Genomic DNA, 72,089 nt, shown 5'->3' on the forward strand with positions numbered 1-72,089 from the left:
AGGGATTCTGTTTCAGATGAGTGATTTGATGGAGCTTCCTCTGTGCAGCTGTGGAAAAAATTGTAGTGAAGTCTGAAAACAAAATTTGATTAATTATTCTTTCTAGAATCCTATCTAGACTCTGAATATGAAGCGAACTCTTACAACTAAGACTACAAAAAATTAAGTGTTAATGCACAGTATGGCTGTGAAATAAATTTGAAAACCAAATCCTATCAGTTTAAGAGACTCAGTTGAAGTTTGAATGTTAGATGGGTTTTCTGTTTAATGGTATTCATAAGACAATCTCTAAATACAACAGAAGAAATGTTACAAAGATGCACACATTTATACTGAAAAGAAAGGAATCAGTGAATGTACCTCCACAGTACTGCGGAGGCCATCGAGATGTGCCATATAAATACAGGACACCATAGCACGTGTTATGGAACAGGAGCGAATAGGAATGCTTTCCCTTGCTAACTCCCAGCTATATGCTGGCATTATTTTACTGTGCTCAGTTTCCTTAGCTTTTCTATATTCTACAGGTGACTGTGACTATCAAATCCATTTCCACTGTAAGTGATGTACTCATGTATGTTGTCCCATGGCTTACAAGTGACAGCTTAAGCAGTTTGAGAGTAAGCAATGCTGGTACTCAGTCCTGAGCCCTGGTCTCTGCTACATGTATTATGCTTGCACTTAATCCACATGTACAATGCATGCATACCTGAAGCTAGGGCTTCGTACTCACAGGTATATGTCCCAGGAGTTGTTTCACTAGTTACTTGTTCCATTTTCTGTCTCTACAAATTTCATATCATGGCCACATAGTAGCCCACGTTCATCAGAAAGGCTGCTCCCAATCAGAATTGCCTGTAGCCTTATACACAGCACACTTATAGATATGATCAGACCCTCTCTCATGATGGCAAAGCAGGAAAATTGGCCATCTATTTCTCAAGCAAGTGCTGTAATTCCAATGGAAATGCAACTGTTCCAGTCATTTAGGGTACAGTAATGCACCCAAATACATAACTTCTTCATGTACATGTGAGGAGGCAGTATCCTGTTAATACTGCAGCTAGATTGAAGTCTGTGAAGGACAGAACACCAAATGATTATGCCTTCATCATTTGATTGGATTCCACTGTACAAGGCACAGAGCATCCTGATCTCTGATGTGGTCAGATCTGTTTTGAGTGTGGGGTTGGACGAGATGGTCCCTTCCAAACCAAGTTTATTCTATGATTCTGTGATTGCTAAGACTTCCACATCATGTCAGAGATTTTCTATATCCATAATACCCATGCATAAATTACCTCTCCTTACAAAATTAATTCAGCATATCAGAAGTATTGTCATGCTTCCTACATTTCATAAGACCATTGATTCAGTCTGTACGCTGTATGTCTGATGAATGCATGAAGTAGTGGACTTTGTGAACATCCAGTCCATGCATGTACATATGACACCTTCAGTTTATCAGTTATTCTTTACGTATATGAACAGCACTTACTATATGTTCTACAAAGAATCTGTGTGTGTTCTGTTTTTTTCATTTTTAGGCAGTACCAATGTATGAACATGAAGAACATCCTAAGCCAATGGCAAAGTCTTTAGGAAAGAAAGAAGACATAATTGGCAAAATTAATGAAATGTATGACAGCTCCAGCTAGCTTATTTCATCACTATTAATAAATGCCCTGTATTATCCTTAGTAATCCATGAAACTTCATTTCAGTAATGGTTAGTCACCAGATGCTGATGACACATTTATTAGGGAATTTTCCTCTTACTAGGTTCTCCTAAGAAAAAAGGTATGAAATGTCCAGAAATAATTACTTTCTAAATATAATTTCATCATTGTTTTCAAATAATTTTTAATATTGGCATTTATGTTTTTTGAAGGGAAAGGTGAACAAACTTAATGGTCTCTGGCAGTAGTGCTTCAACAATGCTACCTTACCATGGTGAGCGCCAAGACCCAAATTGTCCCTATTTCCAAATAACGTGGACTAAAGGAAAAAAAAATTCTTCAGGAAAAAGAAACATGGAACAGAGCATTCACCTCAGATGGCTTGATCCAAATACAGTTGGAGAACTTCTATTTAGGTATTTGGTTTTTAGATCAGGACCAAATCTGTGCAGGTTATAGAGATAAACAGCATATAACAAAGATTGGATCTGCTTCTAGGGTAGAACATCAGGGAGTAAAAGTTTGAGGCTTCTATCGTCCTTTTCCAACCTGCACCAATACCCTTTGCCTGTCTGTCATATAGTGCACAAACACTGCAAAGATGTAAGACCTGCAATACAGTCACTGGGCTTCAGAATGGTTCCATCCCCAGTCTTCATTTCACTCCCAAGAGATGCACTCAGAGGAGAGTGGGACTTAGCCAAAAGTAATTGAGAAACACAAAGAATGAAATGAGATAGTATGATTTTAAAAAGAATGGTCTAGAAGATAAACTGTGTTCTGAGGTCAAAGCCCATAATTTCACAGAAAGAGCTGAAATAAGAACTTTATGTTGCTTAACTCCATGCGAGTACTGACTTCTTACAATGAGCTGAAAGAATGGGGATCCCTTGATGATCGAATAGAAGAAAGTAGTGTGTGGCATTTTGTGTAACCGGCTGTGAAAAAAATGCTGTCCCTTGACTAGGTAATGCAGCAGTTTAAACCTGTCACAGTCAAGTGGTTGCACCCCTGTTACCTGCATGCTTATGGTCTGAGTCATAACTTCGATAATCTCTTTATGTCCATGAAACATCTTAATACAATCAGTCGGCCTCAGCTTCAGCCCAAATAAGCACCTGTAGGCAGTGAGGAGACACAGGCAAAATATGGAAATAGCTAACAGATCTCTGAACGCTGGGCATTCCAGAGCTCTATTCATCTGCAGTGCTACAGTGAAAAAATAAATAGATTTTAAGTAATAGTCAAAATCTCTTGATGTCTGAGTGTAGAAAGGGACCAAATGCTATGGGCAAAAATATGATATTTTTGTACAGTCTCTTTGGTAGAATCATACTATGAACTAAAATCACTGTTACATATCACAACACATATTGAGGCAGCTTTGTTTACAGAAGTAAACAAAACCTGTATTGCTTTTTGGAAATGAAAAATAATAATCTCCTATTGGTTTATTGTATCTGTGATTGGGAGAAGCCAAGGACAGAAACTGAAACCTAAGAAATGCTTTCTTCATGATTCCTCCGATACTGAGAAAGCCATGAAATAAATTTCTTCAGGAAATCTCTCTGAAATATCCTGTTCTTTTTAATGTCATCAGATAAATTCCTAGTTATAAGGAAGGTGTCTCCCTTACTGGAAGGTACGCCCCATCATACATCAGTGCTTACCGTTTGGTTGAACTGATGTTAGGAGTTATATGATCATAGTGTATCCTGGGAAATGTAACCTAACTATGAAGTCTAAGAGAGAAAGGGTATGAAGAAATAAGAGACTTTAAAGATAACTGCCATGTTGCATGGTAACATTTCAAGGGAAAAGAAATTACCGCTTAGCTAAGCCAGAATTTGATTTTTGATTCAACAAGCTAAGAGGGAATATTTTGATTGGGGAATGTCAAAACATATCCATTTGATCAGATATATGAAAATTAAATTTACTGAACAAAATTTTCTTAACTATTTCCATAGTCAATTTTTTTTTACTGCTGTTAGCTTTGATAGATGAGAAAGAATTAAAACTACTAGAATTTCTCATGACATAAACTCAGTCTTTTTTACCAATATACACATTCATGAGAAGGTTTTTTATTTGTTTGTATTTTAATCAGGTTTATCTGTTCATCAGTTTATTTTCTTCATTCAGATAAATTTTATTATCTTATTTTCATATTTTTGCTATTACTAGCAAATAAAAGAAATTTAATCTAAAAATAAGGAAACAAAGGAATTACACAGATCTTACTTTCAACATGAACATGACCTGATCTTCCAGAACATTGAAAGTAAATTTAAAATTATTTTTGGAAAGGTGTATGACAAATTTTGGTACTATAAAGGAAAAAATCTTAAACTTTCAGTCTCCTGCCTGTGAAGGGAAGATGTTTAAATTACACAATACTCTCATTTTCTCAAGTACTCATACACTTAAGCCTCTGAACATCTATACTGAAAGCATGCTGCAGTGATCATTTCTTCCAGCTATAATTTATCCATTGTAATCATTCCTATGTAAACGTGGGAAATTTATTGGAATACATTTTTAGAGTCTGTAGCTGAGGGATTTTGCTTTTAAAACTGTTGAAGAAAAAAACCCAATGAACTGGAAGAGTGACTTATCTCCAGTATACGCCGTCTTCTGCCTTCAGGGACTCCCAGCAACCAAAGCAGAGCATTGTCTGGAGAGCAGTGAGGATCTGGGGCTCTCACCTTTGGACCTTTGGCAATTTGCTCTGAGCTTTCTAAACCGTTTGCCTCAGCTGCTTGCTGCAGACTATATAAATGAAGGTCCAAGTCAGAAGGCTCATTCTCCCTCTGAGGCAGTAGGGAAGAGGTGAAGAGGGGAGGGAAGGAAAAATAGAGAAAAAGAAAGAGCAGCAAGAGGGTTCGGGGCTCATCATGGGCCCTGTGCAGCTCTTGCTGCTCTTGCTGCTGCTCAGCAGTGGTGTTCTCACACGTAAGTACTGCCGTTTATATTAGTGCTTTTTATTGCTTTATTTATGAACCCGTTAAAACAACAATAATGCAAAAAAACAACAAGACAATGGCTTATAGAATTAGAGGGTAACCATGGCAAAGATATCACCTCTTCCTTTTGTAGGACTGGGCAATCATAGGAGGATCCCACTGTAGAAGTCACAAATGTCACCTGGTGTCTTTTGATCACTTTTGATGTATTTCACAACTTGTAAGGACTTCACATAATTTACTTTGGCCAAATTTTTTTTCTGTAATGCTGTCCTTTTAATCCCCCATGGAGATACTGTAGCTGGGAGATACCATACAGACTTATCCCAGCTGTCGTTAACTTATTTTGAGGCAAAGTGGAAGGTGGAGAGCAGTAAAGCAAAATGTATGCGGGAGGCAAAACTGACAAGTTTTGTGTTAAAGGGACATAGTCATAAGTATTAGTAGTAAAAGTAGGCCAGTAAAGGTTTTTTTCCTAAGATGAGAAAAGGCAGCCTAGATCAATATGGTGCTGTGGATTCTGAGCTGTCCTTGCTTTCCAGAAAGAGGCATTTTAGAATAGGACACTGGAGTGTTACCTAAGATTTCAGGAACCTTTAGGAGGAAAGTGGGTCTGGGGCCAATTATGGAGGCCTGGTTTTATATGTAGATCAAATTCAACATAAATACAACTTTGATGAATTAATGTTCAGTAGTTGATGGATGTTATACAATTTTAAAGAATGCAGTTGTTTCTAATGGTTATTAATAATTTTATTACTGTTACTATTGTAATAGTAATACTAGTATTACTGTTGCTGTTACTGTAACCAGTGTTACACTATATTTCTATAGTGGTCACCCTTAGAATTCCCAGAATGAAAACTTGGAAAATGTGCAGAGAATATTGTTAAAAATGCTGGCATTCATGTGTGATCTCCCAAAGAATGACATAACATCAAATGAACACAGCAAATTTACTAGATTTTATTTTATTTTATTTTATTTTATTTTATCTTATGGGATATACCTAAGACAGATTGGAGTAAATTATTCTTCTTAGCTTGAATCAATGTTTTTTTCCTCCAAATAATGAACTCTCAATATGCAGAAAATATTTAATAGCAGAGAATTGTAGTATTGTCAAAGTTGTCCTCTTTAAAATGTACAAAAGAAAAATATAGCCATTCATCCATTATACAGTATATTTGTGTGCTCGAACAGAAAAAAATTTAAAGTAAATTGTGTTATATGGTACATTTCATCCGTCCACCTCTACATTTTGTGTCTATTATATATAAACTTTCTATTTCACATAACATAGGGATTTTAAAAATACTTGTTAACCTAGAAGCTGATCCTTCTCAGTTTAAACCAAAATCATTTAATTTAGTCACTTAAAGAACCTGTTCTGAGGTTTTAGTTCACAATTTCAACACACCTACTGTAATTCCCTTTAGATTGAACTCTTTACTGTCAATGTTAATAGTACTTTTTTTATTTACATCAGTGTGCCAGACTACATCAAAACTAGGTATGAATTTAAAAGGTCATACAATGAAAACATAGTATTTCCATTTATATTTCCATACCACTTGTTTTATAGCTATAAACTGCTTTTCTAGATTTTAATTATTGTTTTTATTCTTTACAGAAGAAGAAACGCCTGAAAATGGAAATCCAGGATGTTCAAGTAACTGATTTCTTGCATTTGCTTTTGTTATCTTATGTTGCCTGAACAGATCTTTGAAAGCTTGACTTTTCCTATTCCATAAACCTCTTTCACTGAAATAAATGAAACAAAAATGATGGCAGTATTCTAAAGTCTTTATTGCCACTTATTTTAGGTATTTAGTTTTCCATGAATTATCCATATAATATCAAAAAGTTTCCTGACTGGAGAAGCTGAATTTCTAAACTTTTTAAAAGCTCCCATTAAGGAACTACTTTCCATCGTTTTGTTGATTTCTTAATTGTCAGGTGTAAATTCCTTAATCTGGAAATCCCTGTTTATCAGATGTGAAGCTTTAGCCGTGAGCTAAACTCACTCTACGGGCTGAAGCTCATTTCTCATTTACCCTTCACAGTGGCTGCTAAATCCACAGAATTGCACTGGGTATCTAACTAAATACCTGAAGAATAAATCATCAACTCTGTAAGCAAGGACAGCAATTTCTTTAAACAAGACTCAGGAAATGCTGACTTTATGCCCTATCTTTATAATGAACTCTGACTGGCCCTGACTGCTTGGTTAGATACATAATGTTCCACCACAGGGTCAAAGTACCAAAGGAGTTGTTTTGTTCACCTTTTTTTTCCCTCTTGTTGGATGCTTTAGCACCATCTCCAGGCAGCTGGGTTTATTTAAAACTGCCTGAACCAACTCAGATTTACGGGCTTCATTGCCAATTTCTTCTGTATTTTTGATACAACAAATTATTGGGTATTTGCATTTCTAATCTTATCATTTCCTTATTCCTTTACCATATACGTCTGTTTAAAAGCAGGAAATGAAGCAATAATTAACCTTTTGTCTTTAGCATAGTAGACACTGGTGTTGCAAAAATTTCTGCAAATGTACAGTTAAGCTGTTTTATAGTCCAGGATAGTCAAAAGTGACAGCAACAGTGTTTAATTTTTTTTTTTTTTTTTTATAGCAGTTAATTTTAAGGTTAATTAGATAATTCCATTTCCAAATGTTTGTAAGATGCTGATTACTGTATGACAGCTAGTATTAATTATATTAATTCTGTTTAGCAATTACATGAAAGTAATCTCAGTTGAAACACTATTAAAGTATGCAAAGTTTATAACAGTGATACTCCAAGGTAGAAATATGAGATTTATAGTACTATTCTGTTATGCTATCTAAGCATGCAATTCTGTGGCGTAAAGGGCAAGACAACATTGCCATTGGCCTCTGTCATGACAAATATTTTATAAAAGAGAAAGATTAAGCTACATTCATGGCAGGTATAGGCAGGCAGAATCATACAGATGATGAGTGTATGGCTTTACACTGAGATGACTACCTTTTTTTCCCCATAAAAGTAGATCGGGAGTCTAATATGTTCAGATAGTCATAAATAACACAGAGGAGCAATATAGGAAATAACTTTTCACTCAGCATCACAATCCCAATGACCTGCCCAGTCTAAACAGAGGGAACAGTAACTTCTGGCTCTAAACTGCTCTAACACAGTCCTTTAAAATGTCTGATCACATGTTTCATTTAAAACGATGCCTGCAGTTATAATGAGAGTGAATTGTAACTGAGGATATTGTTTGTCATACATTATGCATTCCAAACACCAAAAGATCTTATATCCCTTTTTTCCCTGTATTTGTCACTAGGACAAAATATTTTTTTCTATATGTCCCTATTACCATGTTCATTCTTGCTTGTATAGTTTAGAATTACAGATTAATTGACTCTGAAAGCAACAGGGACAGATTAAACACAGGTGAAATTCATCCTTTTAAGGAAGTCCCTACACCTCTGCAAATACTTCCTTTTGCTTTATTCTTAATAATTGAGTGTTTCCACCTTGTTCTGGATGCTTTACGTATAACTGAAGTTTATCTCCATTAAAAAGAGTCTACTCTAGAAAAATTTGCAGATCTAATAAGTGAATTAGAGGAGACCATGTTTCAGAAGAGTCTGAGGTGGAAAGATACTCAGTAGATTCAAGTGAAATGGTATGGAGGAACACTAGTTTTGGTCTTCTGTCTCTGTGTTTATTTGCTATTAGTCTCATGTAACAGATAGATCAGCTCCTTGCATTTGAATTATGATAGAAAAATCTGATCTGAAATGAATAATTTTATTACCAATTTGAAAACTGCCATTGGATTGGTTTAATTTAGAAGCAATAGGGTCATTTTTAAAACAGTTACACATCTTAAGTTTTCTCCTGGTTTTGACATTAACTTTAATGGGGCCTTCGTGGGGTCATATTGTCATATCGCATCACACAGAGCAGTGGACCCCAAAACTTATGCTTCCCCCACAAGTTTTGTCTTATGCTTCAGAAAGTATCCAGCTGACATGAAGGCATTACTTCTTTGTCTGAAAGCTATCATGTAAAAGGAAATAGTGGGAGGGTCCTCATTCTTCCTTTATATGTGGCATTCATTTTCGTTACACAACATTAAGCATGTATTGTAAGCATCTACATATGCATATCCACCCAAGTCATAAAAGCACTTTTGTTTTCCCAATTGCAGAAGATGCAACCAGATTTAAACACCTCAGAAAATATGTTTACTTATATGAAGCAGAAACGTCAAATGGGATCACGGGAACAGCAGATTCTAGAAGTGGTTCAAAGATCACTTGCAAGGTAGGGAAACAGAAGTAAATACAACTGATTGGGACTGTATACTGAATAACATGGGAGCTGGCAGCTGGGGAGCATCCTTCAATGCTTTTCCAAACATGATCATTCTTTTGAAAGGCTCATGTTGAGACTGCTGAAGGCTAATCCCTCCCTGTCCTAGACAGAAGGCATTGAGGTTGGCAAAACTCCTTCATACCTCTGTGCCAGTGCATTTCAATCCTGATCTGGCTGTACTTTTACACGAGAGAGGGGGAAGACCTAGTAGTTCAGTTTTCCTTAGCTCCCAGGTTGATTCCACCAATGTCCATCAAACAATTCTAGAAGTTGAACTAGAAGAGCTCCTTGGCACCATGAATACCACTCGATAGCCTGTTGATGGTAGCAGTCAAGCCAGGATCAGGGCTGTAGGAGGAAAAGGTCTTGTAGGCCATTAAACTGACCAGTATCCCTCCATCTTGCCCAGAACTTTCTCATTGTGGTGTTTTTTTTTTTTTTCTGAAATGAAGTAACTGGGGAAAACATTTTTTTATTTAGCACACACTGTTCTGACAGAGTCTAAACACTGGTCAGTGTAATGACTCAGGATTTCATAGAGTTCTTCTAGTGCTATAAATTTTTAGAAGCTAAGTTGCTAGTTTACAATGTATATGGTATACTCCATGACATTAGCCAAGCAAATATCATATCTTGTCCCTCAAGTTACCTTAAGCTATTTAGAGTACTTTGGAATTTTCCCAACAGCTGCTAGCAGGGTGATTCTGACACTTTACAAAACCCAAACAGTACCATATTTTCAAAACTGTAACTGGATGATCCTAGAAATATGATAATGCAGAAAGGATAATCACATCATATTTGTGTTTTCAGGTTGAACTGGAGGTGCCACAGCTGTGCCACTTCATCCTGAGGACAATGCATTGCTCCCTGAGGGAGACATTTGGTGTTGACACTGAGGGACGGACCATGCTGAAAAAGTCAAAGAACTCTGAGGACTTTGCGAGCGCCATGTCTAAGTAAGCAGGATCAGTTATCATCAACGCTTGTAGCCTTAACATGGAACAGGCTGCAATGTTACAGTCCACCCTGACTATGTTTTTCCAGGCATAGAACCCATTTCATTATACCATGGTAGATTTATAAGCTGGTTCCACAGCAGAAGTCTCACTGATATACTTTAGGGCTAACTTGCCACAGTACTCAATTGCTAGTAGGGAAGGTTTTTTTTTCCATCAAGAATTTTCACCAGGAATGTTTTTGTCATTTATATCATCTACATCAGGAAAATCTTGGGTAGTCCTCTGAAAGATTATTGCAAGTGGAATGTTCCTTCTCGTAAGTAAATTCTCAAATGGCTGTGTGCAGACATTGTAAGATAATTTTCCTTTGCTGACATGGTGCAAAGACCGTGCAATAGAAAGGCATTTGAGACTGAAGTTCAGATTTCCTATCCTGATCTTTAATAACCTGTGCAACTTATCTTTCCCTTACTTATCTGCTTTTGTAACTTATTGCTACTACTCCCTCAACCCAAGTAGTCTCTAGTGCTTGTCAGTGCATGTTTTACTCGTGCATCTTCATGCTTGTATCAATGCCTCAGTATCCACTCCATCTTGTTTCAAAAGCCATGGATCTCAAAACAACATGGAGACAGTGTTAAAATATTTATCAGAAAACAACTAAGATCTTATTTAAAGACTGCAACTAGTGGAGAATATTTCTCATCATTTTTTAGTCTATTGCAGTAGTTAATAATTACCTCATTCTAAAAATTTACTTATCTCCTCTCTGAATTTATGCAATTCTAACTTCCAGCCATTACTCTTGATATTTACTTGTCCTTAGATGACGTAGTCTGGTGATATCAGAATGTCCTTGGTTAGAATTTTGCTGCTTTAATAGTAATACCCTCTCATAGTAAAAACAGTGAATAGAATATAATGATAGACCAAGATAAACACTATGCCTTAGCTATAGCGCAGCAGTTTGTTGATAACATGTTCTTCACTGGGTGGCTTTAACATGATTTCATACTAACATTGGGGCTTTTTTGGGCAGGCATGAGCTAAAATTCAGCATTCAGGATGGAACAAATGTCAAGCTGTATCCAGAGAAGGACGAACCTCTGAATGTACTGAATCTCAAGAGAGGGATCATCTCAGCTCTAGTTGTGCCAACCGAAACAGTAGAAAATGTAAAAACAATTTCAATGGTAGGTGTTTTGAAAGCATTCACTTTATTTCCTTACAAAGGGAACACCATTTTCAAAAGACCTGGAAATTCAGATGAGAAAGGGTGCCTTTCAGCTAGATCACAAAATGTCTGACAGCATGAACAAAGACACTGATTTCTTTCTTTTTTCCAGGATACTGTATATGGAAAGTGTGACAGTGAAGTTGAGTTCAAATCTAGAAAAGGAAATGTTGCAGAAGAAATTTCAGTTAACAGGGACCTGAAAGCCTGTGACAACTTCAGTCCCATCAGAGATTATGTCAGCCCTATTGCCATTGTAAAGGGACTAGTAAGTATCACATCAAAAATCATATAATATCACATTCTTCACACATCACTTAAAATGATAAACAACTACTACAACAACTAAATTTTGTATATATCTTCTAAAATCTTGAATGGATTTTCTGCACCCTTGCATTAGATCAGACTGTAGTTTTGTTGGCAGTCAATAGATACAAACAGATGCAGAAAAAGAGTGTAATTAACTTGTTTCATGTTCTTCTCATTATTTTTTAAGGAGAACTTTGGGGTTAGTACCATTGATTACATGATAACCTATCAGATCATATCCAGAATTTTAGTTTTGTGGCTCAAAATTTTCAGCATTCCAATTTCATTTAACACACGTAGTCCACCAAAACCCTGATGTGTATATGGTGTGCAGGAGGAGAGGGCTCTAAATGTCCTGAAGTAAATGGTTTGACATTCTTTTCAGACAGTTAATCCACAATGTTTAAATGCAGTTGCTTGCATGAGTATTGTCAGATTTCTTCCAGGTATCACGGCATCTGTGCTTTTGAGCATTCCCTAAAAAAAAAAAAAAAAAAAAAAAAATTAGGATTTCATATCATGCTAAAAACACATTTTATACTTTCTGCCACTTCTATGGATTGTTGTAGAAAGCTTTAGAATTTTTATCATAAGAGTGAAATTTAAAAGAGCATCGACTTGTTACAAGAGGCCTAAACTACTTTTAGAATACTTTCTATGAAGGAGTCATTTATTGTGGGCAGCAGGGGATCAATCATGAAGTAACTACTAAGCCAAACATCTCAATAAGGCCTGAGGGAAAATTTGAGTGGAATTTTTGCCTGTCAGGAGACTTAAGACTAAAGATTGATACTGGCACAATTTTTTCTTTGTGTGAGAATGATTCCAGTTATGCAGCTTCGTTTCCAATACGCTGTAACTGTTAATACTACAGTAAAACTGTGGCTGCCTTTAAAACTGTTTGTTTCCTATACTATTCAGTAAAATGACTGCCAAACTATTTTACAGAACATCCCATTATCTACCCTTCTAAGGAGCACTCAATTCTGTCATTACAATATTGACGCAAAGAAAAGGCACATAAGAGATGTGGTTTGCAGTGAAAAACACCTGTTTCTGCCTTCCTCATACAAGTAAGTTGCTCACTATATATAATTACCCTATATTTATAAATATTAATTTTAAATGATGATGTATCACATTCTGCCCTGACTTCATCCCCAAATATGCATTTTGTTCTCAAGAAGGCAGGAGGCATGGCAAGACCCCTCAAAGGTACCTAGACTCAACTAAAGCACCAAATTTTTCTTTGTTTGCTAGAAATCGCTATGGTATGATGACAGAGATCAACCAGACACTGAAGCTTGAAGACACGCCAAAGATAAATAACAGAAATTTTGATGGAGGTATAGCTGCAATTCTCAATAATACAAATACAGCTTAAATACAAAGACAATTTTTTTTTTTTTTTTTTTTAAACAGGGAATTAATTAAAGATGCAGCTGGGGGGACAAAAATAATTCATAATTTTTAATGAAATCTGATCAATTTAGTCAGGAAAAAGCTTGGGGTATAAAAGGGGAAACCTGAAAACTTTAAAACCATTGTAATTTAAAATAATCTTTTTCTTTTCATTTTACTTTTGAAATTATTCTTTATAATTAAAAATACATAATTTGCTTGGAAAGTAAATTTAATCTTATTGGAAATTAGTGTAATGAACCCTTTTTGGCTGACCATAATTTCTTATGCAACTTTTGACTTCAGCTGCCAAATGTAAACAGTCCATGATTACTGTATATTTGGTTCCAAAACACAACTTTTTAACGTGCCGTTTTTATTCCCTGTCATAACATATTTTGCCTAAAATATATTAATTAAAAGTTGAAAAAGCAAACTATGCTAATATAAAAGGTGCTAAGGAGTCATCTTCATGAAAATTTAAAAGAATTTATGCAAATAGGTATCATTCAACTTCTGGGATTCCACTCCATTATTTTTAGAAACTGTTAAGCTGTTAAACTTCAACAGTCATAATATAGAATAATCTACAGAGTTAATATTTATACTGAATGTATGACAAGATAAAAATTAACATAGCTCCTTGATAAAGACAAAGAATGCTTTTTTTTTAATTGCTAGATGAACTGGAAGAGAAGGGACTTGCACTGGAAAGTACAGATGCCAAATTTCCCAGGCAGGGGGATGCTGTTCTGAAAATCCTTCAGGAACTGCAGAAACTTACAGCCTCACAACAGAACCAGCAGAGAGCAAGACTCTTTTACAAATTTGTTTCTGGACTTAGAAGTTTACACAACACCACTCTTGGCTCTCTTGTACCAAAGATGATGGAAACTTCAAGGTATGTTACAACAGTTCATTGTCAAGTACACCATGTGTCAATGTCATAGCAAATCCATTCTGAAGTTGATGATTTACTAAAAGTGGTTTTAAATTAGAGGTTAATTAGATGTAAGAGTGTCTTTCAGAAAGATAAATATCATCAGAATTATCTAGAGAGAAAAATAAGGCAGAGAGACTAAAAATTGTATTTCACATTTTCCTGTAAGAAATTGGAATTTGAACGTTAAATATATGAGAACAGTATAAGAATTCAAATAGATCTGAAAGTTCTAGCCTTCTATAAAGAACTAATATTGTTTTGATCATTCCCTTATCAAATCTTCTGAACTTATTGGAGAGGCTGAACTATAAATTAGAGTATAACACGGCCCAGTACAGGATTTTTTTCCCCACCACCATCCCATATGTGTATGCCAGAGGCAATCCTGCGGATACGTTATTATAGCCAAATATCTTTCATGCAGTTTTGCTCAAGGACAATGACTGTAATTCCAAACTCCCAAGTCTGATTTATAGCAAAGTTTGAAAGTGAGGCTTTTGGAGACATGGAAGGGCACAATTCTTTTGTCTGACCCCACCCCCTATTTCCCACCTTTACTTTTCTGTCCTCGCTGGACTTGTGTCAATTTACACATACATACCTTACATCCTCAGTCTGTACAGGGACTAGAGCCTCAGTCTGGTTCAAAATATTATATTATAATACTTAAAGTTGTGGGAAAGTCTGTTGTGGAGATAAAAAAAGGTATAGATACGTCTCTATAATTATAGTATTGTTAATACTTTCTTGTTGTTCATAGCTAACCATGTTAGCTATAACTTGTAAAACTAAGAAGCTTTTTTTTGTGTGATTTCTTCCACTCATGCATACCTCATGTATATTAACACACCTTAATAAACCTGTCAAATGTTTAGTTCAAATATGCAATATGCTGTGGTAACTGCAAACAGGAAATTAATTAATCAAAATCATCGCTTTTCCTTTCAGTTCCATCACAGTTCAGGCCCTGACTCAGTGTGGGACTCCGGAGTGCTATGGTGCAGTCCTTCAAATACTGAGAACTGGAAATGTGAATCCACTTGTGGTGGACCTGGTCACATATACCCTGGGACTATTGCCTTCTCCAACTCCAGAAAGAATACGGGAAATTCTTAACATGGCCCAGTATCAGCCAAGTAGAGCTTCTTTTTATGGCTTGAGCCATTCTGTTACTAAGTAAGTAATGATAGCATGTAATTGTGCAAAATAACCTCAAGAATACATTACAATGCTTAGAGAAACTCTAAGAACAGTCACTTCTTGAGGATTTTTTGTTATTCTCATGAATTCGCTCTTTGGCAATAAAAGATAGACATTTCCGTTTTTCTCCTTATGTTTCTAATGTGTTTCTCTATTTCTTTAGATTCTACAATGAGAAGGTGATTGTGACAGAGGAAATAACAGACGTTGCAGACTTCATGGTATCACTGCTTGGCACTGATTGTTCTGGGGAAGATGAACTCACCTACCTCACACTTCGGGTATTTATATTTCCTTCTTTCCTCATGCAGGCTATTATTTTAAATTATATTACTCTACTTCTCTTGGTGAAGAAAAAATGTTTATCATCTTTATGTGTTTTCATCACTGGCAGGCTATTGGAAACATGGGTGCAGTAATGGAGAAAGCTAAACCCAGCCTGAAATCTTCTCTTAAGACATGTATCAGAAATGAAGCTGCATCACTTTCAGTTCAGAAAGCAGCCATCCAGGCCTTCAGGAAAATGACTGTTACTGAAGAGGTAAATTGGGTCACAAGAACCAGCATAAACGGTCTTCAGTTCACCTTGACTGTTCACTGAACTTATTAAATGCTCAAAACCTTTCACTAATTTCATAGTTTTGCTATCTCTCTTTTCGCTGCCTCCAGGTTGTTTAGAACTCCTTTAGTTAGTTGTTTCCACACACACTATCTGAGAAGTTCTGCAGTCTTTTGACTTAGTGGGTGTTGCTCCTTTGAGACGCTGTTGCTTTGTACAGGTAGTCTCAGTTTAAGTGGGAAGTTTGGATCTGTTCCTGTTATAGTGTCTTAAATGGTGTTCTACTTACTTAAAGGGGATTTTAACTAACAAATTACTCCAGATTGAAATGGATCTAACTAAGAAAAAATGAGTCCGTATTTTTTACTGGCATTTTGTTGTCACTGTTATTAATAGTACTGGTTACATTTATGTTTGCAGTACAGTGATATTAAAGCATTTCCTACAGAATGGGTGTCATTCATTATACAGAGCGCTTGAGTTTAGTATAGTAAAATATTTTCAATTTCAACAAGATTCTACTCTAAGAGACATACGGGCTTTTGTTTCCAATAAGACTTAATAAGTCTGGGTCCTGGAAACACCTGGAGATCACATCCTCAGATTCAGTTTAATTTAAAGCATTCAAATTTTTTTATTATTATTTCTTTTCAAACTATCTTTTTAAATTTCCTGCAGCAGGCAAATTTCACCTTCTTTTCCTAAATTGAATAATCTTTTTTCTAAAATTTGAGAATTTGTTTGCAGACCAGAATACTTCTGATTCCCAACAATCAAAACTCAGTATTCTAAACAAAAAAGTAACCTACTAGATATAGGATAAGAAAATCAGTCTTAATAAAACCATAATTTCTATGACATTTTCTGTCAAAAGAAACTTTTTCAAAATAGCTTCAATGAAATATTTTTGGTCAGTTATAGAAACAAGGTATAGAAATAGTTATGCAGTCCTGAAAAAATTACATCCCAGAAATTATTTTACTCTATATATTCCCAAGAGAGTTTAGTGATATCATCTACTATCCAGCTCATCAGTGCAAACCTGTATCTCTTTATATAGGACCGTTCAGTACTTCTGAAAGTGTTCCAAGAAGGGGATGCACCTACAGACAAACGTCTAGCAGCCTATCTCATACTGATGAAAAATCCTTCCCCAAGTGATCTCACAAAGATTTTGAGAGTCCTTACAAAGGAGAAGAACGAGCAAGTGAAAAGTTTTATTGCCTCACACATTGCCAACATCCTAGACTCTGAGGAAGTAGGCATTGAAGGGTAAGTAAAATTTAGTTATATACTGTTCTCCTAGGAAGAACAAAGTTCTTTTTTTGTTTGTTTTTTTTGTTTGTTTACTTTGTTTGAACAAGCACATCAGCTGAGTAAATATATGGCTTTGTCAGAGCAGTGCCACTTTACAGTCTTTGCCTTAAATCTTATTTTTACTGTTAATATGTGCAGAGAGCTAGCCATTTATAATCACCCTAGCTGTATGAATCTCCTCAAGTGAGACAACAAATCCCCCAACTAGGACTAAATGCATTTTCATAATTTATAGTAACCATATTTGCATTGCTATCCTCTTTCCTAGTCTGAAAAGCCGAGTTGAAGAAGCTCTGAAAGGAAACCAGGTTCCAACAGCCAAAGATTTCAGAAAATTCTCACAAAATTATCAGATTTCCAAAAGAGTTTCTGTACCTGGACTTGATCCCGTCTCTGCCAAAGTAGAGGGAAATGTGGTATTTGATCCAAACAGCTATGTTCCTAAAGAGACTATGCTCAGAACCACCCTGCATGTGTACGGATTTGGCCCAAGCGATATCTTTGAGGTACAACAATAATCAAAACCTTTTGCTAGTATTCAGCTGTTTGCTTTCTCATTTCTGTTTTCTTATAACAACTTTCTCTGAATAATGTATTGTTTTTACAAGCTTTGGAAGAAATCTAAAGATCACTATGTTTACAAGGGGACTTTCATTTGATCTCAATGGGTTTTAGAGCAAGCCATCCATTATGTGATGTCACTTGCCACTGACTGGATAGACGACCTTGTTGGAGTTATTAAAGGCCTCAGCCAGGGTAAAATGAACCCATCTGTAACAAATTGACTTCATGCTAATGAATCACTACTGGCACCCTGAAGTACTCATAGTAGATTTCAAGCGAGATACAGCCTATGCTTAGGTTATTTGTTGGACCTCACCACAGAGGTAAAATTAATTGTGAGACCTAGTATTTTATATCTTCCCTTAATTATCATAGACTTGTAGGATACACTTTAAATGAATTGTTTGTTCCCCAGAAAGTCTGTTTGTTCTAAAGCTCCAAAGAATTGGGGAAACTGTCTCAGTTGTTGCATTGTCCTGTTCATTTCAGCTTGGCTTGGATGGAAAGGGATTTGAACCAACACTGGAAGCTTTGTTTGGAGAGAAGGGATTTTTCCCAGACACTGCAAGCAAGGCTTTGTACTGGGTTGATGGCAGAGTGCCAGAGAAGGTTTCCAAGGCACTTTTTGACTATTTTGGTTACTCCCAGGATGGCAAGCAGAATCAGGTAGAGCTTGAAAACACTCTCTGCACAGCATGGCATTCCTATCTTAACACAATAATTAGAGCACTTCCCTTTTTATTGTATATGAACCTTCTCTTCTGGTAAGCTAAAACAGAAATCATAATTGCTCCTTAACAATGTTTTCGCTTAATTGTATGTGGGACAGGCCTTTGTCTGGAGATAAATTTGTAAGAAGTGCGTGTGCATAATAACTGATTAACTAACCGGTTTAGATATATGATCTTACAGATTTCTCATAAGTCTGTTTTACTAATTTCTGACTGAATTTTCAGGATTTCATGAAAGGAATAATGCTTAACCTTGAAAAATTGATAAAAGAATTGGGCAACAAGGAAGCTCCTGAAGGAAGAGCATATCTGAGAATCCTGGGTGAAGAACTTGGTTACATGAAACTCAACGATTTCAAATTGCTGGGAAGCATGATTTTAAAGAGTGTTAAAACTCTGCAGACTATTCCAGAAATGGTATGTTTCTGATGTACCAATGTGCCTTATTAATTTGAGCTTTTTCTACAAGATTTTTTTAAGCTTTAGTTTGTGTTTATCAGTTATGTAAAGAATGAAAATAAAATTATTTAAAATAAAATATCCAGGTTTACTCTGAAGGACTCTGAGAAACCCATGAAGATTCCTGAATAACCAAGTAGAGTCCTCCTAGAAGATGGGTGAGAGGAAGGAGAAAGGGAAGGTTCAGATCTTACTGTATGATGGAGATATATACTGGAACAGTGCCCAAGCTCTTAGTGTTGGCCGTTATGTTATACTGTTAAGTTTCTAATTATGAAAACATATATTAATATTAAGCAATAATTTATCATGTTAGTAAGAAAAGAGCATGTAGTACAGTTTAGGAATATTTGGTAAAACCCTTCTTTCACTGAAGTAAAAAAACACTTTGACACTGACTTTGGGGAAGCCAGCATGCTACATGTTCTCTGAACCAATTCACCTTTGTGTGTGTATGTCAAGGTAGATGATAAAATCTAGTATTCATTTAAAGCTGAGATTTTCATTAGAAGTCTTTAGTACATTTTTTGAAGGAATCTACAGGAAAATGTGTAGAAATAAATTTCTGCATTATACAGTTACATTTGTTCCGTGATCAATTTTTAAAGTACAAAATGTACGTATTCCGAAGTGTACATTTGTTAGTGTTCACTTCCTTGTTTGATTCACAGATTGCACAAGCCATCTCAAAAGGTGTTGACAGGGATTTATTTGTCCACTACATGTTCATGGACAATGAGTTTGAGCTCCCAACTGGAGCAGGTTTGCAACTGAAGTTTGCCTTGTCTGGAATAGCAACACCTGGGGCCAAAGTAGCTGTGAAGCTTCATCAAAAAAGCGTAAGTCCCAACAGCTGTTTATATTTTGTCTTCTCCTAATAATCTACAATCTAATTTAGGGATAAAACTAACACCAGAATAATTATAAATACTCTCAAAATTTAATAAAGAACTTATTTGTTAGAAGTCTCCAGTTAATTTACGGTTGACATTTATGTTAAAGTAAGAAGTAATACATATAATGAATTAAGTATGATACATAATTAATTTTATTAATTAAAAGCATTTTAATCACCCTTTCAAAAATAATCCTTTTAATCTCTGTTTATTTCTCTCTCTCTGATCTTAAAATAAGAATAATACAAAAGCTACAGCATGTGAATTTGCTGTTCAAACTGAACAGTTAATAAAAAATTTTGATGAGGCGAATTCAAAGTGAAAATCTTGATTTTCAGTTAAAAGAAATATTGAGTTAAATGATTTTATTTTTTTTTAAATCTGAAGGGAAACATTTTAAAATTATAACAATTAAAGAGCATGTGACACAAAATTAATTATCCCGTTAAAATTTATAAATAAATATTGTTCATTTTTATAGTTTTAATAACCATTTTCCTATAATTTAGTCAATATTTTATATAAATTTCTCAGTAGCTTCAGTTCACCTGAACTTTAAGTTTTCTACCATATACATGATATAAGTAAAACCAAAAAATAAGTCCTCAGATTTAATACTGGTTGCCTTCTAGTTACCTTTTGGAATATTTTACAGAATTTTGCATTCTGTCCCTTCTTTATGTAATGGCCAAACCAAAAGCTTGAAAATAAGCTGTTTTCTGTTTAGAGAAATTAAAAACTTGGATCCATTTCTTTTTTGTCAAACAGTTTGCTCATTGTTTTTGAAAACTGCTTTTTTTTGTTTGTTTGTTTTTTTTTTTTTCCAATGGAAAATTGGCTCTTGTCTTCAAATTTAAAAATACATGCAAGTAGTTCCATGTACAAAATCCTTCTAAAGCATGAGTATTTTTACATTAAAGTAGGTAAGGTTCCTTGGTGTTATCATCTTGCTGTATTTGTTACATTACAGTTACCACCTATATGGTCCCTGTGCTTACGTGACTTGGGAATCCAATTTTCAGTATAGTAAAATCAATTATATAAAACCTACCTCTAGATTATTAAGACTATTATATTTGTTTTATAAAACCAGTAACAAGTGTATGAGACAAACAATTACACCATTTTGGTTTTATTAAATAGATGCAAGCAGAACTCATTGCTAAACCTTCAGTTGCAATTGAATTTGTAACACACCTGGGAATAAACATGCCTGAATTTGCTAGAAGTGGTGTGGAGATGAATTCAAATATATTCCATGAGTCTGGAATTGAAGCACATGTTAGTATGAAAGCTGGACAGCTGAAATTCAGCATTCCTGCTCCGAAGACTCCAACAAAGCTCCTCAGTATCAGGTAATGAAAACTGAATGAGAACTTTCAAAGCTGTGTTCTTCCCACCTCTTCTTGGTTTTTATTGTGAGGCTAGGGCAAGCATGGAGAAATTCTCTGTTCAGAAAAAGCCCAGGCACTGTAAAACTGGGATAACTTCTTTTGTAAGATAAATGGCAACTGGGAGTCATGGTTTACAGGTTCTTTAATTTGTCACTATTTTCGGAGATTTTCAACAAGTCTCTATTTCTTTATGTTTGTTTGTTTTCTTTCACATAAAATTATTATAATAGCAACGCCTACTTTTAGATTGAATTTAAAGGAAATACATTACTTTTAGAGAGGGCTCAATACACATAATTATAAATAATAATACTTATAATAATAAACAAATTGAACATTTAACCACCAAATGTTATTTCATTAAACCCTTACTTTAATAAGTTATTTTTATTCAGAAAATAACCTTGTTAATATTACAACATCTGAACACCTGCCCTGGGAAAAACAGCTCATTTTTCTGTTCCAGCAATACACTGCATTTGGTGTCTCCAGCCAAAACTGAAGAGATTCCACCTCTGATTGAGAACCAAGAAACCTGGACTTCTTGCAAGCCTTTCATTGCTGGTCTAAATTTCTGCACCAAATTATTGTACTCTAATGCCAGTGACACAGAAGCAGCTCCATATTATCCCTTGACAGGAGAATCCAGGTAAGTCATATCAGTTTTAAATGTGTTTATTTTGCGTTAACTAACCTTCTCTCCTAGGGCTTAGTATCTACAGTACCCTCTTACATAAAGCTTACATTCAGAAAAGCAGGAGCAGCTCAGAAGGAGACCTATTGAGAACTGTATGATTTCTTCTGGTTTTGGTCATGAAAAAATAGTTATTTAGAAGATATTTGTTTTTCCTTTAGATTTGAAGTTGAAATAGTGTCCACAGGTGAAGTGAAGGAATACTCTGCAAGTGCAAATTATGACCTGCAGAGAGAGGGAAATGACCTGATAGACACCTTAAAGTTTGCTGTCCAGGCAGAAGGTAAGATTCTGGAAAAAATAGTATGGTTTATCTCAGTTTTAAACTGTGTCATTTAATGGAAAAAAAGATTTGTATGAGTAAAACACACTAGAATTATTTACAGTATAAAACAGAATACCATTTTCACACCCAAACAGGCCAGCACTTTACTCCATTGCATTTCATGTGTGCAAACCCTGTACAAGATTTTCATGATCAGAGGCTGATTTCATATCCTAAAAATGCTTCCCCATGATTTAAATAAAAGTGTGATGTTAGCGAATGGAAGCAGGAAGAGGAGAAGTTAGTGGGTTCTATATAAGCAAGAGAAAAATACCATTTCTGGTGAAATATGGAAGTAAAGCATACAAATCAAGAAGGAACTGCATAAACAGCAAATTTTTCAGAGAATCTGTAGGATGGCAAGTTTAGGTAAAAAAAAAAAAAAAACAAACCAAACAGTGACGGGATTAGTGGATCAGCCCATCATATGTTTAGAAGATGAGGAGAAAAAAAATGACCCAGTTTCTGATTTAGACTCATCAAAGGTTACATTAGATCTTCAGGGTGATGTAATTTCCAGTTGATTCTTTTTGAATCTCCTTTTAAGAAAAGTCCACACAGGTTCCATAGTGACGAATAACCAAAGTACATTTTATTTTCCAGGTGTAAAGCAGCATGAGGCCACACTGACCTTCAGGTACAACAGAGACAAAAAGATTTTGGCCAGTGATGTCCAAATTCCATATGTTGATGTTGACTTTGGTACAAACTTCAGAATTACTGATGAATCCATTCCTGGGAAGAAAGCATATACCTTTGCCTTAGATTTTAACAACAAGAAGATTTCTGAAGTTACTCTTACTGGCCAGATAAGGTAACTCAGAAAATGACTTTGACTTTTACAGATACCTTTGAATAAGATAGCTGAAGGTTTTATTGATGGCAGAAAATTTTGGGAAATATTATCCCATTTTGGAGAAATTGCTTATATGTAGAGACATATAAAAACCCCTGAAGAATTTTATGTGCAATCCCTCATGTATACATCAAATAAATACATCTAATACACCAACTGATCTTTCCCACTATATGTATATACATCATCTGTGTTACAAGTTCCTTGAGCTAGTTCTTCCATGTTTGCCCACACATGACTACAAGAATGACATCCTACTACTGTTATTGCAGGTGTGATAATACAAGGATATAAACAAGGCAAGGTTTGTGCAGAGAGGTATTCTCTTTTACTGGACATGTTTGGCTCTAAAAAACATTATTACATCTCCCCATGAAGAAGTCTAATGGCACCCAATAAGCAACCAAACCAAAAATAACTGCGAGCTTCCTGTAAAAATTCCCACGCTTCATGATGAGAATATTTCCGGGAACATCTACAGGGGAGCTAACAAAAATGTTCAGCCTGCCAGGGTTTCTAAAATTGTCTGCCTCACAAGTCCATAGTGAAATGAGCTGATCACATTCTTTAATAAACCTCAATCTTCCATGGAATTCTGTGATCTTGATGGTGCCCCAGGGAGTCTTTGTCTTTGCTGTTCATGCAGAATTGCCTCTGATATCAGTGGGAGCTTTGGACAGATGTCAGGGACCTCAATCTGCTTTCATTTGTCCTAACATAATACTAGAAGTTTGCTCAAGTCAACAAAGTTACAGAGATATAAAATAAATGTGAATAAAAGAAAATAAAGCCCAGTGGCATAATATATTTTGTTACGTGTTTTGTTTCTATATGGTTTGTGGCCACAGTCTGTATCCTTAGTAGAGAATTCAGCTTGAGTAAGGAGTTCAGAATTCGGTTCAGGTACAACCTTACCAAGACAGGTACATATTTGCATCCATTTCAATATTATTAAATTAATACGGAATTATTATTGTGTGTTTCTGCACAGTAGCATTATAATAATTTACCATAGATATCCCAAAGTAACTAGCAGAATCTGAAAACATTAATTGAGTTAGAACAGAGTTTACAAGTTTGATTCAATATGGGGGTTTTTTAACACCTATTATGCCTTTTCTACAGATTTAAATGCTGAAATTACTCCTGAAACATAAATGAAAATGTAGGGTGAAATTTTTAACGTTCACATTTACTTTTTGCTTTCACAGATATGCTGGAATGGAAGAGACAGTGTTAAGAGGCACCATTTCTATTCCTCGCCTGCAAACCGAACTTAGAACTGAAGCATTGGTTAATTATTCACCAACCAAAGGATATCTTCAGATAAGTTCAGCTGCAACAACTCATGGAAACTCAATTTCAGAAAGAGTTCTTCTCAGATACGGTAAGGGCAAAAACATGATCCACATGTACAACCTTTTTACATTACTTTATAGTATATCCTTAAATAGAATAACAGTATTACTAATTTTACCCTTTTAATTTAATGATTTTCAGATTCAGAGAAAGTTGAGCTAGAGTGGAATTCAGGTGCCAGTGCTGCTGTGAAAAAAATGTCTTCTGGCTTCCCAGTTGACTTTTCAGACTACCCAAAAACTTTAGAGAAGCATGCCAATGAACTGCTGGATCGGAAAGTGGCTCATACAGATATGACACTGCGACATATTGTGTCACAATTTATCGTGGTATGTTTCAACCTACAGTAGATATTACAGCTTGACCACATAGCCCTGGTGAATTATTGCCTTCCCCATGGAAGCCAAAATGGGAACTATTTGTAAAAGCACTCATCAGATTGAATAAGATGGATATTTCCAACTGATCGAACAAGTCACTTTATCAGATGCCTAGGGCTCAGTATGTGAATAGTTACAATGACTTTCAGATAGCTTACTGGGAAGTCCTAAAACTTGTTATTCACGTTGAAAAACTTGTCTCCTCATTGCAGGCAACCAACAACTGGCTGCAAAAGTCATCAAAAGATGTCCCCTATGCCCAGACTCTACAAGACAAACTAAGTGGTCTGCAAGAACTGAACATTCAGAAAATTAACCTGCCTGTTATCACCATTCCTGAAGAACTTTTCCTGAAAAGGTAGGGAGAGAAACTAGGATAGTCACATAGGAAACTGAAAATATATATTTGTTCATATTATTGTGTTATTTTACTTTGTTTTATGAAACAATGTAGAATTGCTGTAAGTATTAGCATAAAATTGGAATAATAACAAAGAATTTTAAGACCAGAGAGATGAAATTATATGGAGGAAATGATGCATGGCTTTAACACAGATTAGACTTTACAGCAGTCACTCCTGCAGGATATAAATATATCCTGAAGTATAGTATAGTAATGAGAACTGAACAAACATTGTAGAATGGTTTGGGTTAAAGATCATAGAGTTCCAACTGCCCCTGCCCTGGGCAGGGACACCTTCCACTAGCCCAGGTTGCTCAAAGCCCCGTCCAACCTGGCCTGGAACACTGCCAGGGAGGGGGCAGCCACAGCTTCTCTGGGCAACCTGTGCCAGTGTCTCACCACCCTCACAGGGAAGAATTCCTTCCTTTTATCTAATCTAAATGTACCATCTACCCTCTTTCAATTTAAAGCATTCAGTAAAATACAGTACAATAAAATACAGCACTCAACAATCTTTATTCTAAGCCACAGAACTAATGAAGTCAGGTTTCCCATAGATTTGTGTCCTGCATCCCTACAGACCCTTTGTCTTTGGCCATAACCCTAATATCTTTACTTTTTCCTGTGTAGTCCTATTGAGCTGTTCTTCCCATTCCCCTACACATACTAGTGGACCTCCACCAATATGGTACCCTGAACTCTTCCCAGGTCTGACTCCATCTGTCACTTGCTCACAGGCTACACATGCCATGGTTGTACACATATGGACTGGATGCTTGCACTAGTTTGGGCCCACCTCCTACACCTAATAGAGAGTTTCACAGGACTCGGATGAATGTAATTACCCTTGAGGCTTTTACCCTTCTGTCAAATTTGATAGAAATCACCCTATACTTTAAAAATTTATAAAAAGTAGGATTTGACAAACAAAAAGAGAGACTGGAAGGCAGATAAATAGTATATTTATTCTGTTTCCAGGAAATTAGACTGTAAGTCAGCCAGAGTGGATCTAGACTTTAAAATGTTCATGCACCTGCCAGGATTTGCTCTCACTACAGTTCCTAGCACATTCTGTTCTTGCCATTTACTGTTCATATCACATCAATGCTCTGCCTGTGCATAAGAATTCAAGGAACAATGTTGCTTGGTAGTATCTTCAGAGTACACCCACAGCTACCACTGTGATAAATAGAAACAAGTCTATATTTTCCCATGAGCTAGGGAAATATTTATGGCTGAAATGACTGTAAAGGACAACGGAAGCTAGTATAGGATTGGATTACAAAACCAGATGGAGAACAGTCTTCATTTTACCTTTCAGTGCTGTTTTTCCATGTATGATCTTTCACTGTATTAATATGAAACTGTATGTTAACAACACACATCTCTATTGTTTCCACTGTGTTCCTAAGCTAAGTATAAGCAAGGAAAAAACTGGTTTTTCTCCTGTGTTCTTATCAGCAGTGCACATTATAGTAATAATAATAATAGTAATTTCTACTGCTCTGTGATGTTGCTTTTCTAACCATTTGATGTAAAGGAACAAATTTCAAAAATGTTTCCTTAATTTTCATCTTAGGATGTAGCTCTAAGTGTAAAAAAGATTTTGTAATATAAAAGACCAGTTAGACAAACAAGAAGAGCATCTTTGCCAGCTTATTGTTCATGCACAAATTAAGGATGGGTTTCCTCCTGTTTTGCCTTTTGATAATTACGCTTATTCCCCACAAGCTTTCCAGCTGACGATCCATTTTTTCTCATCCTAGCTCCTGGTCAAATGGTTAGAATTTGTATTTATATTTATTCATAATAAAATAAATGCTGAATATTGGGATGCAACTTTCTAAATGCTTCTGGTCAGAAAGATAAATTCTTTATAATTTAGGTTCTTACAACTTCTAATACTAATAAGACTTTTCATGCATCTCTATAAGAATATATGACTTTTTTTAAGAATATAATCACCTTTTTCTGGTACGCAGCATGCCACATTGCACAAGCGTGGCAGTTTTGGGAGCATTTTTTTTCCTATATGCCGGCTATTTTCATTCAAATTCCTTCATTCTGAAGATCATTTTCATGCCAATACATCTTTTCATCAATGTTCATAAAGCAGATTTGGATTCTCATAGTAGAAAATCAAATGCAAGATTCATGACAGTTGTGTGTATTTAGCCCCTCGAATGACAATCTCCACCTGTGAGCTGTTACTTAAATTCTGAACAAAGAATCAGGAACTTTTGAATTTTAATGCACAGTCTTACAGAAAGAATGTATTTCTGGGCTACTTCACCTACGAGTCTCCCTGATTATGAGATAAGGGGAAAAACATTGACAGAATTCACTGACACCAGTAGAGCTTTCAGTAAATTCTGATAGATAAGTGCTTAAAAAATACTGATAATAATAGATCATCATTACATTTCTCTCTAAACCTAAAGTCATTGACATTGATGTAAACATGTAAGTAAGCTCAGATTCATGGGAATAGTAGGAGTCATGGAAATTTATGTATATTTTTCATGGATTTACAGTTTCTAATAGAGTCACTTTTTTTTTTTTTTTTTTTTTTCTAGTGAAGGCCGGATCAGATACAGCTTCAATAAGAACAGTTTTCTAATTAATATCCCATTGCCATTTGGTGGAAGATCATCCCATGACATAAGGGTGCCACAGAGTGTTAAAACACCTCCTCTAGTAATGGAGTCAATGGGAATAAGTGTGCCGGCTCAGGAATACAGAATCCCAAAGTTTACTGTTCCAGAATCCTATCCTCTCCACGTGCCTTTACTTGGCACTTTAGAGATCTCTGCTAATGTGTACAGCAACTATTACAACTGGACAGCAGCGTACACTTTGGCTAATAGCACCACAGAGAAAGCATCCAGCGTAAGAACTACTTACACCACGAACGCTGATTCAGTTTTTGAGCTACTTTCCTACAGTGTGAAAGGTAAGAATGTGTGCTAAATGTTGCAATGTTGGCAAAATTATTTTAAATATTTTCCATGTATCAGATACAGCATATTCATTTTCCTGCTGCTTATTTAAAGAAAAGTGTTGTATAATCTTAAATCACTTTCTCTTTGTTTTTAGAGATATTATGTGAGTCTGCCTATTCAGGCACTAAATGTGAAGTCAGTTTAATTCAATAAAGACTTTTTAAGGTCCATATTTTCCTAGATATTCCCTACTAAAGAAAGAGTCCTTCAAACCTGAAGGCATTATTCTACAAACACTTGTGCATCTGACAAGTTGTGTTTTCAAAATCAGGTGTGCAAGTGTATGTGTAGATCTGCCCACAGTTTATTTCTCACTCTATTTTTATAGATATATAAACTTTAAATCATTTATATATGTCCATATACTGCCATAATTACATAGCAGTTATCCCAGACTCAGACTGGATAGGTTTTAAGACTGCTATTTTTAAATTAGTTACTCTAAAATTGAAGTTTGAGTTCTCAAGTTGCAAAAGAACAAACTAACTTTAGCCTTTTTTAAACTCCTCACCATAAATGAAGCATGATAAAGAAAAAGTTAAAAACCAGGAATGTTAGATACAGGTTATTCTTGAGAGTCCATCTTCATAAAGTTTAAATAATGAGATAACTTTATGTCATTTCACATAATTATATTTAGTAATGTAGAAATTTAATTTATTCTTAGTTCAAAATTTTAGCCCCAAATATCAAAACAATAACAATTTTTACAGAAATAGTTAGGATTTACCAAAACATTTTGGCCTTTAAAGCAAAATGTTATAATAACAGTAATTGTAATTCAAGCAGTAACATAAAAACTTAGTGGCATTTAAGTCTTAAAGATAAAAAGGTATAAATTACATTGTTATCTTTTGTCTTCTTTTTCCTATTTCAGGATCTGGAGAAGCATCATATAATAGAAATGGATTCACCTGTGCGTATGAAAATCACCTGAAGCACAGACTCTTAACATCAGTTTTTAAGTTGTCCAGGACAAAGAGTTATGAACCTAGTCCAGTTGCAAACTACACCATGTCACTTACAGCATCTAGTACTCTGGGTCCTCAATTTTCATTTTCTGGTGACATTGTTTCTGAAAAGACAAATAATGTGAATATCAATAATGTCAGGATGGAAGGGCAGCTGGAAGTGGCTTCTGTCTTTGCAAAAAGCATTTACACTCTGTCAAGCTCATACAATGAAAAGAGACGGGTTTTAGAAGGAAAATCAAATCTGAAGTTGGATTCTTCTTACCTTCAGGCTACCAATCAGATATCTGGCAGATACAATGATGATTTATTTTCCATTACTTCCACTTCTGATGTACAAAGCGGACTCTTAAAGAACACAGCTTCACTGAAATATGAAAACAGCCAGCTGAAAATGACATCTGAAACCAACGGGAGGTATCGACATATTGCAGGTGTCAATAAGCTTGAATTACTTCTGTCAAAGAAGATGGCAGCACTTCGATCTGAGTACCAAGCCACTTACAAGCAAGCCCAGTACTATGCCTTGTTTGCAGGTTCTCTCAATTCCCAGGATCTTGTTTTCAACACTGATATCTCTATGACTGATCAAAAGAATCGAGCTGCACATAAGTCATCACTCAATGTAAATCAGTATGGTCTAGCCAGCAGCGCAACCACAAATGTGCAGTTTAGTCCATTGACAATGCAGAGTGAAATGAATGCCAAACTTGATACTGCTGGAGGCTCCATGTCGCTGTCCTCCTCCGGGCGCTACGGTAAAAGCAATGCAAAATTCAATCTAGGTGGAAGAGTGAGCCTGACGGAAATAACACTGGGAAGTGAATATCAGAGTACAGTTCTAGGTATGGACAACAAACATGTTTTAAACTTCAGAATTAATAGAGAAGGACTCAAGTTTTCAAATAATTTGCAAGGATCATTCAAAGAGATTAAGCTGGAGTACAGCAATGACTTGAATATTCCTGGTTTGTCCTTAACATTTGCTACGAAGTTAGACAACAGCTTCAGCTTTGACAAGTTCCACAAGCATGTTTTTGACCTACAGCTGCAGCCTAGCTCACTTACAGCTAAACTGAGCAACAATATTAAATACACTAAAACAGAAGTAGTCAACAAAGCAGAACTGCTTCTCGAGCCTCTGAAGCTGAACTTGGGTGGCAATGTCAGAGGAGCCTATGGAGCAGATGAAATAAGGCATTCCTACACCATTACGTATGCTGATCTAACTGCAGACTTTAAAACAGACACAGTTGCAAATGTTCAAGGCGCAGCAGTGAGTCACAGAATTAATCTGAATGTGGCAGGACTGGCTTCCTCAGTTACTATGAACACAAACTGTGATTCCAAATCTCTCCGTTTCAGCAACGTTGTGCGTTCCACTATGGCCCCATTTGCTCTCACTGCTGACGTACATACCAATGGTAACGGAAAGCTGGTTGCTATGGGTGAACACACAGGAGACCTTTACAGCAAATTCCTGTTTAAAGCAGAGCCTCTTGCTTTCACTTTCTCCCATGATTACAGAGGATCTACCAGACACAGCTTGAAGTCTAGAGGACGATACGCTACCCTGCTTGATAACAAAGTTCATATGCTTTTTACTCCATCAGAGCAGTCAAGTGCTTGGAAATTGAAAAGTCAGCTAAACAATAATGTATATTCACAAGATCTCAGTGCTTACAATGATGCAGAAAAGACCGGTGTGGAACTTAGTGGAAGAGCTTTAGCAGATCTCTCTGTAATGGATACATCAGTCACACTACCGTTCATATCTGAAGAACTTAATTTGATTGATGTATTTGGCCTCAGGGACAGTGTGTCAGAGCCTCAAGAATTCAGCATCTCTGGGTCTGTGAAGTATGATAAAAATAAAGATATGCATGTTATTAACCTACCATTCTTGGAACATTTGCCAGTTTACTTTGAACAAATCAGAAGCACCATTCTATCCACACTGCAGGCCATACAAACTTACCTGAAGAACATTAACATAGAACAACATATGAAAAAATACAAGGCAACTTTGGATAAACTCCCACAGCACATTAATGATTACATGAACAAATTAGATATGAAAGGCAGAATTAACAGCATTAAAGATAATTTGGTTGCTTTCACAAAGGACTACAAAATAACATCTGATGATCTCCAAATTATGCTGGAAAAAGCCATGGACAATCTTCAAGAAATACTGTCTCAGCTGAAGGTCTATCTGATACAAATTGAGCAGTACATCAAAGATCATTATGAGCAATATGACATTAAAACACTCATTGCACAGCTTCTTGACCAAATAGTTGAAACAATGACAGCTCTAGATAACAAATATAAGATAAGATTGACTGCAGTTGACACTATTCAAAAAGTACAATTTTTTTTCCACAAGTATTATCCTAGCAAAATCGGAAGCAGCACTTTGGCTTGGATTAAAAATGTAGATGATGAGTACAGGATTACAGCTAGGATACAGGAAGACCTAGAGGAGCTCAAGATTCAAATTCAGAATATTGATGTGAGACGCATTGCAGAAGATTTGAAAGAGCAGATTAAAATATTTGATGCTAAAAAAGTTTTAGAAAAATTGAAGAATTCATTACCAATTGAAAAAATTAATGAAGTTCTTGAACAAATCAAAGACTTTATTCTAAACTGGATAGAGGAGTATGAAGTTTCTGAGAAGATCAATGCTTTCCAACGTCATATGCACCAACTGATTGTAAAATATGAAATTGATAAGCAGGTATATTTTTTAATGGACAGAATGATAGAACTGCTTAACCAGTACAGAATAAAAGAAACTGTCCAGAAACTGACCATCTACCTGAAAAATATTGATGTGAAGTCATGCTTTGATAAAGTTGTTGCTTTTATTGATGATGCTGTCAAGAAAGTGCAAACCTTTGATTATGAAATGATGATAAAGGAAGTCAACAAGTTCCTTGACATGGTTATTAAAAAGCTCAAGTCTTTTGACTATAACCAGTTTGTTGATGACACAAATAACAAAATTCGAGAAGTGACCCAGAAAATAAATGAGGAACTCAAAAATCTAGAACTTCCACAGAAAGCAGAAGCACTAAAACAGTATATGAGAGATTTTAGAGCTGTGATTTCAAAATACATGGAACAACTAGGGGACACCAAGCTTGCTGCAATAATTAACTGGTTCAAGGAGCTCATAAACTCAACAACATTTGCTAATCTGAAAGCCAAGGTGAATGAACATCTGGAAGACCTGCGAGAGAGGATTTCTGAAATGGATATTTCCCAAGAATTCCAGTGGTATCTTCAGAAGATAAGCCAATTCTACAGTTCTGTTGTCATATACATTTCTGACCAGTGGAGCATAACTTTTAAGAAAATCATTGCTTTGGCTGAAGAGTATGATTTAAAAAATTGGGCTGAAAATTTAGACCAGTTTGTTGAAACAGGATTTAAAGTCCCTAAAATCACAACTGTTATATTCACTATACCTCCCTTTGAGGTTAGTCTCCGAAGTCTTCGGGAAGCAACATTTCGGACACCAGACTTCATTGTTCCACTGACTGATCTGCATATCCCCTCCTATGAGATAAATATTAAGAGACTAAAGGACATAAAAATCCCAATTAAATTTACTACGCCAGAATTTACAGTTCTAAATACCTTTAAAGTCCCTTCCTATACAATTGACTTGAATGAGATTAAACTTCAGATTGTGAGAACAATCGACAAGCTCATGTCTGGTGAATTTCAGTTGCCAGCAGTTGATTTGTATTTTAAAGATCTGAAGATGAGAGATATGCCTTTTTCTGACATTTCTTTCCCAGAAATACAAATGCCTCAGTTTCAAATACCAGAATTAGTGGTTCCAAAACTAAATCTAAATGAGCTCCAGATTCCTAACATGAAGATACCGGAGTTCCAGCTTCCACGTATCCCACATACTGTAACTGTCCCTACATTTGGCAAATTGTCTGGTGCTTTCAGAGTCACCTCTCCATTCTTTACACTGTCTACACAAGCTGAGGTCCATAATACTACAACATCTGCAAACAGTCCAGAATTTGTGACTTCCATTTCAGCTCGAACAACATCCAAATTAGACTTCCTTGTTCTTAGTGTTATTGCAGATTCACGTCTCTTGGCCCCTGAGCTGAAGCAGCTGAACCTTAAAAATTCCCTGAAGGTCAACCACAGGTTCCTTAAAGTTGATCACGCCAGTGAAGTGGTATTTTCAGGGACTTCAGTAGAAGGTGAAGCTGAAACTAGAGCAAACTTATATACAACAAAAAATTCAGTAGAACTACAAAATAATTTAATGGTCAAGCTGCAAAGAAAAATTTGGATGCGGAGTGGAACAGCATATTCCCACAGACTGAATATTCCACAAGCTGATTTCTCCAGCCAGGCTGATCTGGTCAATAATATGACAACGGATGTAGAAGCAGGACACATATCATTTACCTCCACTGGTAAAGGAAACTGGAAATGGGCTTCTCCTAATTTGTCCGATGAAGGCAGTCTGGATTCACATGCCACTTTCAGGGTTGAGGGCCCTATTATTACATTTTCCGCCAACAACAGAATAAATGATAAGTACCTGAAAGTCAACCAAGCTATGAGATATGAATGTGGTTTCCTAAATTATGCAACGCTTCAGATTCAGTCTGAAATTGAGTCACAGCGTGTGGGACGTAGCGTTCTGAATGTAAAAGGCACAGGACAGCTTGGAGGAATGAAAGTAGAATTTACAGGCTCTCACAATGCTCGGCTCAATGGACGGATTACTGGAACTATAAATAATGAGGTTTCCTTCTTGGCACAGCCTTTTGAAATTCGTCTGTTAACAAACAATGATGGAAATGTGAAAATTAGCTTCCCAATGAAACTGACTGGCAAAATTGACTTCCTGAATAACTATGGTTTTGCACTCAGTTCCTCTGTTCAGCAGGTCACCTGGCAAGCCACTGGTAGGTTTAATCAGTACAGATATTCCCATAATATGTCTGCTGGCAACAATGATGACAGAATTGAAGCTCATGTCGAAATGAATGGAGATGCCAACCTGGACTTCTTAAATATTCCTCTAACTGTTCCTCAGCTTCAGGTTCCCTACACTGGAATCAAAACTCCGCAGCTAAAAGATTTTTCACTGTGGGAACAGGTAGGCCTGAAAGATTTATTGAAGACAACAAGACAATCATTTGATTTAAATTTGAATGCTCAGTATGAGAAAAACAAAGACATGCATGTAATCCCACTTCCTTTAGCAACAGTGCATGAAGCACTTAATAAATACATCACTTTCTTCAACAAGCATTTTGAGAAAGGAAGAAACACTGCTTTAGATTTTCTCACAAAGTCATATAATGAAGCCAAAACAAAATTTGACAAGTATAAAATTCAAACATCACTGAACAAATTACCACGGACCTTCAGGATTCCAGGATACACTATTCCAATTGTGAATATCGAGGTTTCTCCTTTTACTGCTGAGATGCCAGCCTTTGGTTACATGCTCCCAAAAGAAATAAGCACAACAGGATTCACAGTCCCATTTGTTGGCTTTTCAGTACCATCTTACACACTAGTCTTACCTTCTCTGGAGCTTCCAGTCCTTCATGTCCCACAGGATCTACGCACTCTAAAGCTTCCTCGATTCAAAATCAACAGCCCGTCAAACCACATCTTAATTCCTGCCATGGGAAACATTACTTATGACTTCTCATTTAAATCCAGTGTGATCACTTTAACTGCAAATGCTGGGCTTTTCAATCAGTCAGATATTGCTGGGCAACTCAGTGTCTTGTCCTCTTCTGTCATTGATGCACTGCAATTTAAGCTGGATGGTTCAACAAGTTTGACAAGAAAAAGGGGGTTGAAGCTGGCCACAGCATTGTCCCTGAGTAATAACAGATTTCTAGGAGGAAGTCATGACAGCACTATTAGTCTCACAAAGAGGAACATGGAAGCTTCAGTAGCAACAAACGCAGAAATCAACACACCGGTTCTAAAAATGAATTTCAGCCAAGAACTTTCTGGAAATACTAAGTCTAAACCCACTCTTTCCTCAGGGCTAAAATTAATCTATGATTTTAATACTCCTAAATATGGCACCAGTGCTAAGGGAGGAATTGCACACAAACTTGCTTTAGAGAGCCTTACATCCTACATATCAGTAGAAACTTCTACAATTGGGGATATTGATGGAGTATTTTACACTGGAAATGCATTTTCTGGCAGTCTAGATCATGAGGCAAACACCTATCTGAATGCTAATGGAGCTCGGTCATCTGTCAAGCTTGAGGCCCACTCCAAAGCAGATGGACTCTGGAACAGTGAAATGAAAGAAATACTTGCAGTTGAAGCATCTACCCATCGTGTTTATGCAGTTTGGGAGCACAACGGGAAGAACTATGTAAGATATACACCTCTTTTCACAACAACTGGGGCTCAGAGATGCAAAGCAACCTTAGAGCTGGCCCCTTGGGCTATATCAGCTGATCTTCAGATTCAAGCCACTCAGCCAAATTCCTTCCTGGACACAGCCTCAGTTAATCAGGTCATCATAGTGAAAATCAATACTGCAACCCAGAAAGTTGGCTGGAAGGGTGAAGGCCAAATTCAGTCATTATCTCTCAGTCATGATATGCAGTTATCAAATGAAAAATCAAAGGCAAAGTTTGATATTTCTGGATCTTTGGAAGGATACATGGACTTCCTCAAAAACATAAAGTGTCCCATTTCTGAGAAGAGCTTATGGGATATCTTGAAGTTGGACGTCACTACCAGCGCTGACAGAAAACAGTACTTAAATGGTTCAGCATCCCTTGTATACACAAAGAGTGATGACGGTTACTTTTTCCCCATACCTGTGAATAAACTGACTGACGGTTTCACTTTCAGTATTCCCGAGTTACACATAAAGGCTCCAAGCCCTGTTCTCAGCACTCCAGAGTTCAGAGTTCCTTTCACCACTCTCCAGGTCCCAGCATACACTATTGACTTGCGCAACATAAAAATTCCACAGACGCTAAACACAATGCCATTTGATGTCAATTTACCCACACTGCCAAAATTAAGATTCCCCAAAGTGGAAGTAGGAGCCAATTATATTACGTTGGAAGAATATAAAATACCATATTTTGAGGTGACAATACCTGAATACCAAATAACTGTGTCTCAATTCACTCTTCCGAAGAGTATTTCTCTTGGCAGTTTCAACATAGATCTGGATGAAGTAGCTAATAAGATTGCAGATTTTGATCTGCCCACAATTACAATTCCTGAACAGAAAATTGAGATTGCGCCTCTGAAAATATCTTTGCCTGCTGGAATTTACATCCCATCGTTTGGTGCCCTGACTGGATCTTTCAAAGTTGCTTCTCCTTTGTACAATGTCACCTGGAGAACAGACTTAACAAACAAAAAGGACTCTCTTGAACAGTCCATTGACTCTACCTGCAGCTCAACATTGCAGTTCCTGGAATATGACTTGAGTGGTAAGACATTAAAATTCTGTACGCCACAATTTTGGGGGAAATACCGTATGCTGGGGTATTTTCAGATTTTTTTTCCCCAGGACTTTGCATATGTCTATTTAGCATTGACATTAAATTATACTTCTTTTATTATTAGCAGCATTTTTTCATAAATTATTATCAGAGTCTCAGTCAGTCACCCTGAAGGCTAATGACTAGCTGTATGTATAAGTAATGGCATATTGTGAGAAAAATGGAAAAGCTCTCTTTTCTGTGTGGCCATTTCTTACTTTAAATTGTGACCAACATAACATTCCCCTGTTACTTATGATAATACATGTAAAGGAGAGAAGGCAGGCTGACCTTTTATCTGATTCAATTCAGGTAAAGAAATTCCTATCTTTTTCCTTAGGAACTAATCATATCTTGTTTCAAAAATTATTTCAACTCAGGAAACTCTGGTGTCTGATACAGCATTGAGTTCTAGACTTTATAATAATACTAAAAATATTCATCAGAATAAATTCTAAACTCTCAAGAAATTAGAATCCCCATTTATGATCTGCATGAATGCAAAATGTTGTATCCGTGTTGTTCTAAATATAGAGAAAAACTGAATGTTAAAATACTCTGGTTGGACAAATATTTTAATATCTTTTTATCTGGGACATTATTGGCATCTAGTTTCTTGATGCATAATTTTACATACTACTGAGACACCTGCAATTAGCCATCTGACATATAACTGGATATGTATTTTGTATTGTGTGGTGGTAAAATTTGGAAATACACACATTTGAAATCTTTTTCACAGTTGTTTCAAACTACAAATATGAAGAAGGCATGTTTGTTATGAAGACAGTTGGCAGCTTTTCACATCGTGACATGAGCGCAAACTACAAGGAAGACCTTACTCTTTCAGGAATTAGGTAAGGATTTGGTCTACTAGTATATTTTATAATAGAAAAAAATTGAAAGTGATGTATTGTTGCTTTGATTTCTAATGCCTCAGAGTGCTTTGCTGTAATTAGTAAGAACCTATGTAGCTACCCTGTCATTATCAGCTGTGCCTTTCTCCCTCTCAAGATAGCTGGAAATCTGTTCCCTCTCAGCATTTCTAGAATAGCTTTTCTCAGCAGCCCCATTTCAGAAAACTGCTGAGATATAAACACAGTATTTTGTAGTCAAAGCAGTTCTAGATCTGACCATCAACACAGTGTGGGGGTTTTTTTTGCACTGGATCCCGCTGTCACCACAAGCCATTAAACAGTAATTTTTATTCACAAGTACCGGTACTAAGGATTACAGAGTTGGCCTTCTGACTGCCTGTTTTGACCTGCAAGTGTTGTGTCTGTGAAGGCAAGTACAAATGCAGATAAAATATACTGCCTATATTTGTGTTGGTGGAAAAAATTGCAGTCGGCTTCTAGAAGTCTGTAGAAAGCTGACAGTGGTACAGCTACAGGTTGTGTTTTGCTGCACTCAGCAGAGCTCAATATAGTTTTAATTAAAACAGGAAAATCGGAGAGATGTGAAGTTTTTTATGTGTTAGGCTAAACCCTAAGAAATGTGGATAGTAAAACCCTACATTTTCTTTTGATGACACAGGCGTGGTTTACACACATATGTGTGTAAAACAATAGGTGGTATTGTATTTAGACTTCCTGCATTGGGCTTGTGCTTTCTGCATTGCTTCATAGCTGTGTGTTCACTGTTGTTGTAGAGTCATGGACAACATTGCATCACTAGACATCCTCAGCCCAACTTTTACAGACATTCATATTCGTTTTCAAGAGACTGACAGGAGCTTATCAGGCTCAGTATCTTCACCCTCTGCTGGGACCCTGGGCTATGTCATTGAAGTGGACACCGACATTCTGACCGCAAAAGTTTACTACCAAACTCGGGTAAGATTGATATGAACAATAAAAAGCAAAAAAGGTTGGGTGTGGTCAGAGGAAAAGTTCCCTTTTAAAGTTTGTGTATGTTTATGATAAGACAAATGAATGACCCTTTGTCCAAAGAAAAAGTATATTATCAGTAACTAAAGGTTTTATTTCCTACACTGGCCTTTCCAATACTAAATGTAGCATCTATGTGAAGAGACTGTTTCAGCTCCACACAGTTAATTTTGTCCTCTCCTATGATCAGGAAGGTACACCCACTGAAAGTGAAGAAAGTACAAAGCCAGTTTTAGATAAGCCACCCATCAAGTTTAATATATACCCATCAGGCTACTTATAATTACTACAGAAATGGCTATCATAGGAATCAGGTCATTGGAAGAGGTCAGACCATCTGTAGAGTGTCTTTTTTAATCCATTAATATCTCACAATATATTATGAGAATTAAAAACTGTAATGGACTTGCTAATAAAATATATTATTATTGGCATACTACAATAATTTCAAACATAAAATCTTGCATTCCAAAATGGTATACTAATTTAGGAATCACAAGCAACTCATAATTCACTATTTACTACTGAAAACTGGAAAATTTGTTCATGTAAATAGATTCTTATTTGAGAATCTTTAATACTGAATAACTCTAAATTGTCTCATTGATTTAAATGATTGCAAAGTGAAATCCTCTAATATTTTCATATGAAGAAAATGCTTTTTGAATTCACTTTAAATTATTCCAAGAATGAGCAGAAGGATCATTTTCCCAAGTAATTTGCATACCTTATGAAACATGATAGGCATTTAATACAAAGGAAGGAAAAATCTTATTTGCAGTCAAATTTTTAAAAAGACCAGACTAAGTTATGTTCTGATCCTGCTGTTTGAAGAGGCACAAAGAAACTTGATACAATATCATTTCTTTCAGAATAACCTTTCAAGATGAGAGCAAACATACAGTAGACAAAAAATAGTTGTGTATTTGTCCTAATATATAATAAAATTAAAGATGCAAAATGAGAATGTTGAAATACACTCATATTGGATTTGTTTTATATACAAGCAACCTTTTTCTTATCCTGTTCTTTATTTTTAGTCTGCTCCTCAGAAGGACATTGACATATTAAAAAGTGAGATATCCTTCAAGAAAACTGACCTGATTCAAATGAAATTCAACTGGAAAGAAGATGCCACCCAAGACTTGCTGTTGGGTCTAAAAGAAAAAGTACCTAAAATTACAAATGCAGTCTATAGGTATGTCAATCGCTATCATAAGGAACATATGGGACTGGAAATTAATGCTGCCACATTAAAGATGAAGAATATCATGCAGAATAATGCTGACAAAGCATACATATTTGCTGTAAAACAAATAGATCAAATAGATGCTCAGCTTCGCGAAGCTGCCAATGAGGCCTCTGGCAAATATCAGGAGGTGAAGGTCAAAGCTAAACAGCTATATCAAAAAGCAGCGGATCAAGCTGAACAGTTTGACTATCAAAGAATAAAAGCAAAGCTTTTGGATGCTACAATTAGCATAATAGAAGAGTACCACAAGAGAATAAAACACCTAATTGACTCAGCCATTGAATTCCTGAAGACCACAAAATTCCAGGTGCCTGGGCTGTCTGAAAAGTACACTGGTGAAGAAATATACCTTATAACTACAGAGAAGGTAGCTAAAAGTGCTGATTTATGCCTTTCGAAACTTCAGGAGTACTTTGATGCCTTGATTGCAGCTATTAATGAGCTGGAAGTCAGAGTTCCTGCTTCTGAAACAATTCTTAGAGGTCATAATGTACTTAATCAAGTTAAAGAAATGTTGAAACATTTGCAGGAAAAAATCAGGCAGACATTTGCCACTCTCCAGGAAGCTGACTTTGCAGGAAGGCTTAAGCAACTGAAACAAGTAGTGCAGCAAGTTTTTCAGAAGGTAGAAGAAATGGTTAGAAGTTTGCAATCCAAAAATTTTGAAGACATCAAAGTCCAAACGCAACAGCTGTACAAAGATGCAATGGCTTCAGACTATGCACAGAAACTGAGATCTTTGGCAAAAGATGTTAAAAAATACATATCTCAGTTTAAAGATTTTAGCCAGAAGACATTCCAGGACCTTTCAGAAAAGCTGCAGCAGCTGCTCCTCTATGTAAAGGCATTGCGGGAGGAATATTTTGATCCAACAACCCTTGGATGGTCAGTGAAATACTATGAGGTGGAAGACAAGGTACTAGGATGGCTGAAGAGTCTAATAGATACGCTAGTGGATTGGCAAAACAAGTATGTTGGAGACCTTGCTGACTCAGTTACACGCCTGACAGACCAAGTAAGAGAATTGGTAGAAAACTACAGCCAGGAATATTATGACCTTATAACTGATGTTGAAGGAAAAGGAAAACAGAAGGTTTTGGAGCTCTCATCTGCTGCTCAGGAAAAATTCCGATATTGGTCTGCAGCTGCTAAGAGGAAAATTGATAAACATAACAAGCAAGTCAAAGAAAAACTCCAAGAGATCTACGGACAGCTTAGTGATTCCCAAGAAAAGCTAATTAATGAGGCCAAAAGGTTAATTGATCTAACTATAGAAAATTACTCTGCATTCCTGCAATATATCTCAGAGCTTCTTCGTTGGTTTGAGCAAATAACAGCTGAGAGCATAAAGCCATACATAGCTGTTCGTCAAGGAGAGCTTAGAATAGATATTCCCAAGCCATTCGACTGGCAGTCCATTTACCAAATGCCCCAGAAAAGCAGAGAAACACTCAGAAAAAAAGTGGAACTAACACGCACACTGATTCAGCAAGGCATTGAGCAAGGCTCTAGGAAATGGGAAGAAATGCAAAGATTCATTGATGAACAACTCGCCATCGAGCAACTGAATCTTCAGCAGATTATGGAAAATATACAGCAGCGCATGAAGACCTGAATGGACATGCAGAAGAGGAGAAGTAATACGTTTGTACCACAATGTATTTAAAAATAACAGCAATCAGCATACTGGAGCTTCAGGTACATACTGTTTGAATCTGAATTTGTAAATGAAAACTGAATAATCTACACTAGGTTATTTTAATAAGCTTAATAAGACAATAAATGAGTTCTTTATTACATTTTTGTGTCATTCATTACAGCTACTTTTACTTGGACCATAGGGCTTATTCCAACAATTGTCAAGGTCAATGGGAAGTCTTTGCTTTGATTTCACTGTATGTTGGATCAAGCCAGTAATGTGCAATACATATTGTAAATAGTCACAAAAGCTATGGAATACATAGAATAAACAGGTTCTAAAGATAAAGGTCACATTCATAAGCCAGTTGAAGAACAGCTTGGAAACACATCTATTTCACAGCATAGAAGTATCTTCATAGATAAGTTTGGGACAATAAGAAGAGGAAAAGAGCATGTACAAAAGTATGAAGAAAAAAAAATGAATTCTGGAAATAAGAAAGTGAAAAAGAACACAGAAATATAAACATATATAGAAATCTGACTCCTGAAAAACTGCAGATAATAGTACCAATGTTCTAAGAAAAATAAATTTATGCATGTATCAATTTTTCAGAAAACGATGCCAAGAATTTAAGATAGGTTTTCTTTATACTGGCTAACTTATGACTCAGAAATACAGGGTTTTGTTACCTGTTTCCCCATGTTATTTCTGGTTTCACATCAAAGGGTCTAACTTTTACTTACCATGAGTTTAGTTAACTCAGAGTTTCACTGACATCACTGTATATGATGGGAGTCAAAAAGTTGTCCTCTCAGTCTCCTAGGCCAAAGCCTAGACGTCATTTAAATGAATTCTCGATTTAAAGATGAATTTAAATAATGTTGAAGAATTCACTCACAAAATAGGACTACTTTTGAGCAGGAGATGTGTGGACCTGGTATGGTTTATTTTCAGCTGTTGGAATACTGTATACATAGTCCTTGAGAAAGGCATGCTCAGGGTGAAATAATGTTGCCTCTTTGAGAATAAACTCTTTAACAAACACTAGAATTTCTGTGTATATGTCTGTTTTGATAAAATCAGTTCACTCTGTAATATGGTTGTTGCTTGTTCATTAATGGGAAAATAGAGTCTGGATTCATCTCATGGTATGATTGGTTACATACATGAAGCAATGGAGCACTAGTTTACAAATACCCAAATATGTTTTGTGGCAGGAAATACATATTTGCAGCACAGAGCAGCACCACATAAAGATGCAAGCTCAGGTGCTGGAAAGGGGAGACTCCAGTGCCTGACTTGAGTTTATGCAGCAGTAATGCTCCCACCTCCACAGCTGGCCCACACCAGTCTACCCAGATCTCAGAGCCAGCTGGGCTATATGACTTTGATATCCCTATTGCCAGATAATATTAGTACCCGAGTAAATCTACCAGTAACGATTTTTATCAGATGAGCAACATTAACCCCCAAATCAGAATGTGACAAGCACAGTAATATATACACACCTATCTAGCTGTCAGCAGAGTGGGCATCTCTTAGAAAGTACAGTAAAAGCATTTTCTCTTTAGAGCTTTCAGCCATCACAGATACGTAATGATTCTCAGTTAAAGAGACTGAATAGTCCCCAGTGAACTGTAAAATAAGGTGTTTTCATTCTGTATAGAATATATAGAACTAATCTGCACATGTCACCCTGCCCGGGGGAACAGAGGTATAAAAATCCCAGTTTACATGTCCTACTGAGTATCCCAGTAAATAAAGATGTTGGCTGCAGAGCCCTTTCACCTTCATTCACAAGGAAACTGAAGCCTAAAGGTCATCTGATCTTTGGTGTCAGATTGCACAACTTGTTTGCTGCCTGAATTTCACAAATGTTTAAGCACAACCAGATTTCTCAGACACTGTCTGATTCGTGCTTCCCTTCATCATGACAAACAGCCCTGTGAAACAAAGGACAATAGAAGAAATCATTAAAGCTATGGGAGAAGAAAGATTTAAAGTTTTGTTTTCTTTTGTTTTCCCCCTCATGGCTATTTATTTCTGTCCATCATTCATAGTTCTTGGGAGGGTTATAAATTCTAAAAAAGGACTTACTTATAAGGAATGGGTTAACTGAATAATAAATATGCCAAATAGCATAAATACTGTCTCTCTTTGGCAAGAGTGAAGCTTCCCAAGAGCAAACACAATAGTTTGCACACTAAACTGTGGTTAGAGGTTAGAGGAGATTTCCAAGTCTCATAGCAGCGTTGCCGCCAATTGGATTAAAGCTCTCAATCCTGTAATCGTGTGACAGCCATCTTGCAGTCATCCCACAGTTGGTTTTGGGAGGGCCTGGAAGCAGAACATTGCGCTCAAAAACGAGATCTTGCTGGAACTTAGCTGTTGTTAAATCCCCACACCAGAGAGGTCATCTCAAGCACCCCTTTGAAACTCTGGCAATGTTTTGACACAGGAAGGGGTTGGGTATGTTTGCATGTGTGCATGGGTACATCACACAAGCAGGTACACCAGGTGTAACATTAATTTGCATTACTTTTCTCGTTGTTTGTTTGTTGGGAGTTTTTCTTTCAGGTTTTAGCAAATTTTAGCCTTATTTTCCATGTAATATGTTACAGGAAATCTAGACAAAACCACAATTATTCAAATTATGCTGCAATTCACTCTACTTATGAAATGTTTGCAATATAATCACTTGAAATATTAGTAGTTCTACTTTGGCCTCTTTTTCAGTCTAGTTTATATAATAAGAAATATTATATTTCATTGAATTGTGTGGGAGATAACAGGGAATCAGCAACTATCTGGGGCTCAGTGACACCGTTTCTTTTCTCTATTTTTTTTTTCCTATAGTCTTTATCATCTGAATTCTCATAAATGCCGGAGGTTTTTTCCTTATAATTTACAGCAAGTATCAGACATAGAGCAGAACTGGTTGTAAAAGTTTAATTAAGTGAAACATTTTAACAAGAAATTCAGAGAACAATATGCCCTGCTCTAGCTAAGTGATTGTAGAAATAACATTGACAAAAAACGTGTGTGTTCCTAAGTGAAAAACTTGTGGAGACATAGAACAGCAAAAATGTTCCAGAATTTTAGATTATGCAACTAACTAGAGCTGATCTTTTATTAAGCGATTTAAAAATACATGCATAATTCGCTGTGTATACGGAGATTCTATGTATGCATCCACACACATCACACACTGCATCACTCACCTCTGGCTCTAAATTATGTTACTGATACTTTTAGAGCAACTGTCATTATGGCCTACTGATACCTTATAAAGTTTATATTGAAACATTTAGCTGTTCAGTAAGCAACACCAAATTTTGTAGTACTCTTCTGCTGGCAGATATATTGTTCAGGTGGGAGACCAGAATTTATTAAAGGCCAGAGGACATACAGAATTGCTTGTATTCTGTTTCTACATGGCCAAATCCTGGCCCAAATGAAATCGATGGCAAAATGTCTATTAACTTCAGCAGGAGTAGGCTTTGGCCAGTTAGGTGTATAACTTGAGAAGCACTTTGGGATCCTGTAGGACAAAGACTATATTATTATCTATAAAAATCTACACAAAAATATCTTTGAAAAAACACGCAGACAGGAAAATTAATCACTAACAAATTCAAGACAGGCCAGAATGAAGGCTGCATATGCAACACTAACCAGAGCTTCTTTATATATTTTTACCCAGTTTTACCTAGTATCACAAAGAAAGCCTGCCAGGGCCAAGAATTCTGTGTTCTGGTCCCATGCCTTAAATGTGGAAATATCCATATACCTCTCATCACCCTTTCCCCCATTTCATTATCCATACAAGGCATTAAGGGAAACTGGGACCGTGTAGAACGAAATTGTTGTGTTGGAGGTTTGCAAGACACAACTGGGCAAAGCCTAGAGCAACCCAGTCTGAGTTGAAGGTTGCCCCTGCTTCGAGCAGGAGGTTGCACAGGAGATCTCCCAAGGTCCCTTCCAACCTAAGTTGCTCTGTGATTCTCTGCGACTAAACTGATATGGGTTTAGGTTACCATACTTAACACTGTACTTACCCTTTGGTAAATGGTTTATGAGTAATTGGCTTCATCATCATTTTAATACATCATTATACAAAGACAGAGAATGTTTACAGTATGCCTGCATGTAAATACATTAGCATTCTGATTGCTACCATGAGGCATAGGCCCCAGTATCAAACTCAGATGCAACCACCAGTCTGAATACTTTCTGTCACTAGCCTACCACTGTTCTGGCATCATCAAACACCATGCATATGTATCAATGTATTTCTGATAAAACTTTTATATCCACCATTCAACACATCCAGTTAGAGGACAGCCAGAAATTTTGAATGCTATTGAACTGACATGATGAAGGCACGTTTCAATAGCAAGAAATTCAAATAGAGTGGTCAGCACAAATTGGATCATGCCCATTCATCTTCTGTCCAGTTCAAGCAGCCTGATAACCAGTCATGGCTGAACTAAGGGGAAGTAGGTGTCAGGACAAGTTTGCTAGGAGGCTTGAACTTCTGCCTTTAGATTGACAGTAGATATTACAACAGCTCTTCCACTGTGTTTCTATGCCAGCTGTCTTCTCTCCAGGAAATAGCTTCATAAAACACAAAAAACTTCTAGCAAACTGCACAGCTTCCAGGGTATTATCTGCCAGCTATCTGATTTGGTATAATACATAATTTCCTTTGACTCTCAATGCCTGTGATACTCGTTTGTATCAACCTGGACCATCTTCTGCAGAAATCTTCCTTAATTTCTCTTTAATATCTCTGGGTTCAGGTTCAGGCCTACCAGAATTTGTGAGTCCAGGGGATTTCAAACCAGATTTAACCTATGGTGTTGGAAACCTTTTCTTTCACAAGAAACAGCACCTCACTCTCTTTCTCTTACTGATGACAGTGTCTCTGCCAAGGACTGCCCTTGCCTTTACTTTCCTTAAAGTATTTTTTCTCTGTAAGCTTGCCATGCATTTGGATATGTAATTGTTCTTGCAACCATCCAGTCAGTCCTATAATTCTGGGTATGTACCTACATCAGTACAAGTTTGCAAAATCAAGTGGGTAGTATAGGTAACAATGTAGGACAAGTTCTTCATAGCTAATGCTATAATTCCCTACAACTGTATCTTGTACCTTTCATCTGGTCCATAGTCACTTTGCAAGCATCCTAAATTCCCCTGTTAGGAGAATAAACATCAACATTAAATCTTCTCAGATTGGCAGGAGAAGGGTCATCTGCTAGTCTGGGCCTTGGCAGAGAAATAGGATCAAGCACGCTGAGCAGCGGTACCACCCCCAATTTATGGAAATAACAAAGATCATGCCAGATGCTTACACCACACCTCTGTTGTGAAGATTCTGCCAGGTGTTTGCTGTAAACAGAGACCTACCACAAATTATAGCCTCATTTTAATTTCCCAGCAAAGGATTTCAAGGGGACATACTAGAAACAATCTTGAATTTATGGATAAATCTATACTACTTTGGGGACTCAAGGAGCAAGTTCTAGTCTCTGAACAAGTGATATGAACTAGCTCAAATGTTATAAAGCCTGTAGGAAACAGGACTTGGAACAACTCTCTATTCGGTGTCCAAGTTTCCTTAAAGAAGGAGCCAAAACCATATGCTGTATAGATGGCTGGGGGACTTGAGACTTTGTCTGAAGCAAGGAGTGAACAAAATGGACAGCAGGAAGAGAATACAAAATGAAAGTTCTCACTGCATCCACCCTACAAATTACATGGTCAGATACTTAGAGGAAGCCACTGGGGTGAGTAAAGATGGTCTTAATCAAGGAGATGCATGGGGAAAAGTAACAGACCTGCAGCTCTTTGAGTGCTGCCTGTCACTTCTATAATTACTCTATGGAAGTTATGCTGAAAGAAGCTGGGGACTCCTGGGTTTCTGGGCAACCTGGTTATTCTTACAAAGATGATATTCTACTCTGGTTTGTGTACAGCTTTGTCTGAGAATGGAAAGAAAATAGTTAGCCTCCATAACATACTTCTCTTTCCCCACACACTTCCCCTGCTAACACTACCTCTGCCCCCATTAAAATGTACTCCAATATTGTTGCAAAGTAGAGGAAAAAAGTGAACATATACCTACTCTTTAGTTTTCATAATACTTTTTCTGGTGCTTACTATGATTACAGGACTTTATCTCTGAAAAGCTTGATAGTGGTTTTATTCAGAACTGTTTTCTGTAGAAAGTGTTTTATGGATGCCCTTGCATCCAACTCTCCCGCTGTTCTGAAAGCACTGGTAATTATAGCTCTATTGGTACGTTTCATGTACGGAAGGTTTTTGTGCTGAAACCCCCAGAAATCACTCCATCTACTAATACACTGTTTTATCACCAGTCTCTTAAACATCCCCACATGGCACCCACCAGTGACTCTGAAATGCCATTTATTTCTAAAGCCTTTAATATTCTTAAGTTTTAAATCAGTGGCTAGCCTCAGAGGCACTTGAGATCCAAAACCAGTAACAAGACACTATTAGACCCTTATCCTAAGGCAATTGAATCAAGCTTCTGCATTTAGCCAGAACATCCTCCCATTGAGTCTACATCACATTATGCCTAAAAAAAAAGGAAGAAAAGTGGAGAGGTCATGTCACTTTCTCTGAAGTTCAGCAGTTCAGGTGTTAATTTAATTTATTTCAAGATTACTACCTATCAGTGTTCTTAAAGACACATTTAAAAAGGGTCTCACAAACAAACAGGTCTACCTTTGTGTTGTGGGACACTTTAAACAGACATTTCAAACTGTTAGCAGGCTGTTTGTCTCTCCATAATGCTCCTTCTTGGTTCTTATTATATTTGTTTATTTAATAAGCTTTTGTTTTTCTCTATGGCAATGACCGGCTTACGACTACTTACAAACAATACAGAAAGTTATGCAAAAGCATTTAATTTTAAAGTTGCAGAATGGAAAACCAGCCAGATTTGAAGGAACACACATCCCTCACACATAGCCCATATACACAAAGCTATGAAGTCAAATGCATTACAGCAGTACAAACCCCACCTCGTCTCTCTCTCAGACACGTCTGTCTATATGTGCACACATCCATGCAAACACATGCACACGTACAATGTACATTACCGTCAAGTTAAAAGCCTAAAGCTAATCCTTAGGTCATCCCCTTCATTTCAGCACGTTGAGCCAGCCAACTCTTTCCAACATGCCTGTCAGCAGTTAGCTGACAACTCTTCCCACTCAGGTCCCATTAATTCAGCAGCTTCAACAATGGTGTTCCACCAAGTTCATCATCTAAAGCTTCAATTTTTGTTTAAACACAAAATCAGAAAGTTATATTTTTTAAACGTTGCAGTGAGGCAATTTGACTTAATTTTGTTCTCCTTTTAGCTGAAATGGGCTGTTGAACTTGATGTACAATTTTGTGAAGTGATACAGTTGATCTTACTTAAAATTGGCCAGTTTTTCCTCCAAAGATTTGAAATAAAATTTTCCAGTCCTTTTAGAAACACACTTTTGTTTTGAAAAGATTTGTTCATATTTTGCTATCTCAGTAATGACCTGGTGATTTCTTTGTGGCCATGTGTATGAGTGTGCCATCTGGACTTCTGTGTCTTCCTTCTTAAGGTTTCCACTGAATGTTACTATCTTTCTCCTTTTCATAAAACTTCTTAATATATATCCCATGTCTGATTACCCTTACAACATATTAACCATTACAAAGAGAGAGGATCTCATTTTGTCCTGGATTGGGGTTCAGTTCCTAGGCCAGTTTTCAATCCACTTCATGATTCAGTCACCTCCTTTTCTCATATATTAGTTTCCCAGCAGTAAAATGGGAACTACCCTTCTCTACTTTTTAATGGAATTGTCAGAATAAACCTAATTCATTATTTGTGGATAATCTATTATAATAACTCGAATGGTGCTGAAGACCATGAATCATAGAATCATAGAATGTCTTGGATTGGAAGGGACCCTATGATCATCTAATTCCAACTAGATGGTGTCCATGGTGCCCAGGTGTCCCTGGGCAGGGACACTTTCCACTAGACCAGGTCGCTCAAAGCCCCATTCAATCTGGCCTTTCAGGGAGGGGGCAGCCACAGCTTCTCTGGGCAACCTGTGCCAGTGCCTCCCCACCCTCACAGTAAAGAAATTCTTCCTTTCATCTAATCTAAATCTACCCTCTTTCAGTTTAAAACCATTACCCCTCATCCTATCACTACACTCCCTGATAAAAAGTCCCTCCCCATCTTTCCGTAGCCCGCTTTAAATACTGGGAAGCTGCTATAAGATATCCCAGAGCCTTCTCTTCTCCAGACTGGTCAACACCAGCTCTCAGCCTGTTCTCATAAGGGGGGTGCTCCAGCCCCCTGATCATCTTCACAGCCCTCCTCTGGACCCACTCCAACAGGTTCATGTCCTTCAGAGCTGAACACAGCACTGCAGGTGGGGTCTCATGAGAGTGGAGTGAAGGGGGAGAATCCCCTCCCTCACCCTGCTGGCCACTCTTCTCTTGATGCAGCCCAGGATGCAGTTGGCTTTCTGGGCTGCAAGCACACATTGCTGGCTCACAGTCAGTTTTCCATCCACTAATACCCCCAAGTCCTTCTCCGCAGGGCTGCTCTCCATCCACTCATCACCCAGCCTGTATCTGTGGTTGGAATTGCCCCGACCCATGTGCAGGACCTTGCACTTGGCCTTGTTCAACTTCATGAGGTTTGCCCAGGCCCACCTCTCCAGCCTGTTGAGGTCCTTCTGGATGACATCCCTTCCCTCCTGTGCATCACCCACACCACGGCTTGGTGTTCTTGTCGAAGTTGCTGAGGGTGCACTCGATCCCACTATCAATGTCACCAACAAAGATGTTAAACAGCGCTGGTTCCAGTGCCAACCCCAAGGAACACCACTCATCACCATTCTCCCCTTGGACATTGAGCTGTTGACTGCAACTCTTTGAGTGTGAAGTAGATAAACACACTGTAATGGCAAAAAGGAATCAAGATACATGTATTGACTTCTCTCCCATCATCATGTTTATTGTTTTAGAAACTTGGAGTTGATTTCATGTGCTAAATCACTCAGAAACACTCTAGTCCACCCCAAAACCATCATACATACCAGGCGTCAAACATATAACACTCTTATACAGATAAATGATCCGAGGAATGGACTCAACGGCTGCTAGCAGTTAATTTATATCGTGGTTTCACCATAAACTTTTAACTTTGGAAATAATCTGCCACCCGTTTCATTTTTTGGCTCCCACATAATGCACCTTTGTGAAGTCACTTTTCTGTCTAATAGAGATGTTTCTTTTTATGGGTGAACATTTGTCTAAAAATAACAAACAGTTATCTCATTTACTGTTCACAAAAGGCATGCCACTTAACCGTATGTAACCAAGCCCCATTTCATCTGGTTTAATGTTTAGCGAGGCATACAGACTAGTCGATATTACAGGAAGAAGATGATTTATTTAATAAAATTACATTACTTTTTTTTTTCCCCATTAAAAACCAAATAGTTTCAACAAAAAAGTGTTTAAAGTAGAAAAGCATAGCCTGCAAAGATTGATACTGAAAAGTCAGCACATACTGGAAAGTCTGATGCTAAGCTCAGCTGCTTCTTCACCCCGTGTCCACTTCTGCTCTGTATCTGGTGTGCAGCCAGTCTCTGTTCCTGAAGTCGAGTACTCCCATAGTGATTACTGATATCCACCATAATGTAGTTAGCAGATAGGCCATTTGTTCCGCTGTGGATAAGGTTGCAACACAACTTTTTTAAGCACACTTTTTTCCATTGGGAAGGATAAAGTTTAGGATATATATAGATATAATATGTAATATGAAATGTATAGCATGTACATTTACATGCTATATCTACCTATCTGTATTCTTCTTGTGGCTGAGAAGTTGAACAGGAGTCAGCACTATGGTCTTTTGCCCAAGAAGGCCAACTGTGTACTGGGCAGTTGTAGCTAGCAGGTCAGGGAGGAGATCCTTCTTCTCTGTTTGGCATTTGTGAGACCACATCTGGATTACTGTGTCTGGTTTGGGGTTCCCCAGTGAGAGACCCACGGACACACCAGAGTGAGTTCAGAAATGGCCAGCAACCTAGTCAGGGAGCTGGAGCACACAGTGTGTGAACAGGAGGGAGATAGATGGGTTTGTTGAGTCGTAAGAGGAAAAGGCTAAGTGAAGACATTATTTCTGTCTTCCATGACCTGTTGCATAGAGAAGATGGAGTCAAGCTCTTTTCAGAGCAAAAGGACAAAAAGCAATAGATAAAAGCCATAGGAAGGCAAATAAAAAGTCACCCTGTGAGTGATCAAACACCAGCACAGATCCCAGAGAGATTGTGAAATCTCCTTCTTTGGAGATGTTCAGAACTCAGTTAGACACAGTCCCAGGCAACTTCATCTGACTTCAAAGTTTAATGTAACTTCAAAGTTACCCCTACTTTGTGTAGGGTGTTGGATCAGATCTCCAGAGGTATCTTCCACCCTGAACTACTCAATTTCATGGTAAGACCTAAACCCTGTAAGCACCCCAAAGAAGTGAAAGGCTGTGATTTCACATCTATTTAATGGCAGAGATTCCTCAAAGGAAAGCTTAGTTATAAATGCCCCTGCCACAGGAAAATCTTCCAGTGAAACTCACAATCACCCATGCAGCTCAAATGTGTATTAAACCTAGCTTCAGCACTTCTTATGCTCCCAAAACTATTTAGTGTAATGTAAGTGGAGGAAGTTCATGTTTCCCACTTCACCTTGGAACTCACAGAAAATTGCCCTTGATGACATTTTGTGGTCATAGACTCCCTGCTTTGCTGCTGTTGTTTATCTTCAACACATGTAGAAACTGTTTTTGGGAAAAGATAGGCCAATAAATGTGATCTTTTGTTTTGACGTAATGCATTCCTCTTACTTATTAGATGTCTTTTTGAGATTAATCTAAGAATGTTGCTCTTGCAGTCAACCAGATAAGGCTTTTTATTCTTTCGGGGAAGGGAGGGGTGGGATGTCTACAATTTTTTTGGCGAGAGCAACACAGATACTTTATGCAATTGGGCCTTTGTTCTTAAAATAAACACGTAAACTTGGCTTAAAATAAGAAGTAGTAGAATTTGTTTGTTATTAAAATGCACACGCAATTACCAGAATCATTAACAGGCAGTTGTCCTTTTGCACTGTGTGAGATGACCACACTTTCCCCACATATTTTGGAGGACAAGAATGGCATGTGCTATGATGCTAAGGATGTCAGAAATGTTGAAGATGCCTTCTAAATTACAGTTACTGGTCTGTGTTTCTCCAACCAAAGAGGCACTGTAAGAAAGCAAGAAAACTGAGCAAGACGAGCAGCATATACCAAATTGATTTTATCTCTGAGCTTGTCTTCTAATAGGTTGTGAAGCATACTTTGTTTGGGATAGTGCCCTCTGGGAGAAAAGCACACATAAAAGAGCACTGATGCATGCATGCGCATCTTTCTAGAAGTGTCTGTAGCACAGCAATATGTACACTAACTGTAATATGCATACTAGAGTTTAGGAATCTTTTTCAGAGGGCTTTAATTGCTTCAGGCCCTTGTAGTCAAAGTTTTTAATGCCCTTTTTACATCCCTTCAGATACTGCCCAAGAAATGTCCGGTAGAAAGCCATACAGGATTTCTCCATATTCTACCCTTTGTTAAAGCCATTGGTCTGGCTGTCAAAAGACACAGTGAGTGACTGTGAGACCATGCCCCTGTTTGTTAAATACTTTCACAGAATCAGAATCACAGAATGGTTGAGGTTGGAAGGGACCTCTGGAGGTCATCTTGTTCAAGGTCCCTGCTCAAGCAGGGCCAGCAAGAGCCAGTTGCCCAGTGCCATGTCTAAACGGCTTTTTAATATCTCCAAGAAGGGAGACTCCACAACCTCCCTGGGCAATCTGTGCCAGTACTCAGTCACCCCCCCCAGTAAAAAAGTGTTTCCTGATGTTCAGAAGGAACCACCTGTGTTTTAGTTGTGCCCCTTGCCTCTGGTCCTGTCAGTTAAAGAAGATGCATTTTTGTAGTGAACCAAGGATATGGTAGCTAACATATGCATATTTTTCCAGTGTCTAACTGAAGTGCATAGCATGAGACAGTCCCTGACAAAATCTCTGGTTCATGTCAGGGGGAGAAAGATGCAAGTCTCAAAGTTCACACTGAAGCATCCTTAGTGTTGTCAGTAAATCATGGATACAGGGTTTAGAAGTGGGCATGTCTTTAATTCCAAAAGTGTGAAACATCACTTCACTCAACTTGACAAGCATTTTTCTTCCAGAATTTAACCTTCAAACTCACAAATCTCAGCAGCAAGCAGCAGCACAAGTGATCTCCTGGCACCATCACTGGTGATGAAATGGCTTTGTCACTGTGGGCAGAACACTGGGTGTGGCCCATGTCACAGTGGGGTGAGTGACATGGATGGTCCAGGAGGGGTCTCTCCTGGTTATTAGGGAGACATAGGATGAACAGCCTTGGCATGAGGCTGGGAGATCACCAGGCAAGGGGGTAAGGACTCTCCATGGAGATGGAGGGTGGCTGCTCTGGTTGCTGATTCTCCTGTCTGACAGCCACAGCCCTGGATGTGGAATTGAGGAGACCACAGCCTCTGCCACTCAGCTGAAGAGTGTTGCAGCTTTCTAAAAAGAAAATTACCTAAGATATAAGGTAACACACAAAGCCCCAGTCAGTACCACATCATAGACCTACTGGCAGCTGGCAGTTCCTCATGGCCATGGAAAAGGGAGCAGCGCACTACCCACCATCTCTGTACCCCACCATAGTCTTACAGGCAGCTGGAAGCTCTATTCACAGTAAATCCACCTGGCACGACTGGACAGACATCCAACTGCTGAAACCTAATTTACCTCTAAAAGCAAGTGTGATTACAATTATAGAAAATATCATTGTTATATAGATTTTAAGGTGCAAATTACTTGTGTAATACCAGTCAGAAAAACACAGATTCAGGAAAAGCAGTGCAGCTTATGGAAGCCAAATAGCAGCTTTAAGAAAGTGGTATTATCCCAAAGGTCACTCATGCATCCTGTGCTGAAGACCGAGACAGCGACGGCTGCAGCGAGAGCTCTGGCCTTAGCTAAGGTCTCATGAATACACGGATGCAAGGGAAGGAAGAAGAATCTTAAACCGTTTTTTCCCCATATTCAGTACATGCACAGACCTCACATCATGGCTTGACCTTCATTGGTCGAAAACACATGAAGTACATTACTTCTGGCAGCTCTACAGAGGGGTCAGCAACCTCCAGAAAGAGCCAGTAACAAAGAGCTCAGGTGCAATAACATTTTAAATCACCACAGCTGCTTATTTGGTGTATGTGAGTCACAGGTCTAAGTGGATGAGTATAAAAACCTAAAGGTTACATCTATATTAGCAAACTAAACAGTGTCAAGGCCATCAAGCCATATGGAAGAATCTGATCACATCGGTAATATTAAACTCTCTTAACCTCTAGAACAGGACAGACTCCTGCATGTTGCCTACTGGCAATGGTCCCTGGCCTCTAATAACTCACAAAACCATACCTAGGAATTGTTTGGGAGATTGTTAGCTGATCTGAGCCAAAACCACACTAAGGGCTGTTCTAACAATTGAATAGCATGTATGAATAAGTTCCAGTGCCTGTGCCCATGCCTTGACACGGTTCAATTTACCAGAATACATGTTCCCATCATTTTCCAAGTATGTCACTAAGCCATCTGCTGTCCCTACATATTTTGGTGTCTGAATTCAGATATTTAGAACATACGCAGCCTGACAATACCTCTTTACTCTACACACTCATAATTGGTGTGTTGGCATGCTGCACCCAAACTTTCCTCCATAAATATACATTCTTTTGATGACTGCAAATTAATACATCTCTACTTGGAATACACCCCCACCACCCCTCACATTTGGTCAAGGCAAGCATACTTTCAGAACTGGAGCTGTCTGGAATGCACATCTGGAAGGTACAATGGCATTAAGGTATCCTGAATACCAAAAGAGCAACAAGTTGGGCTTCTGAAGCACAACACTTAATTTATTGCACAGGCATTGATTTTCTCTGGTTGTCAGGCCTCTAGGGTCACTGCTGTTCTGTGAAGTGCCTTGGTGCTTTTTAACCTATCAAGTTTTGGTAGAATTTAGCAAGGTCTCTGGTTCTGGTCCTTCAAATGTATGGCAAAGGTAGACTTCTTGTACAACACCTCCTGGAAATATGAGGTCTTTTCTGCAATCATCATAAATGCAAAACTATTCTTAGAAACCTCTGAAAATGTGCACCTAAGCAGGTCGCATGTGTGCAGACCTATTCAGACACCAGTCAGACATTTCAGCTTCCTACCACAGCTCTTTAAAAGTACACAAGGTCCTATACACCACAGTCCCTTCTGTAACTGCAGCTGTTGTCCAAGCAAAACAAAAGACAAGGGGTCTCTACATCGTCTCCACCCCCAGCATGTTTCTCATGCTCCCTGCCTCAGCCTGGAGAGGGGCAAGAGTTTGGTTTGAAGGCCAGGGAGGGTACTGAGCACAGATAATGTTGTGATTATCAAAATTCCTCCTTCCCCACCTCAACACCAGAAGTACTGAGGGAGAGTATACCATCAGGATTAAGCCTTTTCAGGATTTAAGGGGCCCTTGGTGGCCCTGAAAATCATATATGATCATGGAAAAAGAAAATTCTTCCACAGACACCCTCAACGTTTTCCAGATAATCAGAATAACACAAGTGTTTTGTGCAAAGATTTTGCATTTACTACCTGAAACAGCACTAGTTTGAGCACTGCCTGTTCTCACTGCTTCTACCTTTCCCATGGAGAAGAGCACACAGGATGATAATTTAGGGGCAGTAAGTGCAGAAGCGTGAGAATCTGCAAAACAAGTCCAAAAGGTAAGTTTCCTCCTTTAAATTGTTGGCTTCTTTGCTTTAGACTGCTTTTCTTCCAAATACAACATGGGGGTTTTGAACATTAACGTGCAACATGCTTTGTTATCATTTAGTTCATTCTCATTACAGATCCCTAAGTACATCTCATTTCTTTATATATGAAAAAAATCACCTTTCACAGAAAAGCCATGAGCCACAGATTGCTCCCCACCTCCCTGTGAGTTTCAGGAGCAGGAATATTCTACTGTTTTAAAAAGGTTTTTTCCCAATTGTTTTGCCAATGATTATTTTTAATATGCTGTCAATAAATCCATTCACATTTGGAGCAATGTTGGCTTAAATAAACAAGAAAAAGTTCAGAAATAACCTTTTTCCTGTATATATTCCAATAAATGGGGTCATGTTATACTCAATAGTAATTATGAGGTGACCTTACAAATTATTGTCCAGTGATTCATGTTATTCTATAGACTTTAGGTCATACACTTCATTCCAAGCTGAAAGTGCTGCAAAGGATATATTAGGCTCTGGAGGAAACAGGGAAAGAATATAGTGTACACTTCGTATTGGTATCATGGGAGACCTGGCTGTGAGAAAGCACTTTCCAGCAAAATATGCTGAAATTACTGCAATGATCCTGAGCTGAAGAAGCAACTGGAGTGCATTTCCCTACTGACTTGAGAGATAAGTCCTCAGCTTGTCAGCAGAAACAATGACTAGAATTGAATCTCCGTAAATTCTCTCTCTGTTCAGCACTAGACAGAAGATTAAGAATAATAACATTAACATAGTTTTGCTTCACAACAGTATTTATGATGATGTGACACTGTATAGGAAGAATAGACATACTTCATTCTCTCATAAAATTTTCTTCAGTCTACCTGAAAACACTTTCTGTAGAAGGCAGAAAGACCTTAATTTTGGGGGTGAGAAACAGTCATGTGAAACAAAGTGAACTAAGTAACCCACAAGCACTTAGAAGCCCAGAAACCCAACCAGGAGTATGTGGCCCAAGGCACATCCTACACCCTTTTGATTTCCTGAACCATTTTTTCTGTACCCAGCCTGTACCTCTTTGAGCAATCAGTGCATACCTGTCAGCTCCTGAAGAAGCTGACAACCTCTCTCTGCTCTGTTGACTCTGAAAAAAAATAACCCCAAACTTACCTCTTTGAGAATAAACCAAAGCTGGCAGAGGAGGAAGGAAAACCTTCACTAAACTGGGAAATCTAGTTTGTCTATCTTGATTTGTTCCATTTTGGAGTTTATTGGTTTTGTGTTTTGCCTTTGTTTTTAATTAACAGCAGAGAGAAGTGTCTTGTGCCTGGAAAATGTGTCTATATTACTGAAGATCAACAGGTGTGTCCACAACTGATTCCCTCTCCACAAACATTAATCACAATCAGAACTCTTTTTGCCTCCCAAACTCACAACACTGAAAACAAATCTTTTTTCTGTGTCAGTTCTGTATGCCTGGTCCTGTCTGTGGGCTGCCCAGACACTGCTGGGAAGAACTGTCTGTGAATCAGGTCAATGGCTCTGGCAGGATCAGTTCGCCCCAGCTGGTGTCTTCCTGCCTACCTCACACCTCATACCACATCATCAATGTGCTGGTGTCCAAGATATGGCAGAGAAAAGGCTGAGAAGCACCCTGAGGGTGTGAGCTGAAGTGGGCTGCCCCAGCCAGGGCAATTCATCCAGCCTAACCCTGCTTCCCACCCCACAGCTTGCAGAGCTCAGGAGAGGTGAGCTGTGTGGTCTTCCCTGCAACAGCATCTTGCTCCCAAGGATTTCCCAGACACTGCAGATACAGCAGTAAGGTGCACGTGCTTTATAGCTCATATGTATGAATGATGATACATCTCACTTAGGCTGGGTTAAAGGCACGGGCACAAACTCAGATTAGCTTTACTGCACACATGCCCACTGTGTGATGATGGAGGAATGGAAACAGATTATCTCCAAGCACCTCCAGAGGAGTCAGCCAACCACTAGAACAAAATGTTTGGGCACCAGTGCCCTGCAGCCTGGGAGCACTTCTGCAGTGTCTGGAGGGTTGTACTTTTCCCTCAACAGCATTCTCTACCAATCCACTTACCAGACTGTCTGAGATTTCTTTCGTGTGCTCATCTCCACTTATTATGCAGCAGGCAATGCACAGAGGACTTTTGCCTGTGTAGTGACAAAGCCCTCGGTAAGCTGCAGGATGCATCATGGTTAGCAGTTGCTCTCCAGAAACAAAGTGCTATGCTACTGTAATGTTGTTGCTTATATCTCAGCGTTATAGTGTGGAATACACAGTGAGGAGAAACATGAAGTAATAACTTAATAATAAGGACTGTCCTTTGCTGTGTAAAATGATTCATCACTTCCAGACAGATTTCCTTTTCCCTCTTCAGAAGGTCAAGGAGTTTCGGGCAGGTGTGAGAGCTGCTGCACAGAACAGCCAAAGGCTTACATAGTGCACCTTTCAGCGGGTGGTCCAACCACATATTTCTGCATGGGCCTTCAAGTTGGCTCTAAAATGGTTTCCAAAACAAGGTCAAGTGAATGTATTGAAAACTACTGCTGCCATCATTCAAGGAGCAAACAGCATCAAAACATTGAAACTGTGGAGTAAAATGCACCATATGTTACTGCTGTAACCACATCCAGCTTTACCTCTGAGGCTTTATTAGCCCAAAAGATCCAGGCAGCACGCGAAACGCCTTGGCCGAAATGCGCCGGTCAGTCAGACGATGGCACTACAGACCCAGCTCCACCGGCTGCCTTCTGCACTCATTAAAACATCTGCTCGGCCGTTCATTATTCTGGTTTCATTCTCCATCCCCGTTTTCCCCTGGTTACCTGGTTGGAAACTGTACCCCCTGATAATTCATACGCTCGCGCAGACAGCCCATGGCAAACGTTGCTAAGAGAGGGACTGCCACCTGTTAAGAATCCGTGGTTTGGGGATGCAGTGAAGTGTGCTCCTTTCCCACACTAGTATTTTAAAAGGTTATAGATCATGTGTGCATAATAGGCAGAACATTAGGTCACTTGTCTCACTTACAACAATAATCCATTTTGATATGGGTCAGGTTGACACAAAGGGTCCACCCATACCAGATCTATTGACGAAACTGATCCCTTTCCCCCAAACTAATGAAATTTTCAACTAATGGGTACTTAAGTTAATAAAGTGTGCCACACATCTGCTAGAAGCCATTTGTAAAATAAAGCACTGGAGTTCAATTTTGAGATCATTGACATAATGTTTGAGTGGCATCCCACAGGGACCCAGCATGGCACCAAATTAAGGAGAGTAACACAATAAACGTGTGAGAAATAACGTTAGTATAAAAACAGTAAGTAGGAGCTTCTCTTTCTTTAAAGGAAGCGTAATACTACTTGGGGTTCATACCATCACTAATGAATTGAACGGGACAAATCCTGAACTCCCCTCACAGCCAATGAGCATTTGGACAATGACTTCAATAGGACCAGGATTTAACCTGAGGAATTATTTTGACGGAAATTGGCAACAAGCTGGTTCTTATAGCTAAAAAGTATCTTTTCATTGAATTTGTGCATGGTTAAAATTTTCCACTCTATTTTGTCCTTCCTTTCGTGGAGGAAATTAGAAGGAAAAAACATTTCAACAGAGCCTGAGAGATTTGGGTTTTAATTCCTGAATTCCCTGATACAATTCAAGCTAAATGTCGCTTAGCAGTAACAAAGTTCTCATTTTCTACAGCCCTTGGGGATTAGACACAGGAGTCATTCTAGTATATCAGCTGAATTTTAATAGTCCGCTTTCCTATGCCACTCACTGCAAACCAAGGAGCAGCCTGGAAAATCAGCGATTTTTTTATCATCTCCAGTGGCACTGCTTTTTTTAAAAAAAGGTACATCTCAAAAATTGTATTACTACAGTTGGTCAACATTTTTACATGAAAAACATTTTCCATAGAAAAATGGAAAAAAAAAAAAAGTTTTGACAGTGTTACTCTTAATCAATTTTCTTTTTAAAAAGATAAGCCAAACATCTGAAAAAAAATCAACAGATTTTTTTTTTAACAAAGAAAAACACTTTCTTTTTGTACTTCTGTCATATTTTGAGGAGGAAAAGTAGAAAAATTGCCACAATAGTAAAACTAAAATTTGTATTCAAAAACAGTAAGAAGTGTTTATAGCTCTATTTACTAGTTACTCTTTTTCTCAGAGTTCATATAGAGGCGAGATTGTTGGTTTTACAAGATCTTTAAATCTCCTTGTTAACATATTCCTAAAGTAGTTTGTCAGGGCATCTGCCCAGAAATGGGCAGATGCCAGGTGATGTGGAAAGGTTATACTGAAGAATCAGTAGAGTTTATGACTTTGCCACAGATGAATATTTACAGTCCCATTGCAGATGGGATGAAACCTGGTCATAGACAAGACCTCCAGGCCTACCTTTGCACTGCAGACCCCGCAGGACAACCCTTCAAAATGCTGTTGAACTGTGCATTTACAACAAACATTGGGAACGATTCAATGTATTTTTTTCCTATTAAAATCTCACCATTTTAACCTGCTTCATTTATATCCCACATAGATGAATATTGTAAACATGCTTCTTTCCCTCTTTTCAATCAGTTGTCCTCCATTTCAGCTTTTAGCTTTGGAAAACAGGAAACAAATACCCATCCAAGTTCCTGGGCTGAGCCTAAATCTGGCCTTAATCTAAATGTGGTTGAAGTCCCCTTAACCACCCCGCACTGGCACACGTCCCCTCTCATCCCTCAGCACATACATATGCTGTTCCAAGAATAATGTTTCTCACAATATTTCTAAGCTTTCAACACTGAGTCCAATTGTCTTTTACAGTACATGTACAGGGGGGCGGGGGGGAGAATAGCTGGGGATGTGAAGAGGAAGATCCCACTCAAACATCACTGCTCTGAGGCTGTTTTTTCCAAGTTGGTTCACTCCAGGATACGTTCATTCGGTAATGCCATTTCCCAAAACAGACCATTTCTGTATTCATCATTTTATATCACGCAACTGTATGGGAGCCTTCTGAGCAATTGCAGTGGGTTTTGAACCACATCCTGCTTTTTCCAATAAAAATAACTCGGGTGGCCTCAGGTGTCTGTTGTGTCTGCCGTGGCTTCCCACAGCTGAGCGTGTGGGTGGGTGGACATGGAGTGAAGTTCAGCTTTGGTCAGGGCAACACCCATGCTCGCTTGGGTCACTCAGCTACCAGCCTTACCTGTTTTACCCTGCTCTCAAATATCGCTCTATGACTTTGCCTCTCCAGGTTTGAGTGGTTGTCTGTGAAAAGTGCAAAATACTTTTTTTTACTGAAACCCTCAGCATCTGAATTTGGCAACTTTGAATCATCTGGTTCTGTTGTCATGACCACTGCGTGCTGTTAGGGAGGGCGGAATCTGGAAGCCCAACAGAGGTGAGGCTGCAGCAGCTCAGTGCCCCAGGTCCCAGCAGCAGTGGAGCTGAGCATGTATTCTCAGTGGGCATGTATACACAATCACACACAGACACACTCAAAACACACACAATGCAAACAGTTCCCCCTCTGTCTGATCAGGATGAAGGTCTGTGGTGGAAAATATATAATGTATATATCCAAATTTGCAGTGCATATCCCTCCATCAGCTGGGCTCAGACACTAGCTGCCTGCGATCCCAGCCTCCCCAGTTGCTGACCCCTGGACATACAAGCCCCTGAGGCAGCAGTCCCACTCCAGCTGCTGGTACAGACCATCTCACACACACACACACACATGTGCAGACACATGCACGTACAGCTCTCCAGCAGCTGGATAGGTCTCCCCTGGCCCCTCCTGTAGCCAACTCACCCACTGTCTCCCTCTCAGAGACACACACCACCCCAGCTCTCTGGCCATTTCATCTACTCAGCAGCTAGTCCAGCCGGATCTGCACCAGCAATCCCACACTCACACTCCCCAAAGTTGCTGGCACTGTGCACTCACAGGCCATCTGACCAACAGTCTGACTTCCAGGTGCTGGCACTCAGACCCCCGTACACACGCATGCACACCAAACAGGGAGTTCCTCACCCAGGAAAAGCTTTAGAAATGGAGTTTAATGAGAAGACAGGGCAGAAAGTACTGATCGGGTGCCAGGAATGGCCAGATGAGCATGCTGACTAGCAAATTCTATCCTGGGCTGCATCAAGAGTGGCCAGGAGGCCGAGGGAGGGGATTCTCCCCCTCTACTCCACGCTCACGAGACCCCACCTGCAGTGCTGTGTTCAGCCCTGGGGTCCCCAGATAAGAAGGACACGGACCTGCTCGGAGGAGGCCACAAAGATGATCAGGGGGGCTTGAGAACCTCCTTTATAAGGACAAGATGAGAGAGTTGGGATTGTTCAGCCTGGAGAAGAGAAGGCTCCAGTGAGACCTAGTGGCCAGGAAAGATAGGGAGTGACTCTTTATCAGGGAGTATAGTGATAGGACAAGGGGGAATTGTTTTAAACTGAAAGAAGGTAGATTAGATATTAGGAAGAAATTCTTCCCTGTGAGGGTGGTGAGACACTGGCACAGGTTGCCCAGAGAAGCTGTGGCTGCCCCCTTCCTGGCAGTGTTCCAGGCCAGGTTGGACGGGGCTTTGGGCAACCTGGGCTAGTGGAAGGTGTCCCTGCCCATGGCAAGGGGTTGGAACTAGGTGATCTTTGAGATCCCTTCCAACCCGAAACAGTCTATGATTCTGTGAGACTATGATTCTAAAATTCTACAAAGCTATTTACAGGCAATCATCCCCTCTTAATGCTTTTTCCCTCTGTTTGCCTATGCTTGTTCCTCCTCAGATCACCTAAATCCCTCTTTCCCCACTTATGGTAAATATCCTATCGTAAATCGGATTAAATCCTTAAATGCATACTGTAACATGTCCTGCACCCCTAGGATAAACACCACCTTCAATCTAAAGGCTCCAGCATTGTTTCATCATGCTGAGCATCACACCTGGCCACTGGGGCTGAAGTTCTCTTGGGATAGCCCAGGGAGGGGCCCGGACAGGGTGTCCCTTCCTCTGAGTCCTTCATTTGGGTTCCACCTACCTTTGTGCCTCCGGGCTCCTCTGAGCTTGTAGAGATGGCCTGTGATGGCTGGTGACTCCTGGGATGGGCCTGTAAGGAGCCAGAGTGGGGTGTTGTTTGGGCTTCCCCCTCACCATTGCCTCTGGGCTCCTCTGCAGGTGTGCAGATAAGCTTTTATCATCCATGTGATCTTAATAAGTTCAAGCATGCTATTCTAAACAGGAACCAGTAACAAGGTTCAGGATGTTTGGGGATTTCAGAAGCTTGACATTTTTTCAACTTTATCTCCGGCATTAACAAAAAATATTCTCTCTCTTTATAAACCCTGCCACAATTACCCTGTTGCAGTCTGTTTCAGCTGCAGGGGTCAAATTTCAGAGTAGTCTGAGTATGAACAAATTTTTGTGGTGGAAGAAACAGAACCACAAAGATGTACTAACCTCACCTATAGAGCAGGTCAATGATAGGGCCAGGAATATATTCCCAGCTTCCCAGGTGCCAGGAAGGGAGGAAGACTAACCCAACATATATCTTAAATCCCATATTTGACCTCACCTGAAATTCTGTGTGTTCAGCAAGACTCTCCTGCTTTTCAATCTGATTAGACTAAGCCGTTTTGATGCCAGGTGAAAGCTGATGTACTTCTCCTGGATTGGAGATATAGTTATCGGTTTATTTGTTTTCTCTGCAAATGGATCGTCTGTCAAATTTTCATAAGCACATTGGCAATTCTTCCCTGCTTGGACTCACCATCAAGAAGAACAGAGGGAAAAAAAAAAAAAGAGAATAAAAGGAAAGGAAAAAAGAAAAAAAAGAATCCAACTTGACTTGTGACTTGCTCACAGGACTTAAACTTTGAGTTAATTTCAACACATCACTTATTTGTTGAGATACTGAGTGATGTCATTTTGTGAAAAGAGAAGAAGGAAGGAATTAAAAAATCATTCAAGTTGAAGAAATTTCTTTCCCTTTCCAAGACTGCTACTTACAAACCTCTCATTCAGTGAGATCTAAGGAGAGAGGGCTGGATTGCAGCTGTGCTAAGGCAGAAAGGCAGTTGTGCAGGCATGTGGGGGAGAGGAAAGGATGAGGATGGGAGGGGGAACTGAGCAGGTGTACAAGGGTTAAGTTGTGGTGTATTTGGGGCAATACTTGTGAGGTGAGAAAACCAGCCAAGTGCAGAGGTCAGCACCCAGGACGGCCAGGCAGGACAGGAGAGGAAGCTCAGCGTGGCTGCCAGCACTCCCAGTGCCATCCATGGCTCTGGGAAGCCTTGACCTGGTAGAGGGGATTACATTCTTCAAGTGAACGGTGGGTGGGTTCCTCTTCCTATATATTATTCTGTTTCCTTTCTCTCACTTTTTTCTGCCTTCCTCCAAGAAGTTACTCCTACTCATTTAGTCATGCCTTGTGACCAAAGTGCCAGAAGTTTTGGTTCAGTCTTCCTTGGGGCTTGTGCACACAATGGAGTGAGGATTCTCAGGTATTAACCTTCATCTCTGGTTGGCAAACTCTGGCCAACAGATGAAACACATAATCTAAAGACACATACATCTGTGTATATACCGACCTTGTTGGGTTTTATACCAAAACAACACAGTCCCTACCTGCCAGTATTTAGTTCCACTTTTTTACCTAAAATCTCTGTTCTTTACCCAACTATGCTTCTTCCCATGTATTCCTGGACACCTCTGAAATATTAAGCCCAATCCAAAATCTTCTTTGGCTAAAGAGCAGAAAAGATTATGATTATTACAGCAAATGTGTTTGTCCATTCCCTCAAAACCTGAGTCAGCCCAGCACTAAACAGGTTGGCCAGGCACTTGTCTGCTGTGTTCCTGTAGTGGTACATCTGTGTCTTCATACAACATCGCAATCTAGTCTACATCCAACACATGCTGGTGGCCACTGCAGATGGAACATCGAGGGATGAACAGAGCCTCTCTGCTTTCTGATCTGGAGATCTCACAGCACTTGGAAATAAGTCCATGTAACTCTTGGCAGCTGTCATGGACAAAAGGCCCTTCTTTTTCTCTTTTATTCCCATTTCACATTCAGACCTCCATTGACTTTAACTGATTTATTTTTACAAATGAGAGGAGAAGTCACTCTGCAGGTTACAGTTCTGCACGCTCTACTAAGGTCTGAATTCAGCTAGTGTCTTTGGGGATGAAACTGCTGTAACTAAGGACATGGTGGGACTGTCCTTTACCTATTTGGACTGATCCTGGCACCTGAGGCAATGGAAAGTAATCTCCACACCCAGGCTGCAGAGTCAGCAGGTTAAGTTTTAGCAAAAAAAATTACTGAAAAGCAGAGCTGATTAATGCTGATTTAATGCTGAAGTATTTGCCTTTTCCATTTTCTTGATTCCTCCCCATGTTTCTAACTTAAAAAGCATTATGGGAATAGCCACCATCATTTTTGATTTATCAAATACAGGGGTTTTGATACATGATATATTTTAATATATACTTCCTTATGCTTTCTATAAAAATGTATTTAAATAATATTGGGGAGATCACACATTATTTCCTGATCAAAATTCATGCCAAAAGTCTACTTGTCCATGTTATCTTTCAGAGGGAAGAAATTGCCATCATATCTATTATCAACTCTTCCTTTTTAGGAAAACACCTGCACAATCTGCACAGGGAAATCTGGCAGAACTCCACTTCAACCTCCTCATGCCTCGGTGTTACTATTACAGCCTGAGGTTAAATTCTGCTGGCAACACACATTTATGTTCTGGAAGCAATTTTTTGTTAACACCTATGGTAGCTCTTAGCATCAAGTTACTTAACATTACAATTAGTAGGAATCACAGCAGTGTTGCTCTCTTTTATGCCAAATTCCTACCAAGAAAAAGGGAATTAGCTACATCAAATGGAGAGAAGAAACACCATCTAAGCATTGAAAAAGTGCCAGACTCCATGAATCCTGTTGAAAATTTATTTGTGCTGTTGATTTTATGTGAGTAATGTTTAGATGTTACATATGCTTATATATGTCAGTGTATGTTTTAAAACAGAACTAAAAATTCTCTTCAGTCTTTCCTGTCTCCATGATGGGGCATGTTTTGACATGTCTGCAACTTTGACCTGGTACCTACACCCTCACATGGTTTTTCCTCTGAAAGGTCACATTTTTTAAATCAAAAAACGTTTGCTATGAGCTTAGCAAAGGAAGCTTAAGTGCCTCCTAACAGATAATGATGTTTTCCAGATCAGCTGTCACCTCTCTGGACAAAAGTATGGATATCACACACCCAAAAAGTGATTAAGATCTTTTTCATGCACTCAAAATTTGACCCCTGTACATCAAATCAAATGGAGTTTCAGTGTGTTAACAGCACAATACCAATAGCATATACTGCAGACCTCTGGAGTAATGTTAATTACGGCACTGAAAACAGAAGGTGAAATCCCTCTGCAAACCCATTCCATGTACCTAGCACATCACCTTCGAGTAAAAAGCTGCCTAGAGTGACTGTTCTTCAAAGTATGTGGCCACATGAGATGAGAGCCTTTTAAGGATAAAGTTTCAGCCTTAAATTATCAGTCTGTTTATGCAGTAGCTGGCACGAGCAAATTGGAAGTGGGAAAGAAGATGAGTTCAAGGGATCAGTAGCTAGACCCCATGAGGGAACCATGTCACTGACCCTCAAGCACATCTTGGTACCTAAATATCTTTATAAACTTTGATCTCAGCATCAACATAAGAAGACAGAATCTCTGCTCCAAAGGGCATTAATGAATAAATTTCCTATTTAGACATGCATATTTCTAAAGAGAAATAATAAATTTCTTAGAGAAGAAAAGCAGAGGGTCAGACACGTTCTGCCACAGAGGAACTTGAATCAGATTGTGCAAGCAGGATCAGCAAACTCCGTCTATAATTGTCATCTCCCTGGTGGGCCACACCATCAAGTATCTCTGAGGTCTGTCATGGTCTCTTTGCTCCGTGGTGAATAAGGATATTCATCAAAAAGCTCCAGGTTCCCAGCTCTCGCACACGGGTGGCTCCACTTGGGAGTGAAAGGATACAACTGTATTGGAAAATAGCCACATTATAAATCCAGCAAAGGAAGGGATTTTGTAATAAACAGGGAATATCAGAGACAAATGAGAAATAAAAAAGTAAAGAGCCCCCTCCAGTGTCACCACATACGTGATTAATGAGACTTAAGGAATTTGCCAATAGACTCTCCAAGCAACTGAGTTTTGTTTCAATGGTATGCAGTCAGGTTGTATTTGTATTCAGAAATCCCAGCTGTACTCGACACCCAGGACTATTCCATGTATGTGAAGAAAATTACACGCAACTCAGCTAAGAAAAAAAGGAATCGCCATTCAAACAGGATATTTTTAAGGCCAGGATATTGCTATGGGCATTTTTGCTGTCTAACAGTTTGAACCCTCCTTCTTTTAAGTGGAATGCAGGGAAATTAGAAAGAGCTGAAGGTACTAAGTTAGAAGTTTACAGTGGTCTTCAGAGAAGTTCAGTTTGGATGGTACAAAATGAAATTAACAAACCTTTTAAAAGAACAAAATACAAATACATTGTGGTGAAAAATGAAGATAATTAGGTTCTGTCTGCCTGACTTTTGTCTTGTTATCTAACTCGCATGCTTAACTTCTCCTTGAACCTGATCTCACTGTCAGTGGAAAGAAGACACATTTTCCCCAGGTACTCTGTTTTTCAGACTGCTGGCTTCAGATCTGAAAAGTCTCCTGTGCGTCTTGCACACTGGTCATATTTCCATGTGTTGGAGGCCACACACTGGGTCGCTGAGATTGTGGCAGTTAAGACTGAAGACTAATCGACTTCACATCTGTAGAAAACTTAAGGAGAGAAACCTGAATAAATATTTCAAGGGGAGGATAAAGTAGCATTTATACAATTCTGGTCCATTTCTAATACCCACTGAGATCCCTGGCTGTTTCAGTGTGAAGCCAGAAGTAAACCAAAGCTGAGCTCCTTTCCTATTCATAGTTGTTCTGTCTCTATCTAAAAGCAATATTTTAAAACATTTAAACCATATGGTCTCTTTATAGATAGTTTACATTTTTCTACAGTCAAAAATGTATTGATAGCTCCTTATTAACTGATAATAGGATATGATGATAATATCTTAATAGTTGGATAAAAATTAATATATAAACTAGGAATAGTACCTAGACTAAAAATCAAGAATCCATATCTTAGGACAATCTAGAAAGGGCTACGGTGGTTGTATGTGGTTTGGATGGAATGTTCTATGAGGAAGGATCATGTTTAGTCTGGCAAAGATTCACTTGAAAAGTGGTTTAATGATAGTATACAAAACACAGACAACTGAAATCTGGACAAAAGACAGAGGTATTAGAGGACCTAATTTCTTCAAATACTGTAAGATGATTAAAGTAAAAAAAACAACCAGATCTTATTCTAACAGACAACTGCTGGTCTTGTGTAGCCCTTTAGCCTTTTAAAAATAACCAGGAGAATTGCAGAACAATTAGCAGAACAAATATTTGTTCTTACAAAAAGCATATTGAATAGATTTGGAACACAGGATGCAAGTAATTATTAGAATCAAAATAGGCTAATGTTCTCCCGATGCTATTTGTAAAGCAATTTGAGTTTCATTATTAGAATGTGTATTTAACATATCATTTTGAATCTCATTACATGCTATTTGGACTAAACTTAATAGGATTATTATTTTTGGCATTCATGGTCATGCAATATCCATAAACAATGTTTCCGAACCCTTTAATACAAGAAACAGACGTATGGTGTCAAGAAATGAGCAGACCTTTCTGCATTTTTAACAGCACACTTTTAACATGCTTTTCATTCCTATATTTCTAGGAATATTTGTAACTGTTTATCTACTCTGTCTTCCATAGATCAGAATATCCATGGCTTGATTAAAAGCCTTGTTATATTATTGATTGCCCCCAGTTACGGTTCCTTTGGATTTTTTTTGCTAGCACATTTCTGGAGAATTACTTAATGCTTATGAGGTGATAGAGAAAAAAACATTAGCACTCGTCTTGTTCTAAAAGTACAAGAAAAGAAATCTACATAAATCTTACTTCTCAAATATGAGAAGTCAAATTGTCTCTTCCCCACATCTAGTGTTTTTTCTAATACACGTTGCAAAGCCCCCATCAGTGTCAGTGGGCTGCACTACAGTGTGTGCATGAGGCAATGTCAACAGAGATATTCAAGATCAACCTTGAGCAGCCCAAAGCCAGAACAAGGTGAAAGCTACCTTGCCCTTCAGATATGAAACCACCATGTGGGTACCACCAAAGCTTAGTGTTCTTCCTGTCTATCCACTGGGGAACACATCGATTGCTTCTTCCAAGCTATGGGCCAGAAAAGAAGGAAGAAGAGAGATAGAGAACAGGAGCAAGAACCAAATGAGTTTCCTGTGCTTGAAGTCTGCACCCACCTGTGAGATCAAACAGGAGGAAAGCTGTGACAAAATTAATTCATACATGAAAATTGGGCATGACTTCCATTTTAGGCTGGATATCCATCACGTGCTGATGTTACAAATGGTCATTGAACTTCAATGAATATTTTTGAATGGATATGTAGACATAGAATCATAGAATCACAGAATGATCTTGGTTGAAAGGGACATTTAAAGATCATCTGGTCCAACCCCTCTGCCATGGGCAGGCACATCTTTCACTAGATCAGGTTGCTCAAAGCACCATCCAACTTGAACTTAAGTATTTCCAATGATGGGACATCCACAACTTCTCTGGGCAACCTGTTCTTGTGTTTCACCACCCTTGCAGTAAAAGAAATTCTTATGTCCAATCTAAACATATCCTCTTTCAGTTTAAAACCATTGCCCCTTGCCCTGCCACTACAGGCCTTGGTAAAAAGTCTCACTTCATCTTTCTTATAAGCCCCCTTTATATAATGAAAGGTCTCCCCCAAGCCTTCTCCAAAACTTTAAAAGCTTCCTTTCTCCATACCCCAGAAATCTCTGCTTGGTTCCATTGCCCATCCCATAGCACCTCTTTTGAGAAAGGCTGAAAAATCACTTCTGTCCTTTGCTTCTACCTCATGGCAAGTATCTAACTTGGCCAGTTGGGAATCTGCCATGTTCCACTGGAGATGCCAAAGAAGAACACAGGACTTGAGCAGAATAAACCTTTTGTAATATGCCAGCAAGAAAATAAATGTTTAGTGGCTTGATCCCTGTGAAGTCAGTCATGATTGCCCTAATAATTTTTGCTGAAGGGAGGAAGGAATCTCCTGACAGGATGTCAGATGGAGCCCTCTTTACAAGAGGTTGTATTTTTGCTTGTATTAGTGTGATGTCTGTGGCATCCACAAACATGTCAGTGGATTTTGTGTGGGAGAAGGAAAGAAAAAAACCTGAATATGCATGACAATATGGTGATTTTAGCTAGTAATGGAGTCAGGAGGAAGTTCGAAAGAGGAACAGAAAACACCTCAGTAAATAGTTGGTGCTGCCTGACAATATATACCAATCCCATCCAAGTGATTTGCTTCTGAGTTTTTTCCTTTAATCTTGCCTAGACTGAGTCTTTGTGCTAAATAACCAGCTCTCTGGGAGAGGAACTGTGCAAATGTTTAAGGAACACCTACTGCAAGAGGGTCGCAATTATGACTTGGCAGCATGTAAGAAATAATGAAGAAAAGAAGAATGAGAATTGGGCTCTTGAAATGGCATTGTTCAACCTTCAGTATCCCACAAAGATACAATTGAAAGTAACTAAATAGTAGGCTTAGTCCCACAGGTCTGAAAGAATTCCTGAAAGAATTTCCAGCCTCTTCAAAACAACAAAGGCAGCTGCCAGTCTGGCATGTAAGGATAGATTGGTGCCTGGTGGAAGTAAATTCCTTGTCTGAGGCAAACATTTCAATTACATAGCAGGAAATCCTATAGCAAAGGAGTTTCTGCCACATTCAGGAAGATTATAAGGGCTCGACTCTACACCTTGCGAAGCAGAGAACTCTGAGAACATTTCTCTGGCTTCTCTGAGCAAGAAAAAAGGGCGTTACTGTTCATTTACTGCCTTTCATCTTTAAATAGGTTCTGTGATATGAGATTGTACCCAGGTATCAATGAAATGTAGTTCATGGTGAAGCAGCATGCAAGTAAATAGGAAGCAAGAGGAAGAGATGTCATCCTCTCTGAAACTACAGGAGTCAGCCTGCAATTATGCAACCAGAAACTGGCCAAGGATACAAAGTTTAGTCATTTGTTGCTTCCCACAGTTTGCTAATACATCTTCTAAGATCAAAGCTTTGCAACAAATGTTGTTTTCATCAGAAAATTTTAATTGCTTTATACTAAAATTTAGGCTTTTGAAATTCTGTGCAGCCTTTCATAATTCTGTGCAGGTTTTCAATTACATTTCAAAAAATGTGTGTGATTTTTAACTTCTTGTTGTATTTCAGCGCAGTGAAAAATTGAAATATTAAGAATTACCACAGTACTATGTTGTGCTCAGCTCAAGCTTTTGTCTTACATCTGAGACATCCCTTTCAGAAATGAATGCTAATTCATTCAGTAACTCATTGGATTAATGGGCTTCCTACTGAATTCTCATGTGACTTGGGAAGCACTTCATTATTTGAAAGAGTCCTTTTCCAACACTGTTTTGGCATAAATTTTCTTAACTAATTAAATATGACAGAAATCAAGGCAAAAAAACAGATCATAGATTCATGAGATTTATGGACAAAAGGAGAACACTGTGATGATCCTGTCTGACTCCCTGCAGATACGGGCTAGCATGGGAAAAAAGGACAGAGACACAAGAAATGGGTT

The 72,089-nt window shown here is 38.3% G+C and overlaps 1 protein-coding gene across 1 annotated transcript; it reads left to right on the forward strand.

Moving 5' to 3' along the window:
* The first annotated feature begins 4,575 nt into the window (after nucleotides 1-4,575).
* APOB (apolipoprotein B) lies at nucleotides 4,576-42,419 on the forward strand. Its single transcript, XM_074921895.1, has 29 exons — nucleotides 4,576-4,633; nucleotides 6,278-6,316; nucleotides 8,851-8,966; nucleotides 9,831-9,976; nucleotides 11,019-11,172; nucleotides 11,326-11,481; nucleotides 12,474-12,598; nucleotides 12,786-12,871; nucleotides 13,608-13,827; nucleotides 14,818-15,045; nucleotides 15,233-15,350; nucleotides 15,464-15,610; nucleotides 16,689-16,900; nucleotides 17,214-17,451; nucleotides 17,999-18,175; nucleotides 18,466-18,657; nucleotides 19,371-19,538; nucleotides 20,739-20,950; nucleotides 21,456-21,638; nucleotides 21,845-21,966; nucleotides 22,612-22,822; nucleotides 24,076-24,251; nucleotides 24,365-24,552; nucleotides 24,816-24,961; nucleotides 27,583-27,959; nucleotides 28,886-36,466; nucleotides 37,260-37,374; nucleotides 38,169-38,352; nucleotides 39,447-42,419. Exons 1-29 carry the CDS (start codon nucleotides 4,576-4,578, stop codon nucleotides 41,271-41,273), a joined length of 13,902 nt encoding a protein of 4,633 aa, XP_074777996.1. The 3' UTR covers nucleotides 41,274-42,419.
* Nucleotides 42,420-72,089: the final 29,670 nt, after the last annotated feature.

This window comes from Athene noctua, chromosome 1 (genome assembly GCF_965140245.1).
Source record: "Athene noctua chromosome 1, bAthNoc1.hap1.1, whole genome shotgun sequence".
NCBI lineage: Eukaryota > Metazoa > Chordata > Aves > Strigiformes > Strigidae > Athene > Athene noctua.

Coding starts and splice junctions, on each gene's coding strand:
- APOB (XM_074921895.1), top strand. CDS start 4,576: ATGGGCCCTGTGCAGCTCTTGCTGCTCTTGCTGCTGCTCAGCAGTGGT. Junction 8,967..9,830: donor GTTCAAAGATCACTTGCAAG/GTAGGGAAACAG, acceptor TTGTGTTTTCAG/GTTGAACTGGAGGTGCCACA. Junction 24,962..27,582: donor GAAGAACTTTTCCTGAAAAG/GTAGGGAGAGAA, acceptor TTTTTTTTCTAG/TGAAGGCCGGATCAGATACA.